Below are 70033 nucleotides of genomic sequence, written 5' to 3'. Positions count from 1 at the left end.
AACACAGTGAACTTTCTCTTGTGAGTAAAACAAAATATCCATGTAAGTGTTCATAATTTGTGATGAACTGAATTTTAGGTTAAATCTTGAACATAGATGAAAAGAGGTTTGCATCCCAAAACTTATATTCTTGTGAGGTAGATAGAGTCCTATGACAGGAAAAAGAACTCCGTTGGAGTCTGTGAGTCTGTCTGTCTGTCTGTGTGTGTGTGTGTGTGTGTGTGTGTGTGTGTGTGTGTGTGTGTGTGTGTGTGTGTGTGTGTGTGTGTGTGTGTGTGTGTGTGTGTGTGTGTGTGTGTGTGTGTGTGTGTGTGTGTGTGTGTGTGTGTGTGTGTGTGAGTGTGTGTGTGCAGTCTTCATCAGACACGTCACACCCTGTCTAAAACTTAGGTGAGTTTCTCCCATCTGGCAGGCACTAAAGAAGACTGAGTGCCAAAACAAGCAGACACAAGAATTGTTTCTTCCCTCAGGACTTCACACTCAAGAACAGCCAGTTATGTGTCTCCCTTCAACATGCAGCCGTTAGTATTGATACAGCTGTGTATTTACAGGGCATTTATTTATTGTGCCCCTGTGCTGTGCATAATATCTCCTGAGGTGTCAACGTGTTACCATTTACTCTAACAATGCTTTCCCTGAGTTTGCAGAAGACTTATGGACTAAGATTAAGTTTGCCCCTATTTGTTTGGGAATTTGGGGGTCATCTCCCAAGCATGTTTTACAAATTTAAAATTTAAAATATATAATTTGTGACAATTACTATCGTAACTGTGTGCATATTTTTCAAATAATTTGAAAAGTTGGAGCAGATAATTAATAAACACCCAAAAAGAAAAAGAAAAAAACTTTCAGCTAAGTTTACAGCTGTTTACAGTCCACTATTAAAAGTGCTTATTTTGCTACTGAAAGGTTCAAAATGTCTGACAGTGTTATGGAAAGGATTCCTACAATGTTAGACCTTTCTGTTTGACCAGAAAACAGCTGTAGTATCGCTCTGATCGAAGCCACCAGATTCCATTAATAAAAACAGTAATTTTAACTGCAGAACAGGAGTTGAGTCTGGTGGCTTTGAACAGAAGCGACATTACAGCCGTTTCTGGTGCAACAGAAGTATTTGTAGGGATTTTTTTCCATGATGTTGTCAGTCACTGATAATAACAATTTGAGCCTTTCAATGTACAAAAAAACAAAAAACAAACATTACGCATTATCGTATTTACTAAGCTGTTACCTATTCAGGTATCTGTTACTGTCTGACAAAAAGTAGTTGCAGTCGTTGCAAAAACATTTCACAAAAGCAGAATTTTCAATATATCAGATTAAAATACTTTTTTATCATATTTTGGACGACGCGCTATAGTATGACGTTTTTATTATATTTTGGACGACGCGCTATAGTATGACGTTTTTATTATATTTTGACATTTTTATCATATTTTGGACGACGCGCTATAGTATGACGTTTTTATCATATTTTGGACGACGCGCTATAGTATGACGTTTTTATCATATTTTGGACGACGCGCTATAGTATGACGTTTTTATTATATTTTGGACGACGCGCTATAGTATGACGTTTTTATCATATTTTGGACGACGCGTTATAATATGACGTTTTTATCATATTTTGACGACGTATGACGTTTTTATTATATTTTGGACGCTATAGTATGATCGTTTTTATCATATTTTGGACGACGCGTTATAATATGACGTTTTTATCATATTTTGGACGACGCGCTATAGTATGACGTTTTTATCATATTTTGGACGACGCGTTATAATATGACGTTTTTATTATATTTTGGACGACGCGTTATAATATGACGTTTTTATCATATTTTGGACGACGCGTTATAATATGACGTTTTTATCATATTTTGGACGACGCGCTATCAGTATGACGTTTTTATCATATTTTGGACGACGCGTTATAATATGACGTTTTTATTATATTTTGGACGACGCGTTATAATATGACGTTTTTATCATATTTTGGACGACAGCTATAGTATGACGTTTTTATCATATTTTGGACGACGCGTTATAATATGACGTTTTTATCATATTTTGGACGACGCGCTATAGTATGACGTTTTTATCATATTTTGGACGACGCGTTATAATACGACGTTTTTATCATATTTTGGACCACGTGCTATAATATGACCTTTTTATCATATGCTTTCCTCAATCCCTCTCTATCCAAACGAACAAAACTGTCAAACATCTCTGGCTCCACCTGATGGACATTTGAGGGAGATGCCCCCTCTGGCTTCAGGCGCTGGTCTGGTCAGGATTTTGCTTTACCTCCTTGTAAAATATGCTACTGAAGATATCAGCATCAACAGCATAGACCGATTGATTGAAAATGACAGGACAATAAAATACTTTATACTTGACTGAAAAGAAAATGTTTTACAAAAAATAAATGCAGCACTTCTTACAGAACCTAACGTTGAAGTAGTTTTGCTTATTTTGTCCTGTGAACGTCTACGTTTTGAAAAGCATATTTGCCGTCTGCATCAGGCCAACCCCAACAAGAGATAACACAACACCGACTTCCTCTCTCTCACTGTTCTCTGCAATTAGACGTGTGCATATCAGTACCTGCATCAACAGTTGGCCATAAACCTTGAATAACATCGTGCATCTCTAGATCCAACACTAAACTTCTCAGTATCTGACAGTTGCAGAGACACTGTGAGGTGTTATTTAGTCTTCCTGCTGTGGGCAGAAGGTTTCTCATGTTTTGTGGTTGTGTTCAACCAATTAACTCTCCACAATCACATCAGTGGCCTCACATCTTGCACTGTGACAGATTATTACTGTTTTTTAGTTGTGGTCATAAAGTTAGTCCTTTTTTTTAAATGGTATCCCTAGATATTTTCTAGGCAGCAAACTACTGTTTCCATCCATCCGACCATCTAAACCTCACTCCAAAAGACCTGAAGTAAACAATCTGTGTACAAAACCATGTTTATTATGACATTTAAAAATGAGGCCTTGTACAATGTGTGTCTTCTGTTTAGCACTTCGTTTCACAGAAAGAAAAGAAACAACTTAATCTCGAAGAAACCGAATAAAACTGTGATCGACACACAATGCAAATGGTACAATGTAACACAATCATGAATATTTATAATATGAAAAATATTGTCCTTTCACTGAAAAACACTTCAAAATGTGTAGTCTCTGTTTTGTGTCACAAGACATCACGAAAAAAAAACTGCCCAAAAAAAATAAAATAAAATAGGAAACTGGAAAAATCAGTATCTGTATTTTGTGGAATAATCCTTCGGAGACACCACCAGACCTCGGCCTTTTCTCGCTCCTCGATACACCGTTTCAACAATGTCTATCATCTCCTGCTTGTCCTCCATCGTCCAGTTGATCTTATTGTTGTTACCGGTGCCCAAATCTATCATGATGTGTTTGTTCCTGAAAAACACAAAAACACACATTTAACTAACTATTTAAACAACATTCAGACTGCCACAGTGCAGTGTGGACTTTGGGACTCACTCACTAATATGTGCGTAGAAAAGTTCTTACTTTGCACACAAAGGGAGTGCGCACGCCAAATCACAGAGGGATTCATGACACGTGCACACCGGACAATTTTGTTCGCGCCACCGTACGGCCCCCATTACTCCATATAAAGACACCAGTTTGTCATGAAGAAAGCGGTGAAGTGAAGACGAGCTGAAGTTTAATAATAATAATCATAATCATAATAATACATTTTATTGCTGTAGCGCTTTTCAGGACACCCAAAGACACTTTACAGGTTAAAATCATCAATAAAAGTATAAATCACATTCAAATCTGCTGATAACAGTAAAAACAATGAGTTGACAGAGATGGTGCCAAATTTTTTTTTTTAAATTACAAAAGCCCACAGGTAATTTATTCCATAATTAATATGGTAGACCAATTTGCAATTATCTGCAAATATGTGAATATTTCAATTAAGACAATAATTGATGAGGATTAAAGAGTGTGTTAGCCTGTTTTCAAAATGGTCGTCTATTGAATCCCTTTTTTAATGAATGCCGTTTTAATGTGCTTAAAGGTGTGCGTTTATACTCGGTAAGACAGCCGGGCGGTCGTCGTTTGTTCGTACGCAGGATCTGACGTAGTCCTGAATTTGTTCGCAGAGTACGAACAAATTCAGGACGGACGCAAGCAAGAGATTTGTGAATGAGGATTACCTGAAAAAGAACATGACCGTGCAGGGGTCGTACAGCTCGTACATCTTGTTGAAGTCCGGCACTTCTGTGATGTCCACCAGGTAGATGACCGCAAAGTTCTTTACCTGCCAAGACATCGATGGGCGGAGTCTTAACACGGGCGGAGTCTTAACACGGGCGGAGTCTTAACACGACAACACAGATTCAACATGACAGCAGAAAACACACGGCAAGAAGAGGTCGGAAGTAACAAAACAATTCGGACTGCGGCTTCGTTATAAATTACAGCAGCTGCTTTGTCAGCTCACACTGTTGTACATGTAAGAGACTTGTTACATAACGAACACCATAACCTGCTTTTAAAAGTTACCCGTTCGATTTGAAGTGGCGCCTCTTCATCATCTACAACTCTTGTAGATGATGCAGAAGTTTTACGCCAACTCGCCGAGCTTAAATAACGTTACAGCGATGCAGATTTGATCTTTTCTTAACAGCTTTGGGCAGCACGTCCCGAAAACCATCTACAAATTGCTCCAACCTTTACGAACTGTAATTGGGAGTCCTGGTTGAAAAAAAAAAACAATCTTGAAATAAACCTCCCAGAGCAGTGAACACCGATGAATCTTGACTTCCCTTCAGCAAACATTAGATTATCTGCATTCAAGGAAATCGACAACATCCAAGAGAAGAGCTCTCGTGATTTTTCTGTCACGCGTTAAATCCATATGACTTTTGGCCGAAAGGTCGAAACAAACCGGACTTGAAATGCTCCTCTCAGCGCTGACTCCCTATTTTACAGGTAAACATTCAAGGTCTCTGTTTACTGTAACAGCTCATTATCTGTGAGTGCAGAATAAACCGCCACTTTCACAATAAAATGGTAACCGATGGTTCAACAGCGTGCGACGGGGCGTGTGATGAGCAGTGTTTCCACTGTTGATCACATTTCCACATCATTGTTCAAATAATCAATACAAGTGAGTGATTACGCGGTGAGCGATGAGACAGACTCATCAACCATCTACATTAGTTCCTGTGTGAAAATCTTATCTCTACAGATTATGTGTACTTCCACCTGTGATAATTCACTCATTGAAAAAGCTATTTTGCTCTAAATATTTCAGCCATTTTGTTTTGTTGTTTTTTTAACCTAAATTAGCATCAATAATCTGTCAGATATACACGATATATATATACATATGAACTCGCGGCAAAATTGTGGTGGGTATCAGTCACACTAAATGCACGAGGGTGGATCGGTAAGTTCAGAGACCGCTCCCGTTGACGTGCAGCAAACCAGGAAGGAGTGTTACAGATTTTGTCGCACGTTTTTGCGAGCGCTGGTCTGCAAGTTCTCCGGGGAAATGAGCCGAGCGCGCACGTTCGATTCGGCGTCAAACTCCGGAAATCAGAAATGCCTCAGGAAGCCCACGGCGATGAAGCGGTGAGCCCGAAGAGGTGTTTTGAGTGACATTTGTGTCTCGGAGGAGTCGGACGTCTCCGTTCGGCACCGGCGAAGAGGACGTCAGGTGACAGAACCGAGTTGTGCTGCGATGGTTTGAGGCGTTTAAGGGAAAACATTCGGTGCAAACGACCTGAACTGGCGTGACGTCACTTCGGCTCTCCAACATGACAACGAACCCGCTTCAAGCGCTTCGGAAACGCTCAGGTCTCCGGCCCACAGTAACTCGACCTTTCCTACTCGCCGTCTTTGTCTCCCCGCTGCTCGTCTTGGACCGATGTTGACAAACGCGTGTGTAACCGGGGGCGACGATGTTGATCGAGCGTCAGCATTTTTAACACCAACTCATTAAGGTGACACCGTCCGTCCGCTCGGTGATCGTCATGGTGATGTGCATCGTTTGCACGGAAACGGAGAAGTCTCTGAACTTACTGATCCACCATCGTATATGATTATTTGTTTTTGGGACCGGTACCTTCGTGGCAAACGGACGACGTGCCCTTCTTTCAGGCACCGGAGGTGCACAAATTAACATGTTGTGTCATCAAAAATGAACTAACATGGGTTTATAGTGTTATATATATATTTATTTATATTTATATATATATAAATGGTAAGAGATTTTACGTTTTAATCTGAAATAAATAAAATGATCCGAGTTGTCCAGGTCTGTTGAAATGCTGAATGCATGAACTTAAACCTCCTCAGTTAAAACATGTCTGCTCCAAATCTAAATTAGACTGACAGGAGACAACAGGAATTTATGGAGTCTCATCACTACAGAGCACAGCAACCAGAGGAGACAACACAGGAGACAACAGAGGAGAGACAACAGAGGAGACAACAGGAGACACAACAGAGGAGAGACAACAGGACAGGAGACAACAGGAGTTTATGGAGTCTCATCACTACAGAGCACAGCAACCAGAGGAGACAACACAGGAGACAACAGAGGAGAGACAACAGGACAGGAGACAACAGAGGAGACAACAGGAGACAACAGGAGTTTATGGAGTCTCATCACTACAGAGCACAGCAACCAGAGGAGACAACACAGGAGACAACACAGGAGACAACAGAGGAGAGACAACAGGACAGGAGACAACAGAAGAGACAACAGGAGACAACAGAGGAGACACAACAGAGGAGACAACAGGAGACACAACAGAGGAGACTTCAGGAGACACAACACAGGAGACAACAGGAGACACAACACAGGAGACAACCCGTCCTAACCCTTAAACGTGTTCAGCTGGTGACAGAGCAACAGACCGGAGACACTGTCGGTAACGAACCAACCTTTTCCGCGATGCTGTAAAGAACTTCGTCCATTTTCATACATGTCGGATCCCAGTCGTGTCCGAACCGGATCACCAGGACTCGGTCCTCCTCCGACAGGATGGCTTGGTCAACCTGCCAGCCATTGTGGAGATGTGGTAGCATGTACGACATCTTGATCCAAAGTTGTCGATCCCTGAGCTGAAATCAACACATGAGATATTCAGAAAGACAGAACCGATAAAACCCAATGAACCAACAGCAGGATGTCTTCAGTGAGCACGCTGTTAGCCTAGCTACCGAGCTAGAGCTGAAGTTAGCGAAGGAAAAGTCTGGAAGTGGGAAAAAAGAAACTGTCGAAAGAAGCACTTACCTTAAAATAAAAAAGCGTATGCGTATATAAATGCTCTTTATAAAAATACGTAGGTTGTAACTCCAAGATAAAGCAAACTTGTGCTGCTGTTGTGTACCTTGTCGTTCCTGCTACGTTTCTGTACGTAACCACGTCATCCAACCAGCGTGCCACGTGATTACGTCACGTAAATACCAAAATTACATAGATAGATAGATAGATAGATAGATAGATAGATAGATAGATAGATAGATAGATAGATAGATAGATAGATAGATAGATAGATAGATAGATAGATAGATAGATAGATAGATAGATAGATAGATAGATAGATAGATAGATAGATAGATAGATAGATAGATAGATAGATAGATAGATAGATAGATAGAAAGAAAGATAGGAAAAACAGACAACGGTGTTATTGTACTGTGATGGATTTTGCCAGAGGTGAGTTATTGTACAGTCTTATTGCAGTGGGCAGGAATGATCTCCTGTATCTGTAACAGAGCTGGAGGAATCTTTTGGAGAAAGTGCTCCGCTGTCCCTGCAGCAGGTGGTGGAGAGGGTGGTCAGGATTATCCAACATGGATAATAGTTTCCTCAGCGTCCTCCTCTCCACCACCTTTTCCAGGCTGTCCAGTTTGTAGCCGATGATGGAGCCGGCCTTCTTAACCAGTTTGTTAAGTTTGTTGGTGTCTCCGGCTCCAATGCTGCTCCACCAGCAGACCACAGCGAAGTACAAAGCACTGGCCACAACAGACTGGTAAAACATCTCCAGCATCTTGCTGCACACATTGAAGGATCGAAGTTTCCTCAAGAAAAAGAGTCGACTCATCCCCTTCTTGTAGACAGCGTTGATGTTGGTCTTCCAGTTCAGTCTGTTGTCGATGGAGACACCGAGGTACTTGTACTCCTCAACCATGACCACAACCTCTACTAGAACTCTCAGCGGTTGTGGCGTCGATGGTGGAAGAGCCCTTTGGAGTTGAGGACTCTGTGTCCATGCAGCTCACCGGGGGGAAAGAGGAGGGAGGGGGGAAGGCAGCAGAGGTGTTTGGGAGGTGTGGTGTGTGGAGGAGACAGATGATGGCGGTGAACTAAACCTGTTGAAGAAACAGTTTAGCTCATTGGCCCTCTCCAGGGAGCCCCCTGGTTGTCTCTCTCTCCCCTTGAACCCAGTAATCTCCTTCATACCTCCACACCTCCCTCACCTTGTTCTGCTGGAGTTTGGCCTCCAGCTTCCTCCTGTAGGAGTCCTTGCACTCCCTCATCTTCTCCTTCAGGTTGTGCTGAACTCTCCTGAGCTCCTCCCTGTCCCCAGACCTGAAGGCAGCTTTCTTCTTATTAAGAAGAACTTTCAGGTCACTGGTGATCCACGGTTTATTGTTGGGGAAGCAGTGTACAGTCCGGGATGGTACGGTGGTGTGTTCACAGAATTTGATGTGATACAGTCCGTCCTGCTGTTGATGTCCTCCCCATGTGGTCCGCACAGCACATCCCGGTCCGTGGACTCAAAGCAGTCTTTAGCCTTCTGTGTCCACCTCCTCACAGTCCTGGTGGTCACAGGCTGCCTCTGCACCAGGGGAACATACTTTGGTGTCAGCAGGACCAGGTTGTGATCAGACCTACTAAGGGGGGTAAGGGCAGTAGCACTGTATGCATCCATGGCATTAGCATACAGTAGGTCCAGAGTTTTATTGTTCCAGGTGGGGCAGTTAACATACTGCTGCTAAGTTGGAAGTACTTTATCCAGAGTGGTTAAAGTCTCCAGTAACTGCCAAAAATGCACCGGGATGCTTAGTCTGCAGTTTGGACACAGTGGAGTGGATGGTGTCCACTGCTGATGACAAACTGTTTATAAGTTTGGGGACACTTAACAAACCAAAACAATGATAAGTCAGTTATATAAATAAAACTATATTAAATCAATTTATTTTAGGATTTTATAAATAAAAAAGGAAACAAAAGTAAATGCAAAGTAACAGCTGTTTGCATGGTGTGTGATTTGTGTTTATGTTTTGGAAACTTAACACTCTCATTATACATTCTTAGAGAAATTTAGAAGAATCTTGGATGAAGTAAACAAAAAAACTCTTATCAAGACCATCTATATATAAGATCAATATGAAAATAGACTCATTTGTTTTTGCCTTATCTAAGCCTTTCTTTGATTAGTAACTATAAGAAAGATAACTCTCTTTAAACAGCTCTCAAATTGGTCACAACCATAATAAAACATGCAGTAATTTAGTAAATCTGTGGAAGGTTTTCCTATTTTCTACTTGAAAAATACCTTCTGTGACACCCATACATTTCATCACCAAATACAGTCAAAGGAAAGATTACATTTCCTCATACTACTCATTTTGCAACAAACCGAAATAACACTCCATGTCCCTGCATGCCCACATCTGAGGAGACATCACGTCTTCACTGCTTTCTCTCTCTCTGCTGATAGAACTTCAGGAATCTGCTGTCTGAGCTTTGGCCTGTGTTAGCAGAATTAAGCTTTCATTTTTAAACATTATTTACCATTTAAACTCTAGACTTTACATACAAAATATAGAACCATTATATGTACTTTTTAAAATACATATATTTAAAAAAAAAAAAAAAACTCCATCTGTCCATATCAGACAGAAACAATGCCTGTGTCACACTCTGCTGACTTATGAATTTAATTCATTAGTGTGTAGATATACAGAAGTGTAGAATAATTCTCTCAGGAAAAAGACAGACAAAACATTTATTGTTGTGCAACTCATTACAGTACAAATACAAAGAACAACGAACACAGGTTCAAAGGTTAAAGGAAAACTTTCCAGTCTATGACATAGCAGCATATTATGGCACTCTTTAGAGACAGTATGAATCATCATTAGATATGTCTGAGCCTATCTTTAATTCCACCACTAAACTACACAATCACATTACTATGGTTCTAAATGGCCAAGAGATTAACAAAGTCTATGTCATGTTAGACTATTTGGTCAAGGACACATGATTGTTTGACAAACAATATTGCAACAAACAAACCATTTTGCAACAAAATTAGGATCTATTTCCTGACTATCATCCACACTGCAAACATCCCTTAAAGCTGATACAGGCATTTGTTTTTATTCTGTATGGCTGTTTTTCACATTGCACAACATCAGCCTTCCTGATCAGATCTCTGAAAAGTCTGTCAGCCTAAATCTCTGCTGAAAAGAGACACCAGTCTTCCATCGTGTCGGCCACACAAGTCCTGTGCGATACAACCGCACCGCGTTCAGCCAAACAGTTCGGTTCAGATTCCAGGTTACATGAAGCCACTTAAGGCTAGGAGGTGGCATAAGGAACATTCACATATTTTCTGGAGACAGAAATGACTCCCCCAGTGGTTTGGTGAACATCCCGCGAGCAAATCCAAAGTCCATCGCTGCTCCATGAGGCAATATGAAAACTTCTGCACACAATAACATCTTACAATCCCTGAAGAGCGCTGACGCTCGGCTGGAACAGACAGTGTTGTGATAAGGTCAGGGCGCACAGTCGACCACAGCCATCAACTGTAGACTCAAACTGAACTTTTGTGGCTCCTAGTCGGCGGGATGCTCCGGACACGAGCGATTCACCTCAAACCACTCATCGATGCACCTGAAATAGGAACAGTGAAGTTTGTCTCGTGGTCAAAAGAAGCTGAAAACTGAGCAGGAATCCAGTAACTGAACTAAATATTTTGATAAAACAAATTTGTCTTTATTTTTCTAAAAAATTATATCTTGCACTTTCTATAAAAATAAAGAATTATCCACTAATAGCCTGTAGGCTGTGCCAATATGCACCGACTATCACTTCGGTCCTCTCATTGGATAATTTATTTAGCATACAGTAAGCTGCATGTGGGCAGGTGTGTAATGTGTGCTTCCTGATGTGATATCCAGTGAAGATCCTTTAAATGGAAAAATCATCGTAAAAAAATAGTTCTACGTCTTGGGGAAATATTCGCTTTCTTGTCAAGAGTTAGATGAGAGCATTGATGTCTCGCTCAGATGAGTCTGTTAAGATTCGCCATTATCTTAGCTTAGCACAAAAAAAAATTGTTGGAATGTAACATCAATTCTTTACCATGACATATAAAGTTCACTAATTCATATTTTATATAAAATGATGTTGATTTTGTTACTTTTAGACAGAGCCGGGCTAGCCTTATTCAGGTTTTCAGTCATTAGGAGAACCTGTCTGTAAATCACACATGGTCAGCTGACAGCTCAAGGCTCGGTTACTCTGTTGGTGGTTGTTATTATTGTACATGTGTGTTTGAGGGAACAGCGGGTGCTGAAGGTGGGCTGCAAGCGGCCAGGTGTTCTTGTGATTATAGTCAGTACTTTTGCATAAATGATCCTGCTGGTACTGCTGGAACACGGCCCCTTTCAAATAAAATAAATAAATCTTGTAATCCATACAAAAAAAGCAGTTTTACATGGTGCCGGACTGTTTCATGACTGTTACATGAATGGGCTCGTTTTATTTATGCCAAGCTGACCTTTTCCTGTCAGTATGTAGTCAACAGACCTGAACATGAGAGTGGTGTCATATTCTACATCTAACTCTTAGCAAGAACATTCATTTTTCCAAATGGCAAACTATTTCTTCGAAACATTTGCTAGTATGTGTATGTATTGTATAAAGTGTGCATACGTAGTCTGTAAGTTTTTAAGGAAAAACACTTAGATTCTTTTATGCATTTGTGTACCAATGTCTAACACAATTCTCCTTGTTTGTGTGTGTTAGTTACCCTTTATGGTAGATACAGAGGCAGGGCAGTCTGGCAATGGTGTCTCCCTGCTCCAGCTCTACTAAACAGATGGCACATTCCCCAGAATCTCTGGACAGGATGTCCTCTGAGAAAGACAATACGGACAGACACAAAATGAGCCAAGAGCTGCCTCGTACACCAAACCTTGTATCAAATGTTCAGCTCCCTGACTTCTGCACAACCATCTGTTTAACCTCTGATACTGACAATACTTGTTGTCATCTGTGCCAAGATGAGAGCGGGGGAAATGTGCAGTCTCCAGTGAGGACCGGTTGTGTTTGGTGAAATGTACTTTCACTTTTAATTGTTTTCTTTTAAATAAAATCTGACATTGCGGCCTGATAACGGGGTGAAAATTGAGTCTCTGATGAGATTCACCTGAGATCACATAATGATGAATTTGTGTTACATATCTACCTGCATAGTAATCTCTGTCAGGCCTTAGTGTCAATACCTGAGGCGAAGGATGACTACTTGTTTGTACCTTTTTAATGCAAACGTCCCCTAAGATACTCATTCAAATGTTGAAAATATTTGCATGGGTTTAGGTGAAGGATAAAGTGATGACTTCATAGGTGTTACACATCCGCATCCCAGTGATAAGCTAGTGATAAATGAGCTGCATTATACTGTATATCTATCAGTAACATGCATGCAGTTGTGAGTGTGTGCAATCTAAAAACTGTATGTGAGCATGAATCTACACATGCAGAAACATTTACTGATGAAGTGGAATCTACTCGTTTTGACACAGTACACACTGCACCAATGTCGAGTCCAGGAAGTGTCGTGACAACTGCAGGTTAATGATTGTTTCTACAGACGAGATGTGTTTACCTTTCTGTGTGTGCACAGGTGAATGGTTGCATCTGTTTTGATTTTTTTTTTTTTCCAATATATTTTTTGGGCCTTCATTATATGAAGGGGAATGACATGCTGTAAATGTTCCAAACAGCTGGGATTCAAACCGGCGACTCTATCCTCATAGCACTAATGCCCACGTAGTATACAGCCAAACCACTCGGCTATCAGGTCACTGCTGCATTGATGTTTTTAGGCAGCACTGTATAACAATCTGTATTACATTTTTGTGGATTTGTTGAATTATTAACAAATCTTTTATTCTGTTACTTTTTTCTCACAGTTATAATTTGCAGGTTAAGATTTTACTCATGAAACCTATAATTAGCTTTCCAAAAGTTGTTAAAGATTTAACTACCCTACAGCAAATAAAGTCATTAAAAATGTTTCATAGTAATGCAGAAAACTGCAATAGAAATATAACAATAATTTAATATTTTATTGGCTTGCAACATGGAGGCGGTTGAAGGGGTCCTAGGATAAAGCTTAGCGATCGCAAGAAACACTGTGAAACACTGAGTGCATTTATCTTTTCAAATGAAACTTTGTGGAGGGAAAATCCCTCTTTGAAGGCAGTGTTGATGAGAGGCTGCAAGTAGACATTTATTTGTTTTAAAGTGTCACAAGACAAAAATTCCTTGAGAATGTGGAAAGCATTCAAAATTCAATTCAAAGAGGCAATCAAAATTCCTCTGTGTAATTAATACTTTTAGTCAAAGTACATTTTACTAATAATATTTACGTGATTTTACTTGCAACTTAAATTAACATCAGGCTGAGAGGTTAGCTGCTTTCTGATGTTGGGTGGGGTCAGAGGTGCTGCTCTTTTGCATCTATACAGTATATCTATGTATATATATTTACACAGTATATCTTATTATACTTATGGTGCATGCAAAGATTTTTTTTTATACTGTGAATTGAACTATTTCAAGTTTTTTGGTATTTGTTCTATCTATCTATCTATCTATCTATCTATCTATCTATCTATCTATCTATCTATCTATCTATCTATCTATCTATCTATCTATCTATCTATCTATCTATCTATCTATCTATCTATCTATCTATCTCTGTACTTCCTTCACTGGACAAAGTTGTCTGACTTCTGTAGCACCTTCATTTGCCTTGTTCAATGTATTGCTTTGAATGTCCAATTTAGATTAACAAGTAAAATCCAGGAATAAACAACACAATAGGTTGCTGCAGCAGAAAGATAATTTGCACTTCCGTCCCCATAATCTTACTGTTGTAGGTGAGGCGCGTTTTGCTGAAACACATGAGCAGGTGCTTTTCCATTTCATCCGATGCCATAAACTTGGAGCATACGGGGCAGTGGAAACCTGGGAGGAAAACACAAGGACAACAACATGAGGACCCAGATGTGACAAAGTCTTGCTCATAACATTTTATTGATATGTACACAAAAGAGGATGTGGGACTGGTCGGGTTGTGCTGGTCTCATGGTCTACAGTGACCTAAAACATGCATGCACTTCACAGGTCTCCTATAATCTGTAACAATCTTCTTACGTCATACCGTTTTTAATGCTAACTGTAAACTAATTGCTAACTCCTTCACTGCACTCCATCTACAGTATAAATCAAGTTGTTAATTTATCCTTTGACCCACATAAACAAGGCCTGTGAAACTCCTCAACTGCACAAAGATTAATAGGCCAAGAGCTGGGGGACCAGAGATAAACTGACCTCCTGTTGAACATTGTAACACCTCAATCAAGAAAAAGGACAACAAATGCATTATTTATGCAGGCGCTAATTATCACCACATCTGCTGTGGACCTTGTGTTTGTGTCATGTGTTTTTTTAAGTGAGGTGAGGAAGTGGGATGAGTGTGTGGAAACAATGCGAAGGCTTGGCAAGTCACAATCACATGGCCCTCATGAGCAAAGGTTATTGATGGGAATATTAATGATTACACCTCCTGATTGGGGAAGTTACCGATGCCAGTAGGAGGAACACAAGGAGGAAGATTACGAAATTGGAGCATGTGTCATAATCTTACGGGAAAGAAAGGATTCAAGAAAAACTGGAGATTCAATTCAAAACATTGAATCTTGTTTTGGAGCTTTTGTGTTAAAGTGTCTAACTCAGCTGTTATGTTAGTTTGACTCTTGTTTTGTTGTGGTTTAGTCTGAAGACAACCCGTTTCGACAACAACAACAAAAAAAAACTTAACTTGCAGACTCAGGAAGTTGGCGAGCATGCGTGTGTGTGTATGTGTATGCATGTTGTGTCTGTCAGGCAATGTGTAACCAGCAGGAAGCTCTTATCTGCTGACCTACATAATGCACTCTTCCCTCTCAGCCAGAGTGAAAAACAGGCCCGTTTTGCAAAACAGAGAAGCAGAAGAAAGAAAAGGGTGTAGTGCAGTACAGCGGAGCCACCTGTGGCTACAATAAAAGTGCAGAAGTGCTAAACAAAAGGATCAGTCACCAGACAGCTATTACCAGGTATCAAATGTCAAATGGAAAAATACTAAGCAACTCTTGACTGCAACTGTACAGATATCTTATAATAGGGGCATAAACATAATGGTACACAATGTAAAGTAACTTGTTGAGTCTAAAGTCATAATAAACAGACACAGTAATCCCTAAAGAGATTAAATATGACAATTGTACCTCCGAGATGAAAAGAAATTGCCTTTTTGTAAATAAAAGTTAGTATTCTCTGTGCTGGGATCAATAAACAAACTATAAATATAAAAACGGATGTGATAAATAACGTAAAACGCCGTTAGGCCTATATCTTCAGTGTTTAGGCCTACCGCGAATATATACTGAAGGAAATCAGGAAAATAAAAATGCACTCAGCAACGTAACTTGATGTTTCCAGATGTTTTCTGGGTTTACTATACATTTGCAGTAACTCTTCAGTCTTACCTCCCAGCAGACGGGGGGACAGGTGAGCCGGTAGGGACCCTATGATCAGCCTGTGTCCCTCAGGGGGCAACTGGTCCTCATCGTCTCCATCTGTGCCATCGAGGCTCTGATTGAGTACGTGTGACCCCGACCTGCCGCCGGCCGGTATACTAAACCCGGAGCTCGTTGGCCCTCCGCCCGTGTACCGGATCCGGGGACCGTCGGGTCCATTTGTGTACCTAAACCCCGCGATCCTTTCCCCTGCGCCGGAGTTCCCAGAGGGGAGGTCGGAGCTGGAATAAGCCCGAGTTCTGCCATCAAACACTGGGCTGCTCTGTTTGGCCCCCATGCTGTCTCAGGCTCACCTCCTCAGGTTTTTTGAGTGCGCTTTAAAGTTTTAGCCGCGACACATAATCACAGCGAGTCCCGAAGATCTGACACAAACAAGGAAACAAAGCCCATAACATGCACAGCAACACGGCCGCGGTGATCCTGCATCTCAAAGTTTCATGGTGCGCTCTGTGCGTAAAGTGCGCACCCACTGACGCATAACTTAATTTGCAAATGCTCTTTTTTTTGGCAGAGACTTTCCCTTTTTTCAACAATGGAAAATTAAAAGAGAAAATATCTCTTCAGCTGCACGCCTTCACTTCCCCGCTTCAGATGAGGCCATAAGCGCAAGTGTTGACCCAAAGCTCGTCTGTCCTAAGTTCGTTTTTGTGCTCAACTGGCCGTCTGGAAAAGAAAAATAAAAGCAGGGATTGCCCTCCTCCTCCTCCTGCGGGGCAGTTCCGTCAAACAACCCAAAGTTCCCGAGAGTGAGACGATTTTACTTTCAAAGTAAAAGTAGCTCTGTTCTGAAACGTTGACTGAGAAGTTACTGTAGAATAAAATGTACGTGTCTCCAAAATAAATGGTCATTATATGATAATGCTGCCTCACTCTTCGCCTGTTATGTTTTCCTTTCCATCCACCACCCTGCCTTCACAGGATCATCCTGCACCAATGTTTTATTGAAGGCACTTTCAACTACATTTATTGTATGAAAGTATTCCACAAGTTGTTTAACAGCCTTCAGATTATTACCTATTGAAATATCTTACTCTACAGTAATCCATCTAAAGGTTGTATACAATCCAATGGTATTCTTTTCTGATTAAAAAAATGTTTTACATGCTAAAAATAAAATACTTTTTCCAAAAAGGAGAAACAAATTTGATTAATTCCATGTAAAGCTTTGTGCTCATACTTGCAGATAAACCATAAGTACTACCTGTACAAAAAAACACCAAATATCTATAGGTTATTTACAGGCAGCGGTGGAGACAGTCTTTTCAGATCATTTACTTAAGTAAAAGTAGGAGTAGTGCAATATAAATTTACTCTATTACAAGTAGTGAAAAATTCAGAACTTAAAATGTCACGGAAGTCAAAACAAATTTGGTAAATGTGTACTTCCAGTAACAAGGCAATAGTGCTCAAAATAAGAAATAAAAAATAATTGTAGGTGTTTTAATACTATATTTTATGATGAATTATTATGTACAGAAGCCCATTGGTGTAGTAATTGGTCAAGCTGAGTGTAATGTTAACTATTTAGTGTCTATACTGTTGTTGTTTTGTATTTAAAGTCTTAATCTGTACATTAGTCATTAGTCTAACTGAATATTTTAAATAAACGTAGTGGAATAAACAGTATTTAGACATAGCCTCCTGCAAATGCAACCTGTAATTCTACCAATTAACACCTTTCATGCTTTTACTTTGAATGCCAAATCCTCGCTTCCTGTGTGTGACCCCTTCCCAGTCTCCAGCTTGACGCAGCTCGGAGGGCGCGTCAGGTGGCGCGTGACGTCATCCCCAGTCACACCAACGGGCTGTTGGCACAGCAGCAGGTCACCAGTACACTGATATGAAAAGCCCTCCATGTTTGGTGCTTTGTGTTCCATTAACCTAAGGCCTTTAAGAAAAAGAAAACAAATCCCTGTGGAACACTCAGTTCACACGGTTTATTGACCAATTTCACACACATTGGAGGACAAACAGAAGATACACTACATGAGAAACATTCAAAGAGGCAATAAAAAGACAAACATTTACAAGCCAAAAGTAAACGGGCAAAAGATTGGCGAGAGTCTCACATGTGGATCTAGTGGTTGGAAGGCGGCGGGTCCTGAAGCATTGCAGTGCACTGGATGTGACACAACAACACACCCAGATTAGAAATAGCAGGGGGGGGGGGGTACAACGAATATATTCTCCTCCCTGTAATATCACTCAGGGGCTTGGGTGTGTGCCCTTAATAGGTTTATGATTAGGAGAAAACCTCAAAACAACACGTGTAAGAGAGATTTTGGCAAGCTTTTAGGAAGGTGTCTCCTCAGACTGTGCTGAGAGAAGGAGGGCAGAGTGTGAACTACCAAACAGGAAGACTACAAGGATGCAAGAATTTAGGGTGTCATGTGACAATGAGGCACCCAAACTGGGAAGGGCTTTAAGCTGCAGCATGGGCCTTTTGTGGTGGCGGTCATATGATATTATAACATTGATTAAAACATCCTGATAATGTGGCTTTTAACTCTTCGAGGTGCACTGCTTCGGAAACATCAACAAACTCACCTCAAACAAAAGAAAAACAGATCCATGCTACTTTAAAGCTGCACACTTTGATTTCTGCACGAGGAGCGATTGTGTCAAATACTTGAACTGTAACCTATGACTAGTTTTAAGTGTGTTTAAAACAGGTTGAGAGCTGCCCCACCTGAATCTACGTCACTATTATACAGCCCGTTCCCTCCTGCTTTCCCTCCATCAGGTGTAAGATTATCTTAACCAGAGCTCCCTCCTCCATCACTTCCTCCCTACGTCACTCCATGAAGGCCACAAACCGTTGCTTTTTCACCCACTCGTCGCTCATCACGCTCGTCTCGTCTCGTCTGTGTCGACACTTAGGCAGAGAAAAAGTAGGCTATCTGCCACATTCGTCTCCACGGGGGGCCGGGGTGGGGGGTTGGATGGGGTGTATTGCGGTAACATCTGACTGTATTTCTGCATAACAAAGCCAGCTGAGGCTGAATATTGCTGCGCTGTGGAACTTTAACTAACCAGATGGTGAATGATTAGGATACTCGCATTGTACGTGGCTAAAGCTCACGTAGCCCCAAACTATGTGTGTTTGTATGTGTTTGTGTTTGATATGGAAAGGGGGGGGGGGCAAAAAAGTGCAACGACGTGCACTCTTTGGGAAGCAAAGCCACTGAAACATTCAAGAACATGGTGGTGTGCATTTTTAGCAAGTTGACTGTAAGTATGTATGAGTGTGTGTGTGTGTGTGTGTGTGTGTGTCTGTTGTTAAGTGATCGGGCTAATGTGTCGAGGCCTCGGAGGGGGAAAGGGGGTGTGGGTGGGGGGCACGCTTTGGAGCAGCTCTACCCCTGAATCAGGCCTCCTCCCGGGGGATGATCACTGCTGGCTGACCCCCATCTGCTGGTGGTCTGGCCCCGGCTCCCCCTCCATGTCAGCGTGGTAGTGCTCGAAGCTGTCGTCCTCGATGTCTGGAAGACCCAGCAGCTAACAGACACAGAGAGAGAATGCTGTTAGAGATGATGTGTGCGTGTGTGTGTGTGTGTGTGTGTGTGTGTGTGTGTGTGTGTGTGTGTGTGTGTGTGTGTGTGTACGTGTTGTATAAAGGCAGTTTAATGATGCCTTGTTTATCAGTAAACAGATTCAGATCCTATACTATTAAGGAAAAGTAAACCCTTAAAATACACTTAATTAATCTGTAATTTACCACTGAAAACACACTAAAGACCTCAAAAGAATACTCTCACATTGTGGGATCATGTGTGTGCAGAGAATATGAAACTACAGTTGGCATCCTTTGCATAAAGACTGGAAACAGCTACTTTAGTCGGACTCTGCCCGGTGATAAAACCAAAAAAATTCACCTATCAGCACTTCTGCAGCTCAGTTTAACACGTTTGATCTTTTCTGCTTAGTCGACACAAATTTATTTATTGGGAGAAAAATATTCTGGACTATTTGCTGCCTGGAATCTTTTTAGCATAAAGATGTTGAACAACCAGCTAAGACATGTTACTGCTCTGATGATGTAAAGTGTTAATTAGTGAGCCTTGAGCCTTTGGACAGCAGGTGAAAAAGTAAAAATTTAACTCCTTACAGACACTTTTAACATTTCAAAAGTCCTTAATTCATATCAATTCATCCATCCATTATTTATAATCACTTTATCCTGAACAGGATCAAGGGCGGTTGGAGGCTATCCCAGCTGACTTTGGGTGAAAGTAAGGTACACCCTGAACAGGTTGACAAGTCTATCACAGAAAGACTGACAACCGTTCACCTTCACATTCAAACCTACAGTCAATTTAGAATCACCTATTAACCAAACACACGTCTCTGAACTGTGGGAGGAGAAAAGCCCCGCAGCACCAGTGGAAAGTTTAACTCCAAACAGAAAGGCTCCTGCAGAAACACTTATAAAAAGATTTACTGTGTATGTCAGACGCATGCACTGTACAATTTATTCATGATTAATATATGTTATTAACTCAAATTTTGGTTTTCATTGGGGATCTGAAATATTGTCCAGTATAACTTTACGATATTTTAAGATATTCGCATTCAGTATTTGGGTATTTAATAAGAAGGGTTCAGGCAAAATATGTGGCTAATTATTGGATAAATTAATATATTATAAGACATTAAGGAGTTTTAATGGACTACCAGCATGACTGAATGAAAACCCTGGATTTTTTACGTTCTTTTACATTTGTAAATAAAAAAATATATAAAAGGCCTTTGTTATTCCCCTGCCATTATCCCCCTACCTTATTTCCATCATTTTGATGGCTAAATGAATGGAGCTTTGGTTAAAGAAATAAAGGGACTTAGTTATTTTATCAACAACCTACACTAAGTAACACCTATTTTGATTTTTAAAATCTGGTTATTTCTCGTTCTTTCTTTTTTTTACATATTTACTAAAAAAGCTCGTGAAAGACAGCAGCGCAGAGTTTAAAGAAAACAGAAGTTTTCCCGTGGCAAGCAGAGAAGAATATTCTACATATTGATAAAAGGCCTTCGATCGTGGTTGACATCCTGCTCATGGTTTGTATCATTTGCTCTCTGATAAACAAAGCAACGCTGAAGCGTCAAGTTTCTGAGTGATGATGTTTTTGTTGGAGGCAGAGAGAACAGGATGTGTCGGGGCTGTAAGACCTTGTGGCCGAGTCTGTTACAGCGAGTTAAAAAGTAAACTGTGAATCCCCGAGCGTCTCTCCATTTGTTTCCTTACGGGCCTGAAGGACGTGAAGACCTTCTCCAGGACCTCCAGCAGAGTCTTCTTCCCGCAGGAGGAGATGTAGTCCTGGGCCAGCTGGAGGAAGGGCAGGCAGTCCTCGCTCTCGCTCCACACGTGCTACACACACACAGATAAACACACAGATTCAAAACGTGACGAAGGAAACAACACTCTGATGAGGCAAATCAATTAAATGCTTATTTAAACCCACCAGCGTGGCCTCATGTGGGTTATTTACTGACATACAACATAATTAATGAGTAAATACGTAAAGTGTGCAGCACAGAAAAACTAGGACAAAGCTATTAACCCAGATAAAGAGACTTTTCTGGAATAAACATAAACAGACAAAGAAGAGCAAGTAACACACGATAATCTATAATAGTAAGTTGATAATTAAATGCAAGATGTAAAAAGTAGAGAATAAATCAGCGTTAGTGATAGACAAACCGTATGAATCCACATTATCTGGTGTTTTTCGTTGCCTTCAAGAAACGTGTTACATCATACTAACTTTATAGAAGGACCTCTGGATTACTTTATCTTTATCTAAATTGTTTTCTGTTCAGGACTTTGTGTACATTATTGTCACCATACACACATGGTCCTATATGCTTTTCCTCCTCTTCTAACCTAAATAACTTTTTTCTCATCACAATTTCTGTCTATTCTGAGAGCTGTGACCAGTTTACAACCCAAGTTGTAACTCTGCAGCTCAGGTGAGGGTCAGAAATGAAAATTAGCCTCCCCACAGTCAATAAATCAGCATTAACTGTAGATAAGTTGTAATTCCTTCACATCTAGTCTGATAAAAATCAACTTCCTTATACTTGTAAAGTATAAAGAAGTATAAGGAAGTAAGTACAAGTAAAAGTCGCGGCCACATCAAAGCTTTTACAGGAATTGTAAAATAAACATGGCTGTTTGGGAAAGGTCATTGGAACTATTTAGTTTTACTTAGTTGTGTTTTAGTGTTAATTGAAGTCCAAAGGTCGTACTGTTAGGTTATATAATTATGTAATGCTTTTACGGATGTCTAGTTAAGTGTGCAGAACAGCCTGGAGGAAATAAGCAGCAGGTGTGGAACAAAAAGTCATTTTCAATGTAGAGGCTTTGTTGGTTGAGTATAACGAAGCTTTCACACCGATGATATTTGATGTTTTATTTTAGGAACTCTCTTAGGAATATTTGGAATGTAAGAATCTGGATTGTATTCAAGAAATGTTTTAGGAGATTTATTTGGGTTTAATATTGAAGTATTTACACCTCAGATTTAAGGCATAGCCTGCAAACCCCAAAAGGAGCAGTGTGTAGGATTTAGTGGCATCTAGTGGTGAGTATGCAGATTGCAATTAACTGAATACCCCTCGCTTCACACACACACACACACACACACACACACACACACACACACACACACACACACACACACACACACACACACACACACACACACACACACACACACACACGTGCGTGCACGCACACACCCTTCCTTCAGAGACTCTGCAGTGTTTGCTAAGCTTGTGTAAAACAGGGAAGGCCCTCTCTGGAGTGAGTATGTGGTGTGTCACTTCTGGGCTACTGTAGAAACATGGTAGTGCAACATGATGCTCTCCGTGGAAGAGGACCTGCTGCCTACATGGATATGAAGGGGTCATTATGAGGTATTGATAACACAATGACTCTTAGGTTCTGCGGATTATACACAAATGAAAACACAATTATAAATGTTATATTCTATTTCCCCCAACAAAATCCTACACACCAAACCTCAAGAAGTGACCCTCAAAACATTAAAAAAAAAAAAAAAAAAAAAAGCATGCCTTATTTGACACTTTCAAAGGACAAGAATTTTAAAGTGACTATTAATGCTTTCATGTCAAACATGGGGATCATAAACAGATGAATCAATGGATAACAACAACATTAAGATTATATTATGGATTTTATGGATGCTTATGAAAACAACCTCTGAATTCTCACCTTAATTAAAACTGAAGGCTTTTGTAAGGTGTAAAGCATGGTTGTCATGGTTTTGGTGCAGAATTAAGGGGCTTTTGTTCCCTATAATGTGCAAATAATCCATAGCAGTAAAATGCGTTAATATATTTAATACATTTTTCCTTAATCAGGCCTTTAAATCTCATTAAAATATCTCATTTAATTAATAACTACCAGATTGATGAGGGGAAAAAAAAAAAAACCTCGTTAATAATGTATGAAGACAGTGTGTGTGAGAGGGTTCGCAGTCGTGTGAAAAAGTGGGAAACCGCCAGGGTAAAGATGTTCATGCAGACTGGGGTAATAACAGAGTCTCCAGCTCTGACTGTTGTGGGACGGCCGATCCACTTTGACACTGACAGACTGACTCTCACATGGGTGTGTGTGTCTCCACTCCACCAGCCAAGCCCCGACCTCTCAGCAAAGTCACTCGGATGAGCAGAGAAACAACTTCAAAGCCACATGGCCGATTCAATTGTTCAGGGTTATTTTTTCAGAAGCTAAACTCTGTACCACATGACTTGTGCGTCTGAAAACTACAAAAAAAAACGTACCCAGAGGGAAATTACAGAGCTGAAAAGAGTGCTGTGTAGCTGTGCTGTTATTATAATGGGGACTGTCTCACAGCGCCCTCTAGTTGACACACTGATGCTCTCAGTTTTGAGAAAAACAAGATAAACTGACAAGGGCTGTGTGTGTGCGAGTGTACATGTCTTTCTACAGTTATGCGGATATTTCTGCATTGTGAGGACATCTAGGCTGGTCGTCATCACTTTAAAGGGCTGTTTGAGGGTTCAGACTTGGTTTTAGGGTTCAGGTTGGAATAAGGTTTAGTTTGAGATTGTGGTTGGTTTGGGAATAGATTATGTTAACGAGTGTCCTCACAAAGAAAGACAAACGTGTGAGTGTGTGTGTGTGTGTGTGTGTGTGTGTGTGTGTGTGTGTGTGTGTGTGTGTGTGTGTGTGTGTGTGTGTGTGTGTGTGTGTGTGTGTGTGAGAGAGAGAGAGAGAGAGAGACAAAGAGAGAGAACAGCATGTGAGATGCCCTGCTGATAGCACTATTGATTGAGCGAGTAACTAGATCTCAAGAGTCCTGCAGAGATATTCTAGCTGATTTGAGAGTGCATAGCTGACAGAGGACTGAGGATGCATGTATGTGCATGTGTGTGTGTGTGTGTGTGTGTGTGTGTGTGTGTGTGTGTGTGTGTGTGTGTGTGTGTGTGTGTGTGTGTGTGTGTGTGTGTGTGTGTGTGTGTGTGTGTGTGTGTGTGCGCACTCATGAGGCTGCAGCAGTTGACGAGCATTAGATTAGAGAGCTGGAAGAAACTCAGGAGTTGAAAGGGAGATAAAGAGCGAGAAAAGGAAGGAGGATGGAAAATGAAGTGGGCACAAATCACATCATGTATTTAAACTGTGTGTTTGACTGTGTGATTTCACTCTCTGTTATGTTTTTCTGTGACCACTTTTCTGCTCGATCATGCAGAGGCTACATTTACATTATGTTTCAGCAGCAGCACCGCTGTCTGCGGGACAGTCCAGACGAGGCCTGCAAACACATGACACAGGCACGCTCCGTGTGACATAATGTAATGTGTTATTGCTTGAACAGACGCTGTGGCTCCTGGGTCATCTCCATCTGCTCCCCGCCCCGATCGCCCCCGTCACTGAGCAGGAGGGGGGAGGAAGGCGGGTCTGGCCTCTGGGGATTTAGGACTCATAACACCACCACTGCACCACACTGGTATCGGATATACAGAAGCTAGTGAGCTGCTTCAAGACCGTCTGTGGAGTATCAGAGCAGTGCAAGACACTGAGCTCATAATAAAGAGTTTTGTGGATGTTTTGTTCAACAGATTAGTTTGCATATTTTTAAGGCTGATTCTGGTCTTGTTTTGGGCCTTTACATGTGGATCCTTTTGGGGGAAATAAATTGAATAAGAGTAGAATCAAGGGAATTGGCATTTCTCCACATTATGGAGTTATCATGTGAGGACAAAATGCTAAGAAAGTAGTGAAATTAATAAATTCATGAGGACGTAATTGAAATTTGCAGATTTGACTGGTATCTTGGTAAACATTTCTTACAGGAGCTGGAAAAATTGGATTATTTGGACTAGATTACAGCACAAAATTGTCAATAATTCTGTACAAATAAAACATTATGTCCTTTGTTAAGTATTTATTTGCTACATGTTCCCAGGTCAGTGGATCAACTGTGAAGAAGAATCCAAGATTTTAGCATTAATAGCAACAGGCACTCACCTTCACGGTTAAAAAATAATGTAACTAAACTGATATTCAAGAAGAATAAATACATTTCTGCTTAAATCTCCAAAGATTCCGCTGTTATTTTTAATTTCACTTTGATACTTGAGCTCCATATTAAACATGATGATGTGTAGGACTTTTATTTTGAAAGTTCCAGGCCTTGTGTGTGTGTGTGTGTGTGTGTGTGTGTGTGTGTGTGTGTGTGTGTGTGTGTGTGTGTGTGTGTGTGTGTGTGTGTGTGTGTGTGTGTGTGTGTGTGTGTTTTTAACCTGGCGAGTTTGGTGGTATTGCGGTTCAGAGGGTTATCGCAGCTGATTATGATGGAGGAAAAAAACACACCATCGACACTTCGAGGGAAGGGGGGTGTGCACCCAAACTGAAATGACATCATCCACATCCCAAAGCCCCCCTCTCCACCTCCACCAGCTAGAAAACTGGGACCAACCGGGACAACCCCACCTCCAGCCCACCCTCGACACACCTACAAGCACACACACACACACACAGACAGACAGACAGAGCCGGAGGCCCCGCTGCAGAAGCTCACTTACAAAACTGTCGGTGCCGCCGGGACACAACACGTAGAAGGAGACGCCGGGCTCTGCGTAAAAGTCCAGCCGCCTCTCGTCGTCCTCCTCGGCGAAGATGAGGTCGAATGGGTTACCGGAGCACCACTTCTCCGCCGCCTCCACCAGATGCTTGAACTCCATCCTCCGTTATCCGGTCTGCGGTGTCCCTGGCTCCGGGAGCTTGATCTCTATCTCTGTGGCCGTCGCGGCGATGATGCTCAAGACGCAAACAACAGCTGATCGGACAGCAGCATCAGCAGCCTCCACTACCGCATCTCCTCTAGTGCACCTTCTGCATGGCCTGGGAAATAAACACGGCGCGGTTGGTGCAAAGAGCCTAGCGCGGTCTGGCGTTCATCCGTGCTCAAAGCCCCATTCCTCTCTTCCTCCCCACGTTATGAAATCAGCCCGTCGGTCGCATACATGCATACGCAGGAGGACGCTGGAAAAAACGCGATGACGAAGAGTGAAGCCGGGCAGCCGTCCATATCTGAGGCGCTATAGGGCCGACCGACAACTTCTTCACTGCCGGCTGAATTACTGGAACATTTTAACCTGCTGACATCATGCAGGGGGGGGAGGCAAAAAACTGATGTGGCAATATAGAAAGAGCAGATCACCATGCATAAACTATATGAGCCTTAAGACCAGGGCTGCCATGATCATATTTATCTATAGTATGCAAGAAAGCCATTAAAGGATCCATGCACCCATATCAAAAAACTAAACTCACATGTTTCCTACTTCTTTTAAGAGGACAAATGTGAGACCTTTACATTCCATAATATAGCATCTATCTGCTGAAAGGTACCCAGATGTGACTGAATGGCTGAATTTGCTCTGGCAAAATTAGAATTCAGTTTCTAGATCAATAACGGTCAGTTGAGTATTAATAATTTTAGTTTTTTTTTCTTGTAATATTAATAAAAAGAATATTCAATTTTTTTTTTTTTTTAAACAACACTATAATAGACGATACGGTTACTGGTAAACTAATTTCCAATATTTCCATATCAATTATGATTGCTTCAAATTGAAATGAGCCACTCTACAGTGACTGATGCCAAGAAATCTATCTCTAATTCGTCTTATAGTTGATTGGGGAATATAACAGAAAATTGAATGGCATCTTTCCGACATCATACTGGGGACCACTTCTCTACACAAACACTGCGTCCAGTGTTTACAGGAGCTCATCGCTGTTATCATGTCTGACCCGCCCTGTTCCCCGGAGTCCTCACCACCAGAGGGCGGATAAAACCCGCGAAACCTCCCATGTTGGAGCTCCATCAAGCTGGAAATAATTATGTCCGAAAAGTCCGGGATATTTGAGTGTTCCCCTTCAAAATTAAAGAATAATTTTGGTGGAAGATTAGGGTTAAATAAAAAATTAAAAAAAAAAAAGATAATACGAAGTAAATTATGTATGTTAACAGGCCATGATGTAAACACAGGCTGAACAAAGTCAGTGAAATTCCAAACAGCACTATCTTATGCTATTAGACTATGTCCAATATTTAATTCAGTCAGTTTGCAACAGTATGCTAATGTTTGTAAATTGCAGTAAATATAATAATAAAAAATAAAAAAATATGATCAACAATAATATTCTTTAAGAATCAAAATTACAATATCTGAATGCATTTGTTTTTTTTAAATGACCAAATAAATTATTACCCTCAAATGACCCAGGCATGTTGGAATATGCCCATATTGCCTAAATAAAAATCTTCTTTGAATCACAATTTCTGTCAGATATGTAAATTTTTCTTTTTTCATTTAATTTATGCTTTTTATAGAATCAAGCGGATTCAAAATATGGAAATGTAATATCTGGATACAGGATGTCTCCACTGAAAGTCTACTCAATGGGCACTGTAGTTGTCCAAATAAAAAAACAAACAAAAACAAGCAGAATATTAGCACTCAAAGACCAGTGAACTTAAAGTTATTGTGCTCACAACACATATTTTAAACTGATATTTCTTATCTTCGCCACAACGCTGCACCGATCATGGCTCTATTTTTTTTTTTTTCTATACTTCAGGTTTACAAATCACATTTGTGTGGGCTATGTTTCCCTTTGGGCCAGCATTGGCCTCTAAACAAGGTGTGATGTTACAAGTCAAAGTCACAGGGTCTCACCTTAAAATTCTGAACATGTATTGTTCTGTACAGTGAGGTCGAACACAAGAGAAGTAACACTGACCAAAACTTATGTTTGACTGGAGGAGGACGTTAAATTTTGATTCCCACATTCTGCTTAGACTTTAAAGTCAAACATTAAGAAACAAGGGGCATAAAAACATTGTACGTATTATAGGCTGTGCACAATTCTCAGAAAGAAAGAGGCCAGCTAGGCATTCCTGACAAAATAAATAACACGTTTAGGGCTTTTTAAGAGTTGGTTTTTTTTTTTTTTTTTTCCTCCTCGCTATGGCTTTTATTTTGAAAGTCAAAACCAGAAGTAGTTCTATTGATCATTACAGCTGGATTAGTACTTTCTTCTTCCACAGTTGGTCTGCTGTCGATCCCTGGGGTTGTGATCCTCGACTGTGTGTGTGCCGGATCTCCCTGCGGCAGGGACGCACGACTTCTCTCCTCCTTTAAACGCGCCGAATCCTTTCATAGCTCGAAACGTGCGATGCGCTCAGTGTAAAGGTTAGAGAGAGGGCGGATCACTGCCGGTCACCCCTGCCGCTCAGCACCCCGGGGTCGCGCTTTGTTAGTGGTGAAGACCCTCATTTTTTGTTTGTGTTTGTTTTTTTCAAAAACGTCCAGATCTTCTGAAGAATGGAAGGAAATGGGAGTAACTGTGAGGATGACTTGCAGTGTTGTGAGGAGGAAGAAGAAGTGGATCCCAGAATCCAGGTGAGTGGAGGGCTGGGAAAATGGTTCCAGATGTGGACAGGGGAAGGGGGGGGGGGGGGGGGGCATTATCCAGTGAATAGAACTGTGAGATTGTGTTGAATACATAATGTTTACCTCGTGTTTATTTAACAGTTACAGCCGATAAAGTGGGAAAGAATATTACTTTATTAGCTGTATTACTACTGCAATATATAACTGCAACCTTTATTAGCAGTGTTACTATAATACACAGCTGCAGCCTACTTAAAATAAGTAGATGAATGCAGTATTATGCTCCAATGTGTGCACAAAAAGAGTATTTTTGCATTCAATTCCTCCTTCACACACACACACACACACACACACACACACACACACACACACACACACACACACACACACACACACACACACACACACACACACACACTCACTGAAAGAGATGCATGCTCAGTAATTTAGTAAACAGAAGTCACACAGTTTATCCTCCAGATACACAATCTGATTTAACCGCCCTCCTCCCTCTCCTTGTCCCTCCATGAATGCCATGTTGTCTGTAAACAGGGAGAGCTGGAGAAATTAAACCAGTCCACAGATGACATTAACCGCTGGGAGAGCGAGCTGGAGGTAAGCTGAAACACCAACCATCAACACTTTTCTGTCATTATCATTACTGCCTCTCCCTGCTGGGGTAAATACTTCCAGCTCAATGTGAGCTGCACCACAGTAACACCCATCTCACTGAGACATTAAGTCTCCCTTTTTCCTACTATAAAATCTCATGTATGTTTTTGTCGCAACAAGGGAGGAATCCTGTCAGTTCTGCAAGATAACTCATCCGGTTTGTTTTGTGGATTTTGCCGAGCAACGAAACAGTTCACATGGAAAGCATAGCAAAGATGGAAATTCTCTTAACGTGGGAGCAGCTTTGGAGGAAAAATGCGGAAAATCTGAAGCAGAAACTGTTGCTGCTCCTAAATAACGCTGCACTGTGCACACTGCTATTGCAAAAGATGCATAGCTGCAATCTGAATGTCAAATATGATATTTGAATGGCACATTTGGAGCAGTCTAAATCCCCAGCGCTTCTGTCGTTTCCCTGCAACTCGCCAAACATTCCTTTAAAAACACCGTTACGAAGGAAAAAGGCTGTAAAACCAACAGAGAATCTGCAGAAAGATGGATGATAGATGGAAGAGGGGTCTTACGATGCTTGCTCGCGTTGAAATGTGAGTTATTAGGTTACTGTTCAGCAAAACTAAAAACATTCCAGAGTCAGGCCACAGATTTTATTTTCCTAAAAGTAGGCCTCTTCTGTTTCTCATGAGACCGACACTCACGAAGGAGAGCAGGAATAAACATGAAAAAAGACAAGAGGAAGAGGACAGGATAACTATTAAAGATTATTTTTAACCATCTGAGTTGACAGGATTGCCTGCCGTCTGCTGTTTTCAAGTTTTCACTGCTTTTGTGGTGTTTTCAAGAACCAGCTCTGTCGGTAGAGTGACGGATATAAATAAACACACAGACACAAGCTGGTAGACAGAGAAAGAAGGCGATTCATTAGGAGGCAAAATGAACGTAAGGAGCTGCAGAATGTGGCGCTGGCAGGCAGCAGGCTGTTTCCCTGCGGAGTCTGGAGTTCATTAAGGACGATGTACTGTACGCACAGCAGGTTCAGAGGATTCGGGAAAAGTTCGGGGTGTGAAGTTAAACCCACGCTCAATTTCTGCTCTCCACTCTGCCAACACAATGCTAAACCTCTCGTCCGTCCAGGCGGAGATATAAAACTGTGTGTGAGTGTGATAGAGCGACATAAGATCAGAGCCAAGAGTGTGTGCCTACAATATATGACCAAGTAGCTTACAGGATTTACCTTCCAGATTCTGCGTCACTATCTCATGGCAGGAAGAGGAAGTCAGGAAACGTTATGATGTCACAGGAAATATGTTTCCTGGAGCACCCTCTCCCTTTTCCTTCTTAAAGTCCTCCGTCAGCTAGGAACAGGATGCAGGTGCTGCTGCCTTTCAAACCCCTGGTGTGAAAATTACAACACACACACACACACACACACACACACACACACACCACTGAAGCTGCTTCAGGTGTTGGGCTTCACTATAACGCTTCATCATTTCTCAAACATTCACTACTTCACCTCTAAAGAATGTGTTTGAGGTTGCTCAACATCACTGGGGGCTAACACACCCACTGGGGCGGAAAACACCAGATACACTGTGTTAATGCATGTTCTTATATTTAGGTAATAGTTAAGGGAAGACTTGAACTAGAAGAGATGCTTTGGAGGCACAAGGGCAGATTTACGAGGGCCAACAGGACAGCAGTAGCCACAAAGAGGGACAAAATTGGGGTTTGCACTTAGAATAAGTGAAAAAAAAGAGCCACACTGGTGTTTCTGTGAGGCTGAGCTTGAACCCAGTGGTGCTTTGAGCCAAATAAAATGCTAAAGTCAGCATGCTAACATGGCTCACAATGAGCCATGAGCTCACAGTTTGCCGTGTCCAGCTTGTAGCAGTGTACTTGATGTGTTTATATGCTCAGTTGTGAGTGTTTGCATGTGTGCAGGACTGCCGTCAGCGTTTCCGCGCGGTGCTGGTGGAGGCAACGGTGAAGCTGGACGAGCAGGTGAAGAGGATCGGACGAGCCGTGGACGACTCCAAGCCCTACTGGGAGGCACGCAAAGTGGCAAGACAGGTCAATTTCTATATTTATATTTATATATATATACACACACACACACACACACACACACACACACACACACACACACACACACACACACACACACACACACACACACACACACACACACACACACACACACATATTCATTCAGAGAAGAGAGCTGGAATGACTCTGAGGTCAGCAAATAGAAACTGTGAGGGCAGGTTTACTGAGGATTAGCAGTGAGAAAATTTAAAGAGCTCTGCTATCTACTTAAAGGGAGCACAGTCACGTGATGTCTATTTTTAAGCTCAGCAACACCTCCGTATCCTGAGCTAGTGTCATGCACACATGTACAGCTCCTCTGTGTGCAGAAGAATCTGATAGATTTGCAATATTTTTGGTGATCTGACTTGTTTGTTTTGCTGTATCGTGGAGGTTTTGTCATGCACATGGCGCTGTTTCAAGTACTTCTCACACTAAACTGTGCTGGTCCGTCTGCAGTGGGTCTGCACTTCACTGTCTAATTGCTCCAGCCTGTTGAGTCTTTGATCTGATTGGATAGCATAAGAAATTTAGAGTTCAGCACCCCCTTCCATCCGAGCCAATGAAGAAGGAGCTTATGAGTCACCCATCAGACGGGCTGACATTTGTGTGTCAGCGCTGAGCTGTCAAACTGAAATAGACTGTGAATTTGTGTGTGTGTGTGTGTGTGTGTTTGTGTGTTTGTGTGTTTGTGTTCGTCCTTTGCTTATCCCTACTGCAATATGACAAACTACCTGCCAGTGGCATCTGTTTCTGACGGCAAGGCAGCAACACTGAGGGCTTTGGATTACTGGGAGGTTTTGAATTTTGATGGGACCTGCATGAGCTTGGAAAGATGAAAAGCCCTCCCTACCCCTTGCGTGTGTGTCTGTGTGTGTGTCTGTGTGTGTATATGATCGGGGGTTTAAATAGAGCAAAGCCGATAAGGGCTTCGGGTTAAACTGGCGCATTGTCAGGTCATGATTTATGGATGAATATTACATTTTTAATACATGACCTATTTTAAATAGATTCCTACTTTACCCTCAGTGACCCTCCAGCACAAACACACACATCCAGTATTGCTTCTGCCCCCACCCATAAGCCAGTCTCATCCCCCTCCCCTCATGTTTCCCCCACTTACATTCCACCAGACTGGGGGGCGGTGTACAGGAATTTGCCTGTACTGTCCGATCTTTTGTCCGTTTTTTTTACCCAGCATTCTCTTCTGCACCACTGCCTGTCTGTCTGGCTGGCTGTCTGTGCCACCCACCCCACAACCCCCACACCCCCACCCCTAGTCACCTTGCTGTACCTCCCGCCCTCCATCTCTCACCTTTGGAAACTGTAAACAGGGTGAACTTCTACAGACAAAGGCACCAGAAGGCATTACAGCATCTGACACATGAATCAAACATGAGTCACCTGCATCAAAAACATGCTTTAGTAGGATGACATGGGCGGTCATGGTGCATGTCAGGAGCTGACAGTGTGTCATGGTGTTTCACACAAAAAGCTCTCGTATTATTTGGTTCTGAGTGTCACATAATGTGGGCGCCATGGCATTAGGTTAATTAACTGATAACAAAGCTCATCATTTGCATAGTGTCTTCAGCTCAGCGGGCTTCTGTGTCATTAAGATAAAGGCAAATTATGTTCTTTGGGTTTGATCCATTTTCATCACCGGGGTGTCAACGTTTTGTCATTAGTTGCAAAAGTTAAGAAAAGCAGAAACTCATATGCACCATGTTTGATCAGCTTAGTGATTGACTAAATCTAAAAGCTGCTCTGTCCAACAAGTCTTGGCATTTAAATGTAACTCTTTAGCCACCCGTCATACATCCGAACACTCTTTGAATACCATGTTCACACCTAGATCACCATCTCTGACAACCTGTTACAACGCTTGCAAAATAGCCAAAACAAAGCACTGCAGTTGGCACACAGACTCCCATTCTACATCAGCAATCATTACACACACACCCTAACAGGCATTCAAACTTTGAGACAAAAACAGCAAGCAAAAGCACTGAAATAACAAAAAAAACAAAAACAATCCTACCCTCCAGACAACCATTAAAGAAGCACAACTAACAGCTGAAAACCCCCTCTGTTATTCATTGTTCATTCTGCAACTGGACAAAGTCTCCCAACCACAGAAACCCCCTGACTGAGACTGAGCCTATTATCACCCTGATCAGTCTCTCACACCTTAAACATTATTTCACATTATTTCCTCTGTGCCTTGTCCACATGTGTCCACTGGCTGCTTTCCACCTTTCCCTGCCACCAATTCAGTCCACCCATCATGGATAGGAAAGAGCTGAAGCCTTGAGTTATTCCTCCAGGCTCCCCAAGTCCAGTCTAATTCGTAGGCTCCAACATGACAAAAAAAAAAAAAAAAAAAAAAACAACAATGATGGATGTAGCTTTAAAGTCTCAGTTCCTTTTCTGTTTCTTCGGCATTCGTCTCATCAAATATCCATCATCCTCCTTCTGCTTTCCCTGCTCCTCTCAGAGCCTGGGAAATGGGCCACGATGAGGACAAAGAGAAAGGATCCATTGGTCAAGCTAACAGATTGCATGCAATGAGCAACTGTTATCTTCCCACTCCTTTTCTCTATCTCCTCACCTTCTCAAAGGGGCCGGATTGCATATCTGACCTCTGCAACACTCAGATATCACAACAATACAAGCAGAGAAGGTGCCAGCTTTTGTACTTTCTACACTTTGTGGGAGAAGATACAAACCTCTGCTTGCTCACGTCACAGTTGGAGGCTTTATCGTAAACATGGCTGACAGAGGCAGGGGTTACGTTACAGTTACAGGGGGTTAACGTGACCGAGAGCCAGGCAAGGCCGTGAGAAAAATCTGTAACAGCTGAAAGAACTACACTGACCTTTTGGGAGTCTGTTATGTTAAAGATGTTTTATGTGAAATGTGTTGCTCACAGGGACAAACACAAAGAGAATCTTCTGAGTCAGCAGTTCTCGACAGTGCTATGGAGATGATTAGCCACTTTGAGCTATTTCTTTTGGTGTTATGGCCCACTACTTTACAGTTTTATTTGACTTCCACCACTCTCAAAGTTAGAAATTAGCTTGTGAACACAGTTGCAACTCGCAGTTATTCCCTTTGGGAGTTGGTAACTGGACTTGCGGGTCTTGAAGACATTTAACCTCTCATCTGAGAGTCTTCTTCAGATGTTGCCTGACTAACTGAATGTTAAATATGACCTGCCATTAATGGACTTTTCCAGGCCACATTCTCCTCTCTTTCCGCTACCTAAGTATTAACATTTTCTAAATCCTTATCGCTGTGGGAAACACAACATCCTCCAAGCTAGCAACCTAGATGCTGAAAGTGGCTGAAAAGCTGAAAAGTTTTTATGCTGGGACTCACCTCCCCACTTACAAATGTTCCACCAAGACAAGGTCCCTCCAATGCTTTCAAAAGCACTGTTGCCAAATCCTCCTCTTAGCGCCCAACAAGATGATTATGAAAAGTTTAAAAGAAATACAAACAAGCCAGAACAATTTTCCCCTATAGCAAATTAATTATGTCCACAGCCAGACCGGTCTCCGGTGCTGGCACAGTGGGGTGCAGAAAGGTCTGGCCCTGCGAGACTACCTCAATCAACTGGCTGGTGGACAGTCCCAGGATTTTACCTCTCGTGGGGTTGTTGACAACTTGAAAGTAGTATTTGTGAATAGGTGTTCAGCTGCCTGGACAGGTATCTCAGGTCAGGACTCGGCGGTCCACCTACATCTGAAGGACAAGGGACACTCATTTGAGGACAGCAATGTACACCTCTTGTCCAGGGAATAACGATGGTTTGACAGAGAACTGATGGAGTCCGACTGAGTCAAACTGGAATGACCATCATGAAACAGAGGAGGTGTCTTCAGCATCACTTACCAGCCTCTTACAATACCGTCCTGACATCTCTCCCCAGGTAGCTTAAAACCCACTGACAACTTGTCACCCTCGTGATTCACGCGATGAGTGGTTCAACAACTCTCGTATGACCTCAGTGACTCTCAAGGTGTCCACGACCCCAGAAGAGGTTGAAAGCCTGGGACTGTCCACCATTCAGTCAGAACTGAAGAAGCCTTTAGGACGGGAAGTCAGACATCTTCAAGAACCTCAAACAAGTCCAGGTGCCTTCGGATAACTCTTAGATGTACCATGACCCAGATGACTGAGAATCTTCACAGTCAAGAGATGCCAGAGAACAAAACACTGCTAAAAGCAGACTTGTATTACACTCTAAATGAATGCTGATGTTATTTGTTGTCAGCAAAAGGCCAAAATAATTAAATTCAGATTTAAATAATCATGATCAATTATTAGCATGTGCTAACATTTATCTTTTTTCAGTCCGATATTAAGTAAAATTAAATACTTATACCTATGTAAAGTGTTAACAGTTTTATAGAGATGTCCTTGAGCCATTTCACATATATAAGTACATGACCCAAAATCATTTGAGTCCTTGAAATAATCTAAATTTAGTTTTATTCGTGTAAACCACTTCATTCAGCTTGGGCTCAGTTTTCTTGTCGGTCAACTACTAACACAGGAAATCCCTCCTCCAGAAAATACATTTGTATTTTAAACAGTAGACATTTGAAACTGTGAAATGGTTTATTGTTTTAACATGAATGGATGGCTTTATTTCACAGTTAAAAATGGCCTTGTAGTTGAAACAATAATCCATTCAAAACACTCCGCGATAGAAACTCCAACTAGATGAACAAGTCTTTGTCATATACAGTCAATAGAGAGAGGCAATAAAGATAACGGGGGGATTTTAGAGGGTTACACACTTCTTAAAACAACTGATTTCCTTTCAGTTTGTCGAGACTTATGTCCCTTTAAATTGTTGAAACTAAATGCACTCTAACTCCATAAAAAGCCTGGAGGAAAGGTGGATAATTTATGTCTTTGCTGCAAGTTTGTCCACTTTAGACCATTTGAGTTTCCTAAAATGAAACTCTTCAGGATGGTTAGCAGAACTTCATAATCAGTATGAATGGAATATGTTGGCATACGTGTCACAAATACATTTTATACTATTCCTTTGTCTTGAAGACAGTTCTTACAAAAAATGTAATCGTTTTGTTTTATATTCATTCTAATACCAAGTTTTCTATAGAAAAGCCGACGTAAATGTCTTTTATACATATACCTAAAATATTTAAGACCCTTTTATGTGGGAGTTAAATATTAACATTTAAATCTCTGTGATGTCGTCAGCACAGTTTTATATTCTTCCAACATAAAGGTCTCCATTAGATTTATGAATATGAAATACACGACTAACCAAACTTTGCTGATTTTTATCTAATAAAAGGAAATCTGATTGGAGCTACAGTGACTGCTTAATCTTGGTATCCAGCCAATACTGTGACCTTTAAGTCACGCCTGTCGGAGCGGAGAGAGTAGGTCCAAATATGTCCAGTGTGATGGGAATAATCTTCCTATTGACTGTGACTGTGGCCACGACAAGCCCACTGACAGTGTGTCAGATTTCCCCAGTGACAAAACTTCTGTTTGTGTGCTGGATCAAAGCTCAGTTATCTTTCTGTACGAGTATGTACGCAAGGCCAGATCTGTTTAGTCCCTCTCTGGCTGTCATAAGGAATCAGTCATGGTTCTTTCAGAGGAAATTTAGGTCAGAAATTACAAACACTCACATAATGTAAGCAGAGCAGGGACTACTGCAGCATTCATACCCTGTGAGAGCAAACTCTCTGGCTGAATTCATAAACAAAAAGGCAATTTTCAGCGGTTTGAAGCTGTCAGGATGCTATAATTTAAGCTTTCTATCATCTTTTTCACACTTGTCAGTTTTCATGACATCGAAATCGAGTGAAATCTCATCTCTCTTTATCATCAACCCCCGATTTCCTCAGCAGTAATATTTACGGGCTTAAAGCTGAATAGTATTTGCAAGTGGGATACTCTGTTTCCCGTCTGCCCTCAGTGAGTTATAACCATCTACTCTTCCTCTATGAACTCCAGGCTCAGGTTGAAGCCCAAAAGGCCACTCAGGAATTCCAGCGGGCAGTGGAGATCCTGCGGGCAGCCAAGGAAACCATCGCCCTGGCTGAGGAGCGGCTGCTGGAGGAGGACAGCCGCCAGTTCGACTCCGCCTGGCAGGAAATGCTCAACCATGCCACACAGAGGGTGTGTACATAGCACTGGCCAAAAAATACAAAAAAGCTCGAGTTTGAGGTTTAGATTGTGGAGATAGTGAAGTTTTCTACAGTTAAAATAAACCTTCTTTGTCGATTGTTTCAGGTGATGGAGGCAGAGCAGGCGAGAACACGCAGTGAAGCTGAACACAGAAAAACCGCAGCCAACTACAATTCCTGTATTAACCACATGAGGCAGTTGGAGAAGAAACTCAAACGCTCCATCAACAAATCCAGGTCTGTTCTTCCTTCTGATAGAGTGGAAATGATGCTTCCCCTTGCTTGGGCCTCATGTTTGGGAGTGTGTTTGAGTGTGTGTGAGAAATAGGGGCTAGGTTTATGTCATCTGATGCAGTCCAGATGTTTCGTGTTTTGGTTGTGCAGTTTTGGGGTGTACTCCCTTTGTAAGAGCCAAGGAATGTGACTGCTCACAGAGAGTGTTCTTCTTCAAGCAGTTTCTCCAGCAATGACTGACAAAGTGTCTCCCTCCCCCTCTCTCAGCATTTCTTGTTTTTTCTCCTCCTGCAGACCGTATTTTGAACTGAAAGCCAAGTATTACCTACAGCTTGAGGTATGTATAATAGCAGTTCCTTGGGGTTTATACAGCTTTAGCCATGCTAATTTTGATGAGTCGGTTTGGGGGTGTGGATAAATTGCTTTCTATCTAGTGTCATCATAAGTCAGCATTTTAATTTGGCCAATACTTTGGTTTATGACTTTTACAAAATTTCTTACATTCCCATCAGCCTCAACTACATGCTCACATGCTAAACCAAGATGGTGAACATGGTAAATGCTAAATATTACTTTATTAGCATGATTATTATGAGCCTGTTATCATGCTGACATTAGCATCACTGTGCCAAAGTAAAGCCTTACAAAGCTGTCAGGAATGACATGTACATGTACATGTGAGCATTAAATCTGTTTAGATTTAATGCTCACATGTACTAAGAAAATTCTTCTTGTATTTTAGAATATAATTCACATGTGCAAACAGTTTTACATGTGATGTGTGTTTACTAACAAACAAAACAACACGTTTTTTTTTAGCAACTGAAGCGTCATGTGGATGACCATCAGGCCAAACTTGTGGTCGCCAAAGCCGAGTACCGTGCAGCGCTGCGCAACCTCGAGAGCATCTCAGAGGAGATCCACGCACAGCGACGCTCCCTCGCCATGGGAACCAGGGAGCAAGGTGTTGGAGCAGAGGAAGACGGAGGCAACGAGGACATCGTCAATTTCAAGATGGAGTCAGACGGTCTGTCGAGTGAGTACGGCCAACGCTCCGAGATAATAAAAAAAAAAAAATCCTCCACTTCATCAAACCACATTATTATTTATTTATTTTTGTTGCTTTGTTTTTGTTGATGCATCTGTGCGTCTGCATGTTTAAAGTACATATCTGTGTGTGTTTCAGTGGTGTCAGTATCTATTGACGAAGAGGGCAGTCACAGTTGCAGCTCAGAGGAGGAGACCGACACTCACTCCACCTCCTCTTCCCAACCTGTGCCCACCTCACCTTCCTCCTCCTGCTCCCATCCCTCCACCTCCGCCTCCACCCCCCTCGACATGCCCTGCCCTTACCCCTCCTCCTCGCTCTACTCCCTCTCCTCCTCTCCCTCTTCCTCCACCATCTCCTCATGTCCTAGTGGCCTGGAGTTAGTGAGCCCCTGTAGCTCTCACGGCCCAGACTCAGTGTGCGGTTCTGGGCATGCCTCACCTCTCCTGGGCCCTCGCAGCCAGTGCAGTGGAGCTTCCTCTCCAGACTGCGACCAGGAGAGAGGTGTGTGTCGGACGGACCGCTAACTTTGTGAAACTTCATCGTATATGTTGCAAATGTTTTGTGGGTCCTGAATTCAACTGTTTGGGAAATATGCTTTTTGACTTTCTCTTCTGAGAATGACATTTGAATATTGGCACCAATTGAATGTCTGTGTGTTAAGTACAGAATCAGAAAGTGATGAGTCTGTCTGAGCATAGAGACTGAGAGTAGAGGGTAGTAGCTTGCCAGGCTATATTGAAAACTGAGAAATATGCCGACCAGCAGCTCTAGAGCTCTACTTTAATGCACACGGAAAGCAGGAGCCAGTAAAATGGAGTCCCTCTCCAGAATATTGCTGCACACTAAAGAGGGATGTCCCTGTTATAAGTTTTACATATTTTAGGTGTAACAACATCCTTATTTATGAATATGTAGTATACAAAACTGTCACTTAAAAACATGCCTGATTTCTAAACATGGATTCAAATTCATCAGGAAAAGTATGGAAAGGATTTTCGAGAATAATGATAATTTTCTAAAGAAAGGATGTGATCATTTACACATAAATACCACCATATCTATTTTGCTCGAGGTGGATGACTTGACTGGCAGGTGTTTAGGCTTTGAAAAAGCTTCTTAGTAAGAAAACGTTTAGTAAATTTGGTGAAGGGGGAAGTATTCAGAGTAGGTAAAATCATTTTATAAGCTGATCAGTGACTATCAACTGTAGCTGTTGAATAAATGTAGCGGAATAAAAAGTACAATATTTCAATCCTACTAGTAGAGTTGGAGTACAAAGCTGCATGGAATAGAAATAGTCAAATACAAGTACATGGTATTTTATCTTTAAATATAATTCTACAGAGAAAAGAAAAGTTGCTGCATCCCTGGTTTAACAAAGATTCCTGAACCAGGGCTTTTTCTTTCTGTGTTTCTTCCAGGTGACAGAGCAGAAGGGGCGGAGGCGACGTTAGAGTCCGGTCTGAACAAGCTAACCTTGACTGTAGCACAAAAACAAGGAGGAGACTCTGGGGAGGACCAACAAGACCCCCATTACATTAACCCTGACATCTCCTCCCCCAGCTCCGCCACTGCTACCACGGCCATTCTGCTTCTCAACAGTGTCTAATGAACGCCTGTTCAAGCTTCACGATGGACTCAACTGGCAGGAGACACGGAGCAGAGCAGAACAAAGTGCCCACTGAAAGCAATGAGACAACAAGATGTCCACCATGCATAGCAGTTATGTCTCCATATTGTCTAAACATCAGTGCTGACACAGGAAAGGTGTTAAACGTCGTGTATTTAACATTAGTATATCATTGTTAAATAAAACCATGTAAAGAAGTAAGATCAGGGACAGGACGATTGGTGGTCTGTATTTCACACCTGCGGTATTAATAGTGTTAATGAAGGAACTGCATTTCCCCCTAAACCTCCTTGCATCCTATTTGCCAATGGATTGGTTTTCCCTGGTCTGTATTTACTAAGAGAAGACCACCTTCTTCTTTTTTGGTAGCATGAAATCTGTTGTACAGCAGTGTGACACATTTCCTGTCCATATTGTAAAGCAGTGGTGTCACTTGTCTATAGCTATGCAGTGATGTGTCCCGAGTTAATGTGGTAAACTGTAAATGGTGTTAACAGTCGGCACCACTTAGAGACCTTTTGTATTAATGTGACCAGTGAGCCTCTTTAGCGGCTCCACACAAACACAAGCTGTCTGATGTAGGATGAAGTCTTGTTCGGTTTTCAGTTTGGAACTTTTCCCTTTCACTCTTGTCAATTTGAAAAATACGATTTGGAGTCGATTTTGGAGAAACTGGAGTGCAAACGGAATTTTTCTTTTAAATCTAAGTTTTATTTTTTACCAGGCAAGACATGAAGAACAAACTCCTTTTTACAGTGACAGCCTCAAAGCACTAAACTAAAGAGACTTAAAAAATGAGACTGAACCTTTTTGAGGAATAAGTGGTCTTCCATTTGTATCTGTGAGTGAGTGAGTGAGTGAGTGAGTCATTAAGTGCAAAGTGAAAACCTTGTCTGGTGGTTGGTTTGTGTGGCCGAGTGAATGATTTTTTTTTTTTTTTAGTGTGTCTGTTGTGTTTTTGGACAAATGTTCAAATACTATCCCGTAGTACAGATATTCTATATTTATACTCCTGTATTCTTCTATATGAACAATGTTTTGTGGTTACTGTTGTAATTGTTGAACACAAAAATAAGCAATAAACATGTGCTTCATATGACAATGCCTGTTATTGATAAGTCCATTTGTAGGTTGTTTTAGAAGTAGCTGATCGGTCTTTTGAAGTCGGAGAAAGTGTCATATTAGGCCATTAGTAAAGACGGAAACAACGTGTATCTATGTTTGTCTAGGGTGGTGTGGTGTGGGGGTGGGGGTGGGGGTGGGGAGCTTGGCGTCTTGAGGGGAACTCTTGCGCAATAGCAGGGGATATGAGTCACCTGACAACACACCAACAGCTATGCTGCCACAGTGTCCTACACTAAAAAGTAGAGCACCCTGAAAGCAGCGATATTACACAGCAACAGCAACTAGTTTTTCTTTATTGTAATAGTTTATATCTTAATAATTGTGTGTACCATTAAGTCACACAAAGTGGCCATTAGTTAATTTACTTCCTGCTCTTCTCTCGCTGACTACTCATCTTTAATCCAGCTGTTATTGTGCACTGATCCGCACACTGACTGTTTTTATGTCTTGCTGGCTGCTCAGCTGTCATACTGTGACACCTCATGACTTCAGTTAAAGCCTTGACACTCCCACCTGACAAAGTTCAGAGCAGAACAGCTTCTTTTACTCTGTAACTCGGTCCTCCAGTCCTGCTTGTCCTCTGCCTGTCTCCACATGCTCCAGACAACACGCCAATCTAAATTATGTGGCATCCTATGATTTCAATAAGTGTGCCAGACTACAGCTCTGGCCTTCAAACACTGAGTCAGAATACAACCATGTTCTGTCAGATACTGACATCCAGTGGCCAGGTTAGATATTTCTGTCACTCTTCAGGCCTTTATTAGGTACTAAAGATTTAGGAAACTTACCTTCATGATATCGAAATTCATTTGTGGATTTAATATATTAGAAAGCACTTTGTGGAACATTAGATGTGTATTATAGAAAAAGTACAGCATAGAGCTGCACACACATACGTTTGACAGTACACAATAGATGTGACTCTGGATTTACATTAAATACCATTTTCATTTTTTACAAACAAAAATGGGCCCCACATTTAAGCATGCTCAACCCAGTATAAGTAGCCTGTTCTTGAAAACTTTTACATATAGGAGGATTCAGCGATTATTATTATTGTTATTATCACCAGTGTGAATTAAATGAATATACTAATATCTATATAGACATTTAAATTTGGTCATTGAAAATGCAGCATAAAAGCTGTGTTGTCTATGAGCAGATCTACAAGACTGTAACAGGTGTTGGGAGCCTCGTAGCTCACTGATTCTGCTATAGTTGCATTGTGATTGCACAAAAGGAAAAGACTTAGCTTGGAGAAGTGAAGGAACGATCCTCGGCATTTCCGCGGTGAGTTAACTTTGGAGGAGCCGGTCCACAGCAACAGCAGCAATATCAAGAACTCCAAACCTTCAGTCCATCAGAGGTCATCCTGCAATGACGTGATTTATTTCAGCATAGCACATACTTTTGAAGGTACAAACAGTTAAACTTGATCCTCTCAGGCTACCATACTGAACCTTTGGTACTTTCCAAAGAAGATCATATTCCTCAGAGTGATCAAGGCCTCAGTGGTCTAATGAAGAAAGCTTCACATGTGCCATAAAGACCATCACCCAGGAAAAATGTGTATTAATGTAAGGTTGAAAATAGTCCCCATGAAATGCAGCATTTAATCATGTATGAGTAACATTGCATGAAAACCACAGTGCCCTGCTGTTTAGGATATTTCCATACTATTAATAGGTGATCTGCTTTTTAAGATCTACAGGGAAACTTCCTCAGTTTTTATACGGATGTCCTTTTAGTGTTGATGGAAAATTATAATAAACTGAAGGAATATATTCCTCAGTTTGTGCTATATGGACTAAGAAAGCAGACTGTTCCTGCTCATGGAGATGACAGAAGTTCCTACATGTACCAGGATGCATTTCAAGTTTGTTGCGCCTAACCCCCAAATCCTTCAGTTCACTTTGCCAAGTCTTTCCCCTTGTGGCCCCCACTGAACAAAAATATTGATGAGCAGGCAGATGATATTTTTTACAGAGAACAAAAGACAAGAATGAAGGTGGCAGTCAGTGGAGGGAGTCCCAGAGCCGACGTCTGTCTGAAAGGGACAGAACAGCAACGGACTAGAGGTCAACACACTTCTTATTTGGAAAAGCCAGCATACTTTGTAAAATCACTCACTGAAACATGATGCTTGCTTTGTTTCATTGAGTGTAAAAAAGCAAAGCTGTTGCAAACAGTGGTCTCTTTACGTCTGGGAAGATAAGAAGACTTGGAAAATTGGCAGATGACAAAAACATATATGAGGGGACTGTATGTAAATGCTAAAGCGATCCATGGATGGGGTAAGCTTTTGTTGTAGCTGCTAAGGTGTGGTTGACATCTAACAAAAAATGAGATCAAGTGGTTTGGCAGACAGTTGACAGTAACCAAGGAGTGGTCAAAACTTCAGGATGTGTGAGACTGTCTCCAGATGTCACTTGATTAGCTTATATTCACATGTTGAGTCAAACTCCTGAATCAACAACAATGGTTTAAGAAAGGATGTGAATTCTCCACGAAAGATTGGTTTAAAAAAAAAAAAAAGAATAGAGAGTTTTTGGTGGTATTACCCAGCAAATTTGCAGGTTTTGCGCTATATTGGAAAATCATCTTCCTCCCCATAAATAAACCACTTCTGTATTACTTTAGCTGACTTGTATTATTGCTTTGAAGAGAGCAACCAGCCCTTTATGCATCCAACCAAACCCAAGGAAAATGAGGACTCTTGTTTTAAATGTCGATTACATAATGCAGCTCAAATGAATAATCAATATTATTTTTTTTTGTCTGATTTAAATGAAACAGTGGACCTCAAGTAGCAGAGCTCCTGTTTCTGTTGAGTCATGTGGCTCATCTATCCACTTCCTGCTCTAAAAACAAAAACTGTTCCTCGATCCTTTTTAACATTAGCAACAACAACAAAAAAAGTTTAAAATTACACAACAATTTTTTGGCACTGTTCAACATTTTCCTAAAATGTTTAACTGTTGGTTACTCTGGTCATATGACAAATCACATGATATACGTGCCAAGAAGTCCCGCCTCTTGTGTCTGATTGGAGGAAACGCTTCCTCGCCGCAGCGTGATTGGTCAAGAGGGAGCATCGGTGACTTTGTGATTTAATAAGCGGTTTGAGGGTTATAGAAAGGGTCGCCTGCAGAATCATGGGTTGTTGTAGTGTTTGTATTTAGTCTGACTGCTTTTCTTTCCTGTCACTTTTGAGCTCATAGTAGAAACAATGCAGCGTTTGTACATTGCAGCTGTTCTTTTGTGGGCCGCCATCGGTAAGAACATTTAATTTTCCACGTTTTCAGTCAGCTATCGATACCTGCTATGAAAGCAGCTTCAGTTGTTAGTCCTGTTGTTGCACAGTCGTTATCACAGCTGTTACCCTCAACGTTGTTATTACCACTCCCAGATATAAGTGGCTATAGCAGAAGGAAATACGTGCGATATTTCTCAAGTTTCATGCAAAGGTTTTCTGATTTGGTCTCTATATGTGCCGATTTACAGGATCTTAATCCGAAATCAGCCCCCCAAAAATGTCAATTTAGAGTTTATTTTAATTTTAAAACAACCACATTTATCTTAAAATGGGGTTTATAACCCCAAAAGAAACTATATAGGCTACTCTTTAATTCGGCATTCATAAATATCCCTCCAACTGAAACTATTTGTTTATTTTGATAACGTTATTGAAAACTTATAGTCTCTCTTACTCAAAGCACAATAGCATTAGGTAGGTGAAACATGGTTACATTTTCCAATGTAATTACTGCTTTATGTGTGTGAAATCAAAAATTGACTTTAGCACCAGTCCGTCTGTCAGACATTTTGCTGGACTATATCTTATGTAAATAAAAGGAACATGTACATAAGATATGAAGACATTTTTAGAGCAAATGTTCAAGCACAGCCATCAGCTCCTACAAATCCAGTCACATTTTACTTCATTATCCTTTACAACACACACCACATATAGTCAGTCACTAAAGCATCATTGTTTTGCAGCTGCAGAGGGCAAAGCAGTCCCTTCCCGCCCTGATTTTGGGAACACCTATCATGTCAAAGGTAAGGCGCAAAACACCATATGCTAGTGCCTCTTTGTCCTTGGATTTGATTTTATTTCACATTTCTATTGCAGGAGTGATCTCGCTGCCCTACGCTGAGATTAAGGAGCCATTTGAGGCCTGGTTCGACCTAGTGGCAAAGTCCAGCCGAATTGACTACTACCATGGTAAGAAAAACACCTTCACCCGTGACTTTTTCTCTTTAAACTGACTCTGCTTGATTGGATGAGTGATTTGAAACGGAGAGTCTGCTGTGTCAGAGTACAGAGACCAGACTGTAGCATCATCAAATAATAAAAGAAGTGAAAATGAAACAATCAGCAGTATTAAAGGACTCAGTCTGGTATCTCCTGTTACACACTTGTTACTTCTAACCTCTATGATGAAGGATTTTCAGTCTTTTTTTAAATTGATTTCTAAGTATTTTTTTTGTATATGTTTAAAATTGTGATGTTGGCAAATGTAATCTGAATTTAACCTAGATTACAATCGTTATGTTTAACATGATCAATTATTATTGCAATAGCAGGAACACTTTAGATTAGGTAACCTAAGCAGAAATGTTATGAATAATTTAGTTTTTTGCCTGGAATCTCTCACTGAATGTCAGCAATTATTCTACAGCAGGAAATCATACGATGGGTCATCACAGAAAGCCACAGCAGACCCAGGATCAGTCTTAATTAACTGACCGAAATATAATATTAATAAAAATGCAAAAATGTGGCCAGTTGGACATTAATTATTAGCTCTGTAATGATAAAATATGAAATGCACTCATTTTATCAGATGAGGATGATTTATCAAATCAATCAGTGGGGCAGCAGAATGCTGTCCTACACCCTGTGCAGGAAGAGCGGTGCAGTTTAAGGTATTAAACAATGTTAAAATGTTATTCAACTTTTAAAAAAGGGAGTACTGTTACTGAGATTAAAGTAGTGATGTAATGCCTGTTTCTTAACATTTCTCGTTGTGATTATCAACAGGCCAGGTTTTAACATACCAGCAGGGGTCGGAGCAACAGTTTGGCACCGCCTATAAAATCACTCCTGAGACGACCGAGGTGGAGCAAAACGTGATGAAGTGCTTCCAGGTTAACGGAACAAAGGAGGAAGCAGTCACACCGCAGGCATCACTGCCCGACGTGCAGGGCTTCCAGGTGTGTGAGACACAAAGTCAGACCCCGGGGTTGTTTTACAATACAGAAAAAGAACTACTAAATAAATTACTACTTGTTTAATAATTACAGTTGTTTTCATTCATTGATAAAAAAAAAAAAACAGCTGTATGACATGGACACAAATGTCCAATTTTCCCAACTATTTCCACATCGTTTTCCACCGTTTTGAGTTTTGACTCTTTTAATGATGTCATCTCATGCGCCCTCTTCTTCAGCTACATGCACAGCTCATTTTAATTTGCAGAATAAAGGTGGCATTTAAACGTGTTAATACCACAAATCACAACAAAAAAAAAGACCAACCCACCCAATTCAACAAACTTGGAAAGACAGCTGAAGTTCCATCCAGCTGTTCACTCATTATTAGCAATTTTTTTTTAAATTCCAGTTTTGTGTATGCAAATTGATAATTGTGTCATATCTCTTTGTGCAATTCTGGTTTCCAAAGCCTAAAAAGGCAAACAGCAAAGCAATTTTTTTAGTTTTATTAAACTATGGTTAGGCCTTTACTATGAAAGGAAGAAAAATACAATTCAATCATTATTATTAGTACGACAGTTAATTGTCAGCATGAGTTTCATGATGCTGACTAGACAGACTAAAACCGTCACTATTTGCTGCTTGTTTGAGATGTTTCATCGTAACCGTCAGACACTCACTGACATGCAAACTGACTGGTGAACTGCTGTAAATGGGCTGCAGGTCTCCCAGAGACACTACAGTCATCACGAGTGAGATTTAAAATGTATTGTCCTGTCTACTCTTAATTTCACAACCATGTGATGTTGAGGACTTGAAAAATCCAGCTGCAATAATACATAATGATGTTCACGGAGAAGTCAACATGTTAATGCCCCCCCACAGTTCCTGAGAATGGAGTACTATGGAGGTTCCCTGTGTGAGGTCTGGCAGAACGTGACCACCGTGGGTTACAAGAAGAACAAGTACACACTGTGGGTGACACATTCAGAGCAAGGCGCGGGAGGCAAAGGGGACACCACCATGCCCCTCCATTACGAGATGATGGGATACAACACACTGCTGGGGTCCCATTATGACAAGTACCTAGTGGACTACAAGGAGTTCAGCACTCACGTGGACCCCAAAGTCTTCTCGCTGCCTGAAGGTTTGTGTCTCAGTTGTGGATTCTTGAATAATCCAACGTTTTAAAAGAATCACAGGAGGAAAAACAACACTTAAATGTTCTATCACTCTCTCTACAGGGATGAGTTGTGGGGGGTTTCCTGGTCCCGGAGTGGAGCACCACATGTTGGCCAATCCGATGAAAGATATCATCCACACCTCGGCATCAGGCCACTCACAGAGCATGTTCAACTATTTCAAGGACAAGTTTCAGCGTCAGTACTGCGATGACAAGGAGCATGAGGAGAGGGAACATGCTTTTGTCCATAACCTCCGGTGAGAGGAACAGTCAACACTGAATACGATTTTTGTTTTCATCAAGTACATCGGCATGCTGAATAGCAGTTCTGCATGGATGTAGAAGATTTGGTAGTTGAAGCGTCTATGATGACCCGGTGCCTGGTTCCTTGTCACTGTAGGTATGTCCACTCTAAGAACAGAGCGGGGCTGTCCTACAGCCTGGCTCTGAACTCCCTGTCAGATCGCACCGAGTCGGAGCTGGCAACCATGAGGGGAAGGAAGCGAGGGAAGACACCGAACAGAGGGCTCCCTTTCCTCTCCAAAAGTTATGAAGGAGTGAAAGTACCCGAGTCCCTTGACTGGAGGCTCTATGGTACGTCTAACTCCAAAATGTATCCCAGAGGTGCATCGGTCTGCCAGGACATTCAGTTTTATACCTTTCCTCTGCACTTCCAGGAGCTGTGACCCCAGTGAAGGACCAGGCCATCTGCGGCTCCTGCTGGAGCTTTGCCACCACTGGAGCAGTAGAGGGCGCTCTCTTCTTAAAGGTGAGAAAGATAGAAAGCAGCTTATCACACAGTAACTGGCCCCGTGCCAGTGTTTTCAACTGATGGGGCTACTTGCTTATGCTCTTAGAAGCCACAGATGTTAAGCATGGCGCTTCATCTGCTCATGTTTAGGTTTAGCAATGCAATTCCTACTGGCATCCTACGAGGTATTTAAGAAATAATAAGGTTTAACTTTGATGGTTCTTGTCGGGTTGTTCAAGCCGAAAAATAGAACTTTAGAGAAGTTTTTTTTATTTTTTTATTATTTCTTTCTCAAGAGTATAATATAATCAGTCCTTCTAGGATTTTGCAGCATTGCTTTGTGATTATAGTGATAAAAAAAATGCTTGATTTTGGAGCGGCCTTTCTCAAATATAGCAATGAAATTCAGAAGTGTGTGTGTTTTTTTTTTTTGGTGGTAAAATTCTGTGAATTGGCGAAAATTTAAAGTCTGGGAAAAAATATGTTTTTTAAAACTACAAATTAATACCAAAAATTGTCATATGTATTCACCTCCTACAATAATAACTCATCTGCACATCACAGAAATGGCTTGAAATATTTAAGTTCTTATTCTTTTTTTTATATTTAATTTTCTGAACTTATAGAACCTTCATTGGGCTCAAAGTTACAAAAACATTTCTGAGTCATAAAAGTGACGTAGCTTCACAAAATAGTCTGTGACTACAATACAGAATACATAGGCAACATATTCTGAAAAAAAATTATGCTTTTTAAATAATACCAATTCAACACAGGCTGTGATGAAAGTGATCAAGTGCAATGATTGGTTGTCTAATTCTCATGATAAGACCACATTTAATATAAACTCCATCCACTTTTGCTGATTTTTCCAGTAAACCAGCATGTGGTTTGTTTTGATGATGAGAGGTTGAAGAGCCTTGCTGACTGAAATGAGGAATTACTTTTGTTCATGAAGAACGTTTTGTTTGGAAAGGTTTACTTTGTGCTGTAATAATTTCAGCAGAGCTTCAATTGAGTTTACTTTATTGCAGAGAAATTCCACGAATTTAACAAAATTGCAAGTTGCCTCAAATACTACAGATTGTTCGAATTGCATTAAATACTCCAATCACCAAAACGACTGATGAATATATGAATGATTAAACAGTGTAGATTTAAAATTAAGTTACATTCTTTCTGGAAAAAAAACTTCTCAATGTGGACAAATTAGTTATTCTATCATATCTGTGTAACATCTGCCAATTTGTATTCATTCATCTTAGTGCATTGATTTCTGCACAAATTTGCTTTAGGTATAAGAAAAGCATCCTTGTGAGTGAAGAGGAGTTGTCCTTTCAGAGCAGGTCCACAACACGATTCATTTTGCCACTTTCACAAAGGTTAGACAGACTTGACAGAACGTCTGAATAAATAAGAATGAATGTCAGCTTTGACCTGCCTCCACCCGTAGAAGACCCAGCTCAAAGGCATTCCTTCTCCCGTGTTGCTTAGCAACGTGATCCAAATGTAGGGCCGGTCTATTATGGGATTTGATGGCACTCCATTGAAGTGACCAAATTCTTTGACTCTCTTTCTGCAAACACAAACCACTCTTGGGCGATAGCTGTAAGTGATAGGCTGAGAAGAAGAATTCAGATCTTGAAGTTTTACTCAAGTACAAAAATCTACTTATAAAGGTAAAACTCACTGTAATGTTGCAGCTGGTAAAGTTAATGTTAACTACTTTATATAATGATGGAAAGTTTGGGAATTTCCCAGAGGATCAATTAGGTTTTTTCCTAACCTATGATATAAAAAAATCCTAACTTATTGTATTACTCATTAGAATCTGAAAAGTAACTTCAGTTATGAAATAAGTGTGCTGAGGTAAAAAAGTGCTTTATAATATTTGTCCCAGGTGTTCAGTTGTCAAGAAGTATAAAGTATCAGAAAATGGAAACACTCACTAGACGCGTCACAATTTTAACATAATCCCGTGACTGTGATTATTGAAGCTGATCACAATCATTCTCAATAAACTTTAGAATCGTATTTATTCATATGTATCAAAACAGCAGGATGAAACTAAGAAATATTTCCATCGCTGTTTCCATTTTGTTTTTCCACCATTTGAGGTTTGACTGGTGCTCTTTTGATGACGCCATTGATGCGCTCTCTTCGTCTGCTGTGGTCAAATGTCAGACGAGTGGAGGAACAAACTGTTCATCGTCAGGCACTTTTTTGATGAGCATCTATTGACAGTAACATCAGAGATTTAGTTGCAAAGCCAAACACCACGGCACTGCTATGGGAACATTTTGTTTTTAAGCCAGAAGCAAACAAACTCCTAACTTATAGGAGGCGATTTGTCTTGGCAAGCAAAACTAGAATGAACAGAAAAAGACAAATTGTTTATTGCAATTATTTATATGGAAATGAATCATCAACTAAAACTTAGTAATTGTGTTAACCCTAATACACACTGCAACTACCTCAAAACTGCACTTAACTACACCAAGAAAAGTACATGGAAATGTTCTTGGGTACTCTCTCCAAGGAGTAAGTTGATCCTCTACAGGGTCAAACGGACACTTGGGAGGAGGGTGGTTATTAAAACAATTGTTTTCAGCACATTAACAATAATGTCATTAAGCAATTTCTTCTTTTCTCTTTGTTTAAAATAGAAATGTTAATAAACTAAATCAATTTCATATGTAATCTTGACAACCTCTGGCAGTTTTATTAAATTAGTTCACTTCAGTCAGTTGTCAAAATAATAGGAACACAGCGGTAGAGCTGGCTCAATGAACCTCACCGCTCCTAATTGTTTTGCAGAGATTGCGAAAGCATTTTGATTTGGCTTGAGGACATCACTGTAGTGAGGCCCCAGCAGTCTGTCTTTGTACCTTAGCCAGCGTGCAGCGCAGCAGCAGGAAGTGTCCTCTGTGATGCAGCAACCCGTCCCCACAGACAGCTTCATAAACACAGCCACTCCTCGGAGGCCAGTTTTGAATTTACTTCATCTCACAGCGTCTGCCGAGCAACCTGTGGACAACAGCTGGTGTAAAAATGTTCGTTAGAAACGTCACTGTGCTCCCATCTTAAGCCCCGTGCACATGTCTACAGGTCTGAATGTTTTTGGTACTTAACATGACTTTTAGTCTAATTTTCCCTTCCCTTATAAAACATTTTACATCTAATCAAGCCTTTAACTTATCCCTTAGTTTGGTTTATTAGAGGCCTGTGTGGTGCTATAAATTCAACAGCTGGTGAAAGTGTTTGTATTGTATTTCAGAGGGTTTGACTCCTGCAGACGAGGACAGGCTGCTAATCTGCGTGGGATCATGTCTTTGCTGTTGTCTTTCAGACGGGCTCCCTGCAGGTCCTGTCTCAGCAGATGCTGATCGACTGTTCCTGGGGTTACGGCAATAACGGCTGTGATGGAGGGGAGGAGTGGAGAGGGTACGAGTGGATCATGAAACACGGGGGCATCGCCACAACAGAAACCTACGGAGCCTATATGGGCATGGTGAGATGATCGCATGACGATGAAGCTAAAATAGCCTGATAATTATAAAACGATCACTGCATAACACTTTACAGTCCTTTTTTTTTTTTTTAACCAAAGATTGGTAAGCTACTGTGAAAGTGTTGCATTACGGTTGACAAACTGAAACAATTTAGGAAGAAAACTGAAAGATGATTTGATGTAACTGAGGCAGCATGACTCTGACATGTTTAACTGACTTCTAGAGTTACAAGTTCCAGTGAAACGTAACTCTGACTGTGTTCAGAAAAGACACATTACGACATTTTCCCACCTGTAGAGTGCAACTCTGTGAATGTAATGTTGTGGCATTAATGCCAGCTACACCTTCAGGTGCTCTTGTGTTGAAGACGGGGGTTTGTTTGTTTGTCTGTGGCTCAGCTGTAAAACTCTGTCCAGCACTCCGGTTCACCGTCTCTACTTTCCCAGAATAGTCTGAACTACATATGCTTGGTCAGCCTTTATGTAACCCAACTCAGAACTGTTTTTTTCTCTGAACAGAACGGATTTTGCCATTTGAACTCCTCCCAGCTTGTTGCACGAATCCAAAGCTACACTAATGTCACATCAGGAAACGCTGAGGCCCTTAAACTGGCTCTCTTCAAAAACGGCCCGGCAGCAGTCAGCATTGACGCTTCACATCGATCATTTGTTTTCTATAGCCACGGCGTCTACTACGAACCTGCTTGTGGTAGGTTTACCTCTCACTGAGGGTCACACTGTTTGGACCAACAACTCTTTTCTCGACAATTAACACGCTTCTTGTGTTTTTTCAGGTAATAAACCGGAGGATTTGGACCATGCTGTTCTTGCAGTGGGATATGGCACCTTGAAAGGGGAGCTGTACTGGTTGATAAAAAACTCCTGGTCCACCTACTGGGGCAATGATGGCTACATCCTCATGTCTATGAAGGATAACAACTGTGGCGTCACCACTGACGCTACATACGCTACACTGGCATAGGAAGGACTTGCGCCCCAGTGGTGTCGTCTATTTTACCGTAGCGGGTACTGTAATGATTCCCTCCCAGTTTTGCACATACCCGTCCCAGGACGACACCACAAGAGCCACCACACTCATGAATGCTGCATTCAAATCAAATATAGCAATGTGGGAAAAAAATAGCAGTCCTCACCGTTTAGTTGAACTGAGGGAGTGCATTTAGGACGTTAGCTGTGACCACATGGCATGCAGAAAAAAATGCTGTGGACACACCAAAAAGTTGGAACCACAATCAGGTCAGGCATTTACAGCTGGGGTCATTTAAACCCTGTCGTTTCAGGGTCACTCACCAAACCTGGTGACAAGTCACTGTTGCTCTTCACGTGGGGATTCACCACAACGGCGGGTCTTTGGGCTTCCTAATCATTGTGTGAGTGAAAGGGAGGGGAAAAAAATACCAAAGGAGAGGAATTAAAACAATATTTTCACTTTTCCACCAAACCATTGTCAAACTGAGGCTAAGTGTCAGATTAACTGCAGAGGACAGCGGCCAAGAGCTGCTGCAGGATGAATACAATTGAGAGCGAGCTCACGAGATTTTGCTATATAATGATATAACACTGCCCAACATTGAGATCAATCCCATCTAGCTAACTTGGGTTCCGCTTTATATGGTAAATAATATAATCTAATACCCATACCAACAGTGCCCCGCTGCTAAAGGAATAACTGCTAACTTGTCTGTGACTTTCACTCACCAGGTGTAACGTCAGCATCAGGCTCCTTCTCTGTAGCGTCACCTGAAGCTATGGTGGCTTCAGGGCCAGGCATAATTAAAACAATTAAGACAGTAGTTGTCTTTCATTTCATATATTATTTATTCTTTGGCAATTGACGTTAGCTAATTAAAACCTGAAACGCTCAATGTCTGCTATTGTCGAGGAAACTGCTGTTTGTTGGGAGGTGACGTCAGGTGTAAGTCACGTCACGGTCAAACTCTAAGCCCCTCCTACCACGCTCCACTCTTCGGACAGACCGCAGAGTAAATTTTATGAATGGACAAAGCGCTTTCCCCTGCAAAACGTATTTTAATGCAGTTATCTGTGAAACAAAATCACTGTATTGAAAGTTCTGCCACAAAACTACAACATAGTTTTATCCATGTTCATTTTTAAGCAGGTATACAGATATCCTGTAACTTTACGGAGTACACCTTTGTAGCTCGTAGACTACACCACTGTTGTGTCCTCTATAAAGGAGGCAGGATGTTAATACTATTCAGATGCTTTTGATGCCACTTTGTGAGTGCCTGAGGTAAATTACATGTAATGTTGGATGTATCAAAGTGCAGTTATTGCGAGTCGAGCTGCCTGATCATAATGTGTTAAATGTTTCCAACTTGCACGCAGAAGTCCACCTTTTTTTTTTAAACAACTTTATTGCTGGATGTACATATGCACAATCCCTTCCTTTCATTCAGACATTCTGTGACACATTTCCACTTGTTTCTTCAGAAAATTGTTGCATTCAAATGCACTGGACAAGGATTCATTGCAATAACAAAATGGAAAAGTTTTCCATTTGCAGTGACATTTCTGGTATAATGACATGCTGCGGCCAGCAGTAAGGTATGCTCTCTCAAATTCATGCAGTGAAATAACAAGTTACACTTTCACATTCATATTTTCAGCATTCAAATCACACTGGCCTTAGACTTCTTTGCTATAGCAATAACAGACTTTGAAAAATCAATATCTTTTGGCCTGAGTAACATCACAACCCTAAAGTAACTTAGGATACAGTACATGACTTGTGCCTCTGACATATACCTGGAATTTCTTCAATGTACCATGAATTCATACAAACAATAACAACCCTTAAACACTTGTATTTCTTAATCCAAGTCAGCATCACAGCCACAGTCGACTTACATTTGAGTATAATTCGGTGTAAGAAAATGAGAACAAACCTCTACAAACAATGATAAAATCAGGTATCTCGTCACATGCTGATCCCAATAACATCCCATATTTTTCCATACAAAATGATAAGTTAACTACAGTCGTCCAACAAAAGGCGACATTAGGCATAACAAAGGTAAATAGTGCATGCAATCTCACTGGTCTAGATTCATTTATCTTGGCTGGAGACCATAAAAGAGAAGATGAGGCAGTTGCTTGCAATACAGCATTAAGATCCGACAAACATATTTCAGAAAGATGTGATCCACTTTTATACAAAAATATGATATAAGTGTTTTTATGAAATTCACAAAGTCGAATAAACCCTCCAGTCCTGAAAAGTAAGATATTCCAAAAATAGCTGCTCGACAGGACTGTGAGTACTGCATTAGAGAGGACGTAGCAATCTGCTAAATCCTCTTGTGGAATCTTCAAATCAGTTTTAGAAAGTTGTGGCCTCCAGATTTACTGTATTAATGTATAGAAATATAAGAGCTGTGCGTCTGGAAAGTCCTAAGGGAAACTATTTATCCTGTTTCCCAACATTTCTAAAATACATGAAACCACCTCTCAAACTTGGAGTAGAGGTGTAAACGTCTATTTCTGACTGCCGGTTTTTACCTGCAAACAGTAGGCCGCTTATTGGCCTTTGCAGGAGAACTGAATGCCTGCTTTGTGCGTGTCTGCACCTGCGTGCTAATGTCGAACATGTTTGGCTTTCATGCGTAGAGCTCAAAATCACATGCTGACATGGAATTGCATAGAGGGTCTTATGGTAAGTAATGAGTCTGGTATCAAACCTGTGCCTGTAAAACGTGTGAACGATGGAACACAATGTTAGGTCAGGCTTGCTAGATGTCGCAGCTCCTGCTTGTCTATGCTGCCAACTGATTGGCTAACATCCTCACACATGTCAGGGTGGTCCTTGGTGGGAGGCGTCCTGCAGGAGACCAAACACAAAAAAGAAATCTATTTAGACGTCATAATATGCAGTAACTGTGATAACAGCTGGTGCACAGCGAGCCAAAGTGTGAAAAAAATTCAAGAAAATTATTCCTTTCCAACTGTATGTCTTTTATTTTGCACACAAGCAGGCACTTTTCTGCTTTCTAGGACGAAGAACATATATTTGAATTCGTCTCAAATTGTACTTTCCTCACCAATCTGACCGAACATCTATAAAATTAAAGTCCCATCCTGCTATGTTACATCTTGGTACCTGATGTCCCAGTTCTCCACTTCCTCCACTGTGTCGGGAAGAGGTCTGTCGGCAGTCTCGGGCAGCGCCAGGGCTAAGATGGCACCCAGTAACGGTGTGATGCCGAAGATAACGAGGGGTGTAGTAGGGCTGTGGTTATCCAGCATGTTGATGATGGGTGCTAACACACCGCCCATCCTCGCAAACATGCTGGATACTCCTATTCCTGTTTGCCTGTAGGTACACCAGGGGGAATAAACAACTTCAGGTATTTGAGAAGATTTGAAAATAATATAGTAAAACTCACAAGTCTTACCTTAACACAGTGGGGAATATCTCAGCCGTGTATACATAGATCACAGCAAAGGAAGCGGTTATACCAAACTTCCCGACCATGGCGAGACCAGTGAGGACGTTGGGATGATCTGAAGAAAGAAGGAAGAGAATTATCTGAGTGATCAAATACATTACTATACGTCTTAAGTTTTGCAGAAAGTTCAACTTCCTGTCAGAACAGACACACAGAGTCACATCCTACCAGCAGGGACAGCGACCATTAGAAGGCAGGCGAGCCCACCGACAGCCAGGAAGCCACTCTGGGAGAATCTGCGGCTGCAGGGCAGGACGACGAGCACCAGGGAACGAGCCGGGATCTCAACCAACCCGAACACAAACTGGGTCAGGTAGAGGTCTGACCCCAGCCTGGATACGCCCAGTGAGAAGCCATAATATACCAGCACATTCACAAACCTGGGAGTGCAAACAGAATTTAAAGAGAGAGACAGAGGATGAGGAAAGGAGGAGAGAATTTGATTTGTCGCTTCTGTTAAAATGACACCGAAATGATTAAAAGACTCACCAGATGTAGAACAAGATGATCGCTCTCTTTCTCATCTGAGGTGTCCGCACAAGATCCACTGCCGTGTGCCTTCGCTTCCCTCCACCAAAAATGTCACACTTCTCTACCTGATGTGCAGGATACAGAGCAGATCTTATTAAAGACCAAAACCAACAAGCCGGAGTCTGTTTAATCCTCATTGTCATAGATCAACATTGTTGTTTAAAAGCTGTTTAGAAAAAAAATCCACATCATTGCACTGGATGACATTACTTCATAATTGAACATAGTATGTGGTCGACTCAGTCCCACTAATTAAAAATAGTCCCTTACAAATATACTAGTTACACCTGTTGAGTACCATTTACAAAAAAATACAGCAACCCACTGTTCTAGTGATCTCTAAACTACATGTGTGTCCGGGATAGTTGGGAAGGACATTTATTTGGAGCTGAGCTAACTGTCTTCTGGTGTAATCGTCATATCAACTATACAGATGTGAGAGTGGTATCAATCCTCTCAGCTCACTTTTTATCGAGAGAGATTCCAGTTAGAGACAGAATTGTCGAGTTATGGATAAAGTTATGTATACAGTGACCTTTGACAGCCAAAATCTAATCAGTTCATCCAACATTGGTGCCAAAGTTGAACCATATCCCTGAAAGCATTCTGGAGATATTGCAATGAGGAGAACAGGACGGTCGGGCGGACGGACGGAGGATGGACAGACCCCCTAGAAACATTATGTCTCCGGCTGTGGCTGCCGCTGGCGGGCTTGGAGAAGAGTACCACAGACTCGCAAGTTGTTGGAAAGTGAGAGTCCGACTCACCTATTTGGTTTGCTTCTTATTATGGGATTTTTTTTGACATTCACAAAAAAATACTTTTCAAGGCAGCATGCTGCAGACAAAAACTATCATGACAGTGTAAGATGCAGAGAGACACACCTGTACGGCGGGAGGTAAGACCCGGCCGTTGATGAGCGCTGCTTTGCGGAGGAGTGTGATGGCCTCCTCTCTCCTGTCGTTGGCCAACAACCACCTGGCAGACTGGGGGAGCACCCTGGCAGGAGATAGAGAGAGAACAGGGGAGCAAGAGTGGACAGAGGCAAGGGAGAGTGACAGAGAGAAATAAGGCCAGAGGGGGAAATGAGCATCACAAAGAAGGCATTCATGTACTCATGTATGAATGCACAGTGGATCTAATGTTCAGATGCCAGTTGAATTTCTCACCATATATAGAAGATGAGCAGGAATCCCGGGGCTGATATCGCCAGTTGCAATTTTCTCCAGTCGCGGATCAGATATGCGACCCCTGCTAGCAGCATGTAACCCAGGCCAAAGGCATAGTCTGTGATGATACCGGCCAGCATGCGTCTCTTGGTGCACGTCCACTCAGTGCCTTTTAGAGGGAAAACAGAGGAGAGGAGAGGAGAGGAGAGGAGAGGAGAGGAGAGGAGAGGAGAGGAGAGGAGAGGAGAGGAGAGGAGAGGAGAGGAGAGGAGAGGAGGATCATGGGTATTTGGTTCAACTGAGGTGGTGGTTTGGAGCTTTCAGGAAGGGGAAAATGTGGCAGGGGTTTTGCAGAGACAAGAAACTATATAAAAATGTAGTATCTGACTAATAAGTGAAAATGAGATGACTGACGCTACATCTGCTGCTAACATCTGTTCCTTCTCTCTGCATTCAATCTTCCTATAATATATAGCCCGCCTATTACGTTTTCATTGACACCCACATGTCCTTGCGATCCAGTACAAAATACGTGTCTCCAAATTGTCAATTGTTTGTCATTTCAGTTATTCACTTTTTTGCTGAGAGTCCGATTGGCTACAGCCAACAACCAGTTAGCTTAGTTTAGCAGTAAAGCTCTAAAAGACTGGCAGACCTAGCTCTTGTGAAAAAAGAAGTGTAAAAATGACTGTATGAGGTTGTGCAGGTTTAGGTATGTGTGGAATTGTTCATTGGCCAGATGTAGTGACTTTCTGGAAACCAGGCAATAACACATAACTTAAAAATCTGTGACTTTAGAGGTGCTGGTAGGCAGATATCAAACATCGATATCATTCCTGCAATGATCTCAAATCATCATTATGTTTGTGTTTGAGTGCGTGTGTGTTTGGGTAATACCAAGTACAAAAGCATTGATGATGACTCCAGATATTGTGGTGCCAACTACGAAGCGAAGAATCACGTAGACTGGAAAGTTGGGTGCAAAAGCTACAGCGACTCCGAACACAGTCTGGAGAGCGATGGACAGCAGCAGGACGAAACGCCGGCCGTACCTTGAACAGAGAGAGGAGATGAACACGAGTTTTCCCTCAACGTGAAAACAGGTTTGAACCATGAATAAATCTCAGTTAGACAGATGTGCAGATGACTTCTGATAAGTTTGGTAATGAAAGTGTCATGAAAAGTGCCAGCTGACAGAAAAAGGCAGAAAATTCTCATGTGAAAACAAAGGGGAATAAATCTCATGATTTATTACCTGGTTGTAGGAGGTGCGACTTTCAGAAACCAGATGTTTACAGGTGTGCTGCTGCCAGGAGGCAACAGAACAACCAGCTGAGCAGCGATGCGGCTCTGCCAACTACACTGATAAGCTAAGTCTGTTCTGGGGGCACAATGTAGCCTATTAATGGAGCCAAATATACATTGTGAATAGATCGGGTCTGATCACGCTCCATTGGTGATTGTTTCCAGTCATTGCAACCTACCGGGTCTAGACCTCGGGTTAATTTGGAAAGTATTGGAGCAGCCTTTAATCAATCGGCATTGGTTAAACCATCTGACATATTTTAGGTGCTGTAATTAAACAAGCTGTAAACATCATTAACCCTCCATCAATGGGAGAACAGTGCAACACCATGTCACTAAATGACCATTGAAGACTTTTAAAAATTAATTTTAGGCATTTGTTTTGCTCCTTCTTTTCCTCAATATTTGCTAGTGTTGGTGCAACTGTTTGTATCGCTTCATCCAGCTCTAAAACTGCTGCCATTGTTAGATTGACTTCAACGTCACTGCACTTAGCTACCCCTGCTGGTCGCTGAACATTCATGTGAACAGAGTTTCTGCCACAACCATCTTTTCAGGGCAGACCTGGAGGTAAAGTATTGTTGAACCATTTCCGGTTCCCTCTTTGATGCCCATTAGACCCAAGACGATACATCCTGACACAGCAGCCTCTGCACCAGAAAGACAAACCGTCATAGCCAAAATGTCAACATGCTGACAACCAGCTCATGGACCTTCCTCAACAAAGGAGAAGTGCAGGTTTCCCAATTCTACTTCCTCCAATATTCCTCTTCTTTCACTATGGTGACTGGACCTACTGCGTCTGGTGACTGACGTTGCTATCTTATTAAATGATATATTCAGGCTGTCTCATCTACACTTGCCCGCAACTGTGTCTTAATCAATAATCTTGTAGACAATTTCAGCTCTAAAATTACAAATGTTTTGGTCCCACGAAAGTAAATCTAGTCTCTGGTAAGAAAAACAGAACGGTGGCTTGAGAAATGCTGCGCTAGAATAAAAAAAGTAAAGAACTTGCCACTCCTGCCAACAGCTCTTGAGAAATTTCAGAAGGGAAAGTTGTAGTATCACATGAACATTTAACTGCTATTTCAAAGATGTCGCCATCACCTCCAGTGGGAAACACTGAATTTGTTAATGACCCAATTTCTCAAAAGATATTTAAGGTCTAAACATGAGGAAAGGTCATTCCAATTAAGAGGGAAGAGTTTCAGTCAAACCACAGCGTGTATCTTTAGCCCTTGAACGAAACCAGCATGATGTGTAAACTGCCCTACTTACAGACAACTACCACACACCAAGGACTCCAGCTGTGTCTGCTCTGCAGCCATGCTTTGATGCTGAGGATCTGGTTTTGTGTTGTATCTGTACAGAATCAGAGGTTCAGGGCTGCAGGCTGAATAAGAGCTGCAAAGCCTACCTGTCAGCCATGGCTCCAAACAGCACAGACCCCACCAACAGGCCGGACATGTAGATGGACGATCCAATGCTGTTCAGTCTGGCTTCGTTACACACCAGGTCCCACTGGTACATGTACAAAAAAAGACTCTATTGTACATACATATATTTCTTATTTATAGATGGCTGCTTGTGCAGTTGACAGATGTTTTCAAACAGGCTTTACTTGTGCGGTTTTACGGAGCCTTTAAAGTGTTGTAAGGTGATATTTTATGGTAAGAAGTTATTATTTTCTGAATGCAAAATAATAACTTGTTCCCACAACATAGTCAACTTGTGCTTCAGGATAATTATAAGATTACGACTTTAATTACAAGATCCTTATCATGTGCGCACAAGACCAAAAACCAAGATAATCATTTGTGATTAAAAAAAATATCACGTTACTGGAATATAGTGACTGTATTTTTGTGCCACTCCTGGGATATTGATGCTGTAGAGCAGGGGTCTTCAATGTTTTTCAGACCAAGGACCCCCAAACTGATAGAGAGATGGAGCAGGGACCCCCTACTATATATATTGTATAAAATTGTGTTTTATATTAAACTGGGCCTAGTGCCATGTATAAACACACCTTGTTATTGTGCATTCAATACTAAGCTATTCAAATAATACACAGGTTAACCTATAGCGATAGGGGTGGGTCCTCCTCTTTGTGTGCAGGAGGCTTGGAGGGACGGGTCCAGGCTAGTCTGGCACTGTGAGTGAACCTTAGTCCAGCTTGAGAGAGCTCCTGTGTGTCGCTGAATGTGTGCATTTCTGGCTGAAAGATAACATCTTCTGCCTCCATTTATCCATTCGCTACAATATGTTGGATTCATGTTAATGTGTATCTAAAGACATTTAAATTTGTGGAAAAAAAATTGGGGGAAAGAGATATGAAAAATTGTCTAATCAACCAAAAATTTCACGAGCCCCTGCAGTACCTCCGCGGACACCCTAGGGGTTGCGGACCCCCTGTTGAAGACCTCTGCTGTAGAGTATTGCAGGATTATCAGCTGGACAAAACAGGCCAATGATGGAAAAATTCAAAACCCTAAAGGACCCTAATTAGATTAAGGCCCACTGTGTGCTAATTGGTCTAGAGCAGAGGTGCATGAATTCTTTCCTATGAAGGGCTAAAGATGAATCTGTATGGAGGGCTGCAGGTCAAAAATAAATGTTTACATAATGTAAAATTATATTTCATTAAAGTGTGATATATTTTACCCCAAATTTACTTAAATCTAAAATAAAATATCACAATAATTAAAATGTTACTCATTAATCGGCTTACTAGTAATTTGAATATTTTGCAGAAATCATTGTCAAAAACGTAAAGCATTAATAAGCTTCAATTTGAACAAGAATTCAGACTGAAAAAAACCTTGTCAAATGCCGTGGTGGGCCAAAACAAAGAATCTGGGGGCCAAATTGGCCCTTAAATTGAGCGGCTCTGCTCTATAGTAACATGATAACCTGTAACCTTGTTTGGGAATAGGAGAATATGCAATATGGCATATATAAGACGTATTTTGGGTTATATTGCTCTTATTTGTAATGGCTATTCCCAAATTAATTTGTGTTTGATTAGATTGCTCACACAATAAACTGCCAAAGAGGAGCAGGGAGTTAATGAGGGCCGGCAGGTTGTTTTGCCCCACGGCCCTCTAGCAGGTTAGTGTGGCCATGTGTGATACAATGTTTATCTGCAAACATATTGCCATTGTTATTTCATTTTTTTGGTGCAGTTAGATTCCTTAATTTATGAATCAGATTAAGTAAATACTCTCAGGGTTGAATGCATCCTAGTCTCATATTGAACAGGTTATATATCCCTTATTTCTAATGTGGAAAAGATCCACCTGTTTGCATGCAGCAAGGTGAGTTCATGCATAATCAAAGTAGTATTTCAACCCAGATTGAACATCTTTCTTGTCCACATTATCATTGTACCTCGGTGACCGTGGTGCTCTGAAAAGTCTCCTGGCTGTAGACCCATCCACGGCCACACGGGACACGCTCAGTCCGGTTGCCCAGCAGCAGCACATCGGAGGAGAAGCAGGGGGAGTCCGAGAGGCTGAAGTTGAGAGCGACTGCACCGGGGATGAAGGACTGATTCCCGACTTCTGAGCTCGAGCTCTCCTGGCACTGATGGGGTGGCGTGGCCCCGGTGAAGATGCTCACCATCATGTGGAAGGCGAGGAGGATCTGAGGTAAACAAATCCAAATGTATAAAATTTTCTGGTATCTGCCAAAGCCTCCGATGGCAGAGAGGATCTGGTCGAACTTCATGTTTTAAAAGCGGAAAGATAGGCCAAATTGGAGACTGGTTCTTTTCAAGTGGATCGGCCAGGGGAAAGGAGGCGGAAGGCTGACTGCAACCCCCCCCCCCCCCCCCTCCCCAGACAATAAGTCAGTGAGGCGGTGGGGAGCTCAGGAGGTAAACTTGTCAATTCCAATGTGCTGCTGTGGTCAGTCTAGGTGCAGTCTCTCCACATAAGCAGCAGCAGTCCTGAAATGACCAGAAGAAACTAAACTGATAACATCTTCCCGTCGACACACTCCCCCTTTATGCAAGCAGCACCGACTGTGTCTCCAAATGAAGGTTCACAGAAGTCGATATAATTATCCACACTCAAACGTGCGACCAAAAGGTAAATTAAAGGTTTCCTGTCCAAATATTCCAGAAATAATGAGAAACAAGACAAATAAATGCATCAGCTTGCTGCACGGAAAACTGACTGTAAAAGTGTCCACGTTCAAGCCACAATTCAAGAAATTAAAAAGTGAGGAAAAGACGCGCATCCAAGAAATCGCCGGTGTTGTTGTTGTCACCTCTGTTGTTGTTGTTTTCCACACGGTGCAAGATGTAGAGATAGGCGCACACATTAATGGCAGCAGGGAGCGCGTACGGTGTGATGTATCCGTTACTTATGGGGCAGGGCCATAGCATCATTACAAAATCCCACAGAACGCGCTCCAGTGTGAGACGCACAGCACAACACTGACGCGCAGGGATACACTGGATTTAATCATGTTCATGATGGAAATCATTTAAACATCTGCTGAACATGTTTCCAGTCACCATGTTGATGCAGGTACAATATCTAAATGTTAGAAAACCTGCAACATGATCACCTCTGCTTTATATTGACTTTATATGCTGTCCACAGAGGCCCTCTGCTGCCATCTACTGTTTCAATAGGAGCTCCTCAAAAAGCTTCATCTCATCTCTAGAAAAGACTCCCTATTGGAGTATGTATTCAAGAAATAACCAATGGACTTTGCTTAAAATGACAGGATTACTTCCGGATATGTCTTCTCCTCTGATTTCACCACGAGTATCTCAGTAGCTATATGAAAAAGAATCCTTTCAGGCTCACAGAAAGCTGCTTGCCAAAACAAATAGATTTTTCTTTTAAATGGTTCTGCCCTGAGGTGATTAAATGGTTTATACCACAGTTGTTTTGACTCTTTTTGAGCTTTCACTGACATAATTTACAGGTCAAGGACAGAAGATGTCATGTATTGCACTGATATATTCCTCTGTGATAGTTACATACATGATTACAAATCAAATGTAACACACACAGTTCTGGTCAGCCAACAAAATAAAAGAGTTCTGCTATATTTACATTATCCCAAGTTATAAGTTTAAGATATTACAACTGGTTTGAAGTCTGTGGCAGGTGATGCCTGGCTGCATACAGGCCCTACATGCCAGTGTATGTCCTGTTAAGATTGATTAATCGGCTACATGATTTAAACACTGATTGCATTGTGTTACTAAAAGGTCTGTCTTCTGCAAGTGATCTAATGCTTGTGAGCTGATGTCATAATGTAGACAGTAATGTACTGTAACAGATTTTGAATCCTGACTCCTCCCTGTTACCAAAAACAGAAATCTCTAATTTAACAACACTAAAGAACAAACAAGAATCAGCCGAGAGTAGCAGAAGATGACTGTGAACTCACTACTGACAACTGTGAGAAAATAAATAAAATAATGTTTTGTTTTGATAGTTTTTTCTCATTTTGCATTCATTCAGTCGGTTTATGAAGACGAGGATAAAAATACATTTAGAAAAGCATTTTCAGGTGGGGGAGAGAAGTGGCTGTTTGGGTTGAGTTATTTTGTTATTTGCTGGAGAACAACAGATCCTTTCTCTTCAGTCCAGCTTGTAAAGTGGGAGGGAAGCAGTGCAGATTGATGGTAATCTCTGTATTATTAGTATTAAACGATAAAAGATGATTTCATGTGTGGGAGCAATTGTGTTGTATGAAGAAGAAAGCAATTTCTTAGTTAGAAAATAAATAAATCATGCGTTTCCTATATTGGAGTAAATCAAAATTTAAACATTGAATAAAAGAAATCACTAAAAGCTCATAGATTTAAATATAATACACAGTTATTTGTTATGGAGTTACCCGGAACCAGTTTTTCTACTTTTTTTTTTTTTTTTATCTCCGCTAAACGGCAAATGATCCATCCATGTTCGTAACCTGTCCCCTTCCTGTTATGGGTGCATGTGACGTCACTGATGTCTGGTCCAGAACGGGTTGGGTCCTGGTGTGGGTGTCTGAAAGGCAGCAGGGAGAAAAACCGTCAAGTCCATTGAAATGATCCAGGATGCAGCTAGAAATAAAGCGCTGCCCTAAAATTAAAAGCACAAAAAGCTTACTCTACCTTTTCGCAATTAAATGAATACAAAATAATAACTAGTGATGGAAGTTTGTGGTTTGCATAAAAAATAACTATATCTATACATACACAACATAATTGGCAACACCTTTAAATCTTCAAGTTTAAATATGATTGATCTGAGACATGTTTGTCCATTATACTCTGTAATTTTGGTAATATGATGTATCCTTTGATAACCCTCTACATACATTCAGGCATGTACGACAATAATGCTTGCTATGAAAATATGCTCTAAAAAAATATTTGATCCTTTTTTAATAATAAAATGAGGAAACAGATAAAGTCCCACGGTGGTTCTTTTGTTAAAATCCAGCCTAAACATGATCTCGCAAAAAAAAAGGATTTTATTTTGAAGGTCTGGGCCAGAAGTCCCGTTGTCCCGCTCCTGCCTGCTTTGACGCTGATGAGGGAGGCTCCGTTCAGGGAGCGAGTGAAAGAGCACGGAGAAACAGAGGGAGATGGCTGAAGGGAAGGAGAAGTGGACCGGGTCAGGAGCGAGTTTGGAAACCAGCCTTAGGTGACCTTGATCATCTAGAGCTGTCGGCGCGGCGAAGACAATCCAGAGCGCACAGACACCACTGCGCTCCGCCCGGCCTCCGCGCGCACGCGCGCGCGCGCACACACACACACACACACACACACACACACACACACACACACACACACACACACACACACACACACACACACACACACTGTCTGACTGACACTGATCATCCAAGGAGCATTTTGCAGCATCCGCCGATTCCCTCCCTGCAGAGTCAGTCGACTGCACCGAAGTCCCTCTCGGATTGTTTTTTTGACAACACACGTGGATCAGTCTACTTTGAGCGTGAGTATAAGCCTCATAAACGATTTTAACAGCGATGTCATGCATCATAAGGTCCGATGATCAGCCTCTTTCTGTGTCGCTAAGAGGACACGATGTATGAAAAACCCAGATTCGCATCCGTGACGCGACCCGACCCGCTGATGGAGATGAAGCCACACCCTCAGACAGCATTCAAATAACATCGTTTATGCCACATGCATGAATGACCCATGGCCTATTTACCACCTGCACTAGCAGCTCCCAGCATTTACTGCAGGACAGTTGTAATATTTCAGACTACAGGTCATGTTTATATGCTTTGTAAGACATGTTACTGTTACTGCACCCTTGTTTTACTTCAGGTTTCTCTCTCCTCAGTGTTTGATTACAACAATATGGAAATATTAAACATAAAGACATTGCTTTTAATAACTATCTTACTCATTCTTTTGTTCCTAACCTGAGGAGGAAGAGTTTTCACAAGTTGACATACAGTAAATGGTTCAGTTGGTTGGGGCCAGTGATCTGTATGTGTGTGATGTGTCAGACTGCACGACTTTTAATCCCAAATCCGCTTGTGCACAATAACAGTTTGAAATCATATTTCACCCTCAGATTATGTAATTTGAAAAGTGTTTTTGAAGCCAATTTTTCTCCGAAACGTTGGTCCAACAGCCAGTGTGAGTTCAGCAATCAGACCGCTGCAACAGGAAAGACGTCCCAAGGTTGTAGTGTCGGCCACACAGAGGACAGAGGTTGTGCCAAAGATGCACTCATCTATCACCAGATGTCGGTTTTCTTACGCAACTACGGAGGCGAACCACCTCTTCATGCAACTGGCTCACACGAACACTCGAGCATGGAGACCTTTTTTTCTGTTTCTATTTTTATTCTGCTCCCCAAACGACAGCGCTCGCTGTCTGATCTGACACTCAGGTGGATTTCATGAGCTCAATCTGTGCCGTGTTTACTGACAGCAACCTGCTGTTCCTCTGCAGCGACACACTGATTCCCGCAGTGAGACCAAGAGGTCACTGTGCATGAGCAGTGGTGTATTTACTTCAGAAAAAGAAGTTGAGATCACAGTACTGTCTGCGACTGTGAGGAAGGTCCTTCTTAAGTGACAGGGAGTTCAGGAGAAGTGGGATACAGAGTAGGCTAGCGGTTAAAAGATTTCTCCCTGCGATTTCCCGTAGCTGGATCAGTTAAGTAGAACACTCTCTCTATATAATGTTATCATTAAGAAGTACTCGTAGACCCCATCTGCCTTCATATTGGTTTCCCGACAGATGAGAAGTGGTGTTTGCAGTGGATAGGCTGTGATGTATGCAGCTAGCTGGCAGGCAGCACACTGCAGAGTCAGCGTTTGAAGTTAAAGACTCTGTAGGGAAGGAGAGAAACGCATTGATTAGTGTGGACTTTGGATTACAGCCGTATGTACGACTCCTTAAAGGTGTCTGCTTCCCTCCATCCTGTCCTCTGACCCCTCCAGGTGTCTGTCACCGCTGTCTCTCGTCTGTCCGGTGGCCCTGCTAACTCAGTGGAGCTCCAGCTCCAGCGGCCCATGGCCTCCGTCTCTCTCCACCAGTGAGAGGTGAGCCAAGCTGGCCTCCCCAGGCCCCTCCCTGCCCCTGGACCCAGACCTGGATCCGGACCCGGACCCGGACCCGGACCCCAATCAGCGGCACACAGACGAGGAGCAGTATGTAGCGGAGGGCGAGTACAGCCAGCCGGAGACACACCTGGCGGCCCCCGACTGCAGGGACGCTGAGACCATCACAGGTGCGTGTGTGTTTTTAGGAATTAAGATAAGAGGCTTTGATTCTGTTTATTATGGGTTTTTAAATGTTTGTTTTTTTTCACACTATAAAAGAAATTTAGTATAGTTTGCAAGATGTAACTTCTTTTTTTTTAATAGTGTTATCCATAAAATAGTGCTGCCTCAAAAAATGGTGTCATTTTACAAGCACAGGTACTCCCAATCCAAGTAGCCTTACATTCACAGATACAAGAAGCATTCAAATCCTTTACCTGCTGTAAGTTAAAGTAGTGAAACCAGTGTGTGAAGATACCCTGTTGGGAGTCCTGATTTCAAAATCGTACTTAAACCTGCAGTGAAGAACTTTTGTCTCCTACTTTTGCCAGTGAGAGTAATTAAAGAAACCCAGTTAACATGTACTTTTGTAATAGGCTCCATCTACTCTGTCGTTACTGTTGCGGCTGTGAAATGTTGCATTAATTGTGGGTAAATGGCGGATGAATTAAAGTGAAAAGGCGTCACAACCCTGCGACAAGTTTCACTATCAGAATTTGATCCGTTCGGTCAGATAACATTTGTTAAACTGTAAGTTAGCTGCCTTTGGAGCATGCCCAGTATGCATTCATCCACCAGTGCGGGAATGTCTCACCAGACACCAGATTTAACAAGTCTGTTTTTAGTGAAATACAGAGATTCACCCTGCAGTGATTGGATTCATCTGCATTCTTTGAAGTTGTTTGGCTTCACTGTAACAAACTATCACTTATAAGTAAAAGTCCTGCACTATGGGTTAAAGTAAAAATACATAAAAGCTACAAATTGTATTCGTATTAAAAGTAAAAGTACTTGTTTTTCAGAGAAATACCGCCTGTAAAATTAAAAAAAAGGGATTTTTATGCTGTTGTTTTGTGTTAGTGTGTTGGTATCATTTTAATGTTGCAGCTGATGAAAATAAAGCTTCTGTCAGATCAAATTATAAAAATGTAATGTTAAAACTGAATGCTGTATGATCAGTATTGATATCAACCAAGAAAATCTCGACCTTCAGGGGTCTAATTAGGGGTGAGTTCAGACACAAATAAAATATTGTGCCCTCCTCTTCCTCTCTGTGTTGTTCAGATGTGTGCAACAGTACCGACCTGCCAGAGTTCGAGATCATCAGTCTTCTGGAGGAGCAGTTGCCGGTGTACCGGTTGCGGGCTGACACCGTCTACGGCTACGACAACGATGACTGGCTCCACACGCCGCTGGTTGCCCCGGACACCAGGCTTGACCTGACCACCGAGCAGATCGAAGAGACACTCAAATACTTCTGTAAGTCTGGAATCTGCTAATTATTCAAAGTGTAAGTGTTCAGTGTA

At 41.5% G+C, this 70033-nt stretch overlaps 6 protein-coding genes across 7 annotated transcripts; 2 read left to right on the top strand and 4 right to left on the bottom strand.

Annotated features, from left to right (window-relative positions):
- Positions 1-2963: 2963 nt before the first annotated feature.
- On the bottom strand, positions 2964-7422 carry txnl4a (thioredoxin-like 4A). Its single transcript, XM_069721494.1, has 4 exons — positions 7307-7422; positions 6955-7134; positions 4215-4318; positions 2964-3441 (listed from the first exon to the last, which is right to left on the bottom strand). The coding sequence occupies exons 2-4, from the start codon at positions 7105-7107 to the stop codon at positions 3270-3272; spliced, it is 429 nt and encodes a 142-aa protein (XP_069577595.1). The 5' UTR covers positions 7108-7134; positions 7307-7422; the 3' UTR covers positions 2964-3269.
- A 2591-nt stretch (positions 7423-10013) lies between these two features.
- Positions 10014-16614, bottom strand: LOC138634528 (E3 ubiquitin-protein ligase ZNRF2-like). The gene is made up of 4 exons (XM_069721513.1): positions 15853-16614; positions 14195-14290; positions 12066-12171; positions 10014-10924 (listed from the first exon to the last, which is right to left on the bottom strand). Exons 1-4 carry the CDS (start codon positions 16178-16180, stop codon positions 10867-10869), a joined length of 588 nt encoding a protein of 195 aa, XP_069577614.1. The 5' UTR covers positions 16181-16614; the 3' UTR covers positions 10014-10866.
- A 1211-nt stretch (positions 16615-17825) lies between these two features.
- mturn (maturin, neural progenitor differentiation regulator homolog (Xenopus)) lies at positions 17826-26511 on the bottom strand. The gene is made up of 3 exons (XM_069721520.1): positions 25978-26511; positions 21149-21271; positions 17826-19401 (listed from the first exon to the last, which is right to left on the bottom strand). Exons 1-3 carry the CDS (start codon positions 26134-26136, stop codon positions 19294-19296), a joined length of 390 nt encoding a protein of 129 aa, XP_069577621.1. The 5' UTR covers positions 26137-26511; the 3' UTR covers positions 17826-19293.
- A 1756-nt stretch (positions 26512-28267) lies between these two features.
- Positions 28268-40653, top strand: LOC138634532 (SH3 domain-binding protein 5-like). 2 transcript variants are annotated; one of them, XM_069721519.1, is made up of 10 exons: positions 28268-28656; positions 28777-28866; positions 29410-29472; positions 31432-31560; positions 37582-37746; positions 37861-37991; positions 38283-38325; positions 38808-39024; positions 39175-39540; positions 40461-40653. In XM_069721519.1, exons 2-10 carry the CDS (start codon positions 28789-28791, stop codon positions 40646-40648), a joined length of 1380 nt encoding a protein of 459 aa, XP_069577620.1. In that variant the 5' UTR covers positions 28268-28656; positions 28777-28788; the 3' UTR covers positions 40649-40653. The 2 variants fall into 2 exon arrangements, with proteins under 2 accessions (XP_069577620.1, XP_069577619.1); XM_069721518.1 differs by having other exon boundaries at positions 28268-28866.
- Positions 40654-44919: 4266 nt separating this feature from the next.
- LOC138634530 (digestive cysteine proteinase 1) lies at positions 44920-54827 on the top strand. Its single transcript, XM_069721516.1, has 11 exons — positions 44920-45072; positions 45800-45859; positions 45933-46025; positions 46845-47017; positions 47903-48164; positions 48262-48457; positions 48601-48794; positions 48878-48969; positions 52301-52462; positions 52982-53171; positions 53257-54827. Exons 1-11 carry the CDS (start codon positions 45027-45029, stop codon positions 53442-53444), a joined length of 1656 nt encoding a protein of 551 aa, XP_069577617.1. The 5' UTR covers positions 44920-45026; the 3' UTR covers positions 53445-54827.
- A 22-nt stretch (positions 54828-54849) lies between these two features.
- LOC138634531 (solute carrier family 22 member 13) lies at positions 54850-64353 on the bottom strand. The gene is made up of 10 exons (XM_069721517.1): positions 63351-64353; positions 61378-61481; positions 59550-59704; positions 58653-58821; positions 58368-58482; positions 57442-57548; positions 57121-57332; positions 56899-57007; positions 56604-56816; positions 54850-56324 (listed from the first exon to the last, which is right to left on the bottom strand). Exons 1-10 carry the CDS (start codon positions 63687-63689, stop codon positions 56222-56224), a joined length of 1626 nt encoding a protein of 541 aa, XP_069577618.1. The 5' UTR covers positions 63690-64353; the 3' UTR covers positions 54850-56221.
- Between the last annotated feature and the right edge of the window lie 5680 nt (positions 64354-70033).

This window comes from Brachyistius frenatus, unplaced genomic scaffold (assembly GCF_029030835.1).
Source record: "Brachyistius frenatus isolate BFR_SWC_R1_liver_20210118 unplaced genomic scaffold, ASM2903083v1 Contig_266, whole genome shotgun sequence".
NCBI lineage: Eukaryota > Metazoa > Chordata > Actinopteri > Embiotocidae > Brachyistius > Brachyistius frenatus.
The sequence above is the reverse complement of the archived record's forward strand: the minus strand, read 5'-3'. Positions and strand labels throughout refer to the sequence as shown.

What these genes read in the sequence shown, in the direction of transcription:
- txnl4a (XM_069721494.1), bottom strand. Translation starts at nt 7,107, where the DNA reads ATGTCGTACATGCTACCACATCTCCACAATGGCTGGCAGGTTGACCAA. An exon ending in TTTACAGCATCGCGGAAAAG is followed by an intron (nt 4,319 to 6,954) that starts GTTGGTTCGTTA and finishes ATGTCTTGGCAG; the next exon opens with GTAAAGAACTTTGCGGTCAT. An exon ending in ACGGTCATGTTCTTTTTCAG is followed by an intron (nt 3,442 to 4,214) that starts GTAATCCTCATT and finishes TGTGTTTTTCAG; the next exon opens with GAACAAACACATCATGATAG.
- LOC138634528 (XM_069721513.1), bottom strand. Translation starts at nt 16,180, where the DNA reads ATGGGGGCCAAACAGAGCAGCCCAGTGTTTGATGGCAGAACTCGGGCT. An exon ending in AACGCGCCTCACCTACAACA is followed by an intron (nt 12,172 to 14,194) that starts GTAAGATTATGG and finishes TGTCTTTCTCAG; the next exon opens with AGGACATCCTGTCCAGAGAT. An exon ending in CTCTGTATCTACCATAAAGG is followed by an intron (nt 10,925 to 12,065) that starts GTAACTAACACA and finishes TTCCTATTTCAG; the next exon opens with GTGCATCGATGAGTGGTTTG.
- mturn (XM_069721520.1), bottom strand. Translation starts at nt 26,136, where the DNA reads ATGGAGTTCAAGCATCTGGTGGAGGCGGCGGAGAAGTGGTGCTCCGGT. An exon ending in CCGGCGGCACCGACAGTTTT is followed by an intron (nt 21,272 to 25,977) that starts GTAAGTGAGCTT and finishes GTGTGTGTGTAG; the next exon opens with CACGTGTGGAGCGAGAGCGA. An exon ending in TCTTCACGTCCTTCAGGCCC is followed by an intron (nt 19,402 to 21,148) that starts GTAAGGAAACAA and finishes TGTGTCTGTTAG; the next exon opens with CTGCTGGGTCTTCCAGACAT.
- LOC138634530 (XM_069721516.1), top strand. Translation starts at nt 45,027, where the DNA reads ATGCAGCGTTTGTACATTGCAGCTGTTCTTTTGTGGGCCGCCATCG. An exon ending in TCTTTTGTGGGCCGCCATCG is followed by an intron (nt 45,073 to 45,799) that starts GTAAGAACATTT and finishes ATTGTTTTGCAG; the next exon opens with CTGCAGAGGGCAAAGCAGTC. An exon ending in CCGACGTGCAGGGCTTCCAG is followed by an intron (nt 47,018 to 47,902) that starts GTGTGTGAGACA and finishes GCCCCCCCACAG; the next exon opens with TTCCTGAGAATGGAGTACTA.
- LOC138634532 (XM_069721519.1), top strand. Translation starts at nt 28,789, where the DNA reads ATGGAAGGAAATGGGAGTAACTGTGAGGATGACTTGCAGTGTTGTGAG. An exon ending in AAGTGGATCCCAGAATCCAG is followed by an intron (nt 28,867 to 29,409) that starts GTGAGTGGAGGG and finishes GTCTGTAAACAG; the next exon opens with GGAGAGCTGGAGAAATTAAA. An exon ending in AGACTGCGACCAGGAGAGAG is followed by an intron (nt 39,541 to 40,460) that starts GTGTGTGTCGGA and finishes TGTTTCTTCCAG; the next exon opens with GTGACAGAGCAGAAGGGGCG.
- LOC138634531 (XM_069721517.1), bottom strand. Translation starts at nt 63,689, where the DNA reads ATGAAGTTCGACCAGATCCTCTCTGCCATCGGAGGCTTTGGCAGATAC. An exon ending in CATCAATGCTTTTGTACTTG is followed by an intron (nt 58,822 to 59,549) that starts GTATTACCCAAA and finishes TCCCTCTAAAAG; the next exon opens with GCACTGAGTGGACGTGCACC. An exon ending in TCTTACCTCCCGCCGTACAG is followed by an intron (nt 57,549 to 58,367) that starts GTGTGTCTCTCT and finishes CCTGCACATCAG; the next exon opens with GTAGAGAAGTGTGACATTTT.